Source organism: Malaclemys terrapin, chromosome 1, assembly GCF_027887155.1.
Source record: "Malaclemys terrapin pileata isolate rMalTer1 chromosome 1, rMalTer1.hap1, whole genome shotgun sequence".
NCBI classification, from domain to species: Eukaryota; Metazoa; Chordata; order Testudines; family Emydidae; genus Malaclemys; species Malaclemys terrapin.
The window spans coordinates 41,594,680-41,666,768 of NC_071505.1; the positions used below are offsets into that span (position 1 = coordinate 41,594,680).

Sequence of the window (72,089 nt, forward strand, 5' to 3'; positions counted from 1 at the left end):
AAATAGGACTCTCTTACATGTGACACACTAACTCCTACTTGTACTTTACCAACTTCTTTCCTATCCTCTCTACTGGGATAAAGAATCCCTACTTTAATAAGTTCATCCTGAAGGGATGTTTCCACCTGAACAGTGTGTTCCTCTGTACCTGTTAGCTTTTTCCCAGCCCTTAACTTAAAAAATCCTCTACAAACTTTTTTATTTTACGTGCTAGCAGTCTGGTTCTGTTTTGGTGTAGGTGGAACTCATCCTTCCTGTATAGCCTCCTCCTTTCCCAAAAGGTTTCCTAGTTCCTAAAAACCCAAAACCCTTCATCCTACACCATTGTCTCATCCATGCTTTGAGACCCTGCAGTTCTGCCTGTCTTTCTGGCCTTGAGCGTGGAACTGGAAGCATTTCAGAGAATGCTACTATGGAGGTCTTGGACTTTAATCTCATATCTAGCAGCCTAAATTTGGCCTGCAGGACATCTCTCCTACCTTTTCCTATGTCACTGGTACCTACCTGTACCATGGCCACCAGCGCCTCCCCAGCACTGCACATAAGTCTGTCCAGATATCTCATGAGATCTGCAACCTTCACACCCAGCAGGCAATTTACCATGTGATTCTCAGGTCATCACAAACCCAACTATCTATATTTCTAATAATCGAATCCCCCATTACTATTACCTGGTTCTTACTAGTAACTTCCCAGGAGGTATATCCTCAGTGCGAGAGGATACCATGACATCATCTTGAAGGAGGGTCCCAACTATGGAATTGTTTCCCTCTCCTCCATCTTGATGTTCTCCTTCTCTAAGACTTTCATCCTCTTCAACAGCAGAGAGCCTATCAGACTGGGACTGCACTATTGTGTTCCTGAAAGTCTCATGTATATACCTCTCTGCATCTCTTAGCTCCTCCAGTTCAGCCATTCTGGCCTCAACAGTCCATACTGAGTCTCTGAGGGCTATTAGCTGCTTTCAGTATAAGAACACATATGCCACCTGCCTAAAAAGCAGGTCATCGTACATTCTGCATTCAGTGAAATAAATCCCCCTATGACAGAATACACCCCTGTGTTCACACCCTATACACTATTGTAATAATATTTGTACAAGATATGCCTGTTAAGATATGATATGAAAACTCATGATTTGCTGGTCAGTATTGTCCTGATAAAACACATGTGGGAACACTGTATGTGAAGTTATGAGAGTCCCCTGTACGATGTTAAGAGTGCACATTCAAACCTCACATAGCACCAAACTGGTCAAACAGGCCTGTGTTGAATAAAGGAGTGTATGTGTGATGTTGCACTCTATGTGATTTTATGAAAATATACTAATAAGTGTGAATATAATGTAACTGGAATATGCTTCATGCCAAAGGTCTCTTGTAAAGTATCATTACAAAGCTTATAATCTACTGAGTGTGGTCCTCCTATTTGTATAAATGTATCACTCTTGTATCTGAAACTAGAAATATGAAATATAACTCTGAGGTCCTATTGTAATTATGCAAAGTGTGGGCCATTAATGGTGGTTTGGAATCTTGATGGCTCCCATCAACTAGGACAATTGACTTTAGATGGCTCTGTTTACTTGTAAGTCTTCCTGTATATGTGTGTGCTGGCAAGTGGGTAATGAAGTCTTACAGTGACATGTGATCATGTCACCTGAACTGGAATCCATCTTTAACCTTGTGCTTTTTCATTTAGAAGGAGGAGTGGGAACCCAGAAAGGGACAAAGGATTCCCACCTTGTGCAAAAGATATATAAGGGGGTGGAACAGAACAAAGGTGGCTGCAGTCATGAGAAATCCCCTAGCTACCACCTGAGCTGGAACAAGAGCTGTACCAAGGGAAAGGATTGTGCCCAGACTAGGAAGGCATCCAGTCTGTGAAAGAAACTTATTGAAACATCTCTGAGGGTGAGATTTTATCTGTATTTAGTTTTCTAACTGTATTAGGCTTAGATTTGCGTATTTTATTTTATTTTGCTTGGTAATTCACTTTGTTCTGTCTGTTATTACTTGGAACCACTTAAAGCCTACTTTTTGTATTTAATAAAATCACTCTTTACTTATTAATTAACCCAGAGTATGCATTAATACCTGGGAGGGGGAGGCAAACAGCTGTGCACATCTGTCTATCAATGTTATAGAGAGGGAACAATTTATGAGTTTACCCTGTATAAGCTTTATACAGGGTAAAACAGATTTATTTGGGATTTGGACCTTATTGGGAGTTGGGTATCTGAGTACTGGAGACAAGAGCACTTCTTAAGCTGTTTTCAGGTAAGCCTGCAGCTTTTGGGGGACATGGTTCAGACCTGGGTCTGTGTTTGTAGCAGGCTAGTGTGTCTGGTTCAACTCAGGCAAGGTTCTGAAGTCCCAAGCTGGCAGGGAAAACAGGCTCAGAGGTAGTCTATCAGGTGGCAGTCCCAAGGGGGTTTCTGTGATCGAACCCGTCAGAGTATGTTTGCCTTAATTTGCATATAAGCAGTAAACAGTCATCAAGCAGGGAGGAAAAACAAAAAGGAAGCTCAAACAGGTGAGAAAAAACAGCAGGAAACATCCTTACATATGGACTCAGTCTCCTAATTCCTAGCTGGAAATGGTTTTCAAGGGGGGGGACTGAAACTATAAAAAGAAGGGGCAAGATACCCTCCTCTCTCTCCCTGCCCAGTACATTCTTTGCATCTGATAAGACAAAAGGAAACAGCTGTTGGATTTGGATGGGGCGGGGAAGAGGAGGACCTGACCTGAAGAGTTTGGTCACCTTGCTGGAAGCATGTAGTAAGAAATTTTGCTTGGATCTAATATAGTTTAAGTTAGGCACCACTAAGTATTTTATTTGTAACCATTTCTGGTTTTTTGTGCCTCATTATTTGTACTCCCTTAAAAACTTTTTGTAGTTAATAAACTTTTTTTACTGTATTATCTAATCCAGGGTGTTTAAATTGAAGTGTCTGGGTAACTATTTACGATAATAAGATGGCACATTATTCCCTTAAAGGAATAATGGACTTAAAATATTTGTACAACCAGGAGAGGATTGGGCAATATGTTTCTGGGGTGGGGGAATCTGGGATTGGGGGGTGTTGGATTCACCCTGCAGTATAACCAAAGCTGGTGAAAGACAGGATGTAGCTCGCAAGCTGCAGTTACCCACAGACACTCAGGGTGTGACTTGCATGCTGGAAGGCTGTTTGTGAGCAGCCCAGGTGGAGCTGCTTCAGCAAGACATTGTAAGGCACACAAGGTTGCAGTACATGGGTGAAAAGGCCCGCCACTGGTCTGAATTGTACCCTAATATGTCACACCCCCACTCTGCTGCTAGACTTCTGCATGCATTATTTTTACTCTTGCTGGGGGGGGGAGGTGTTTGTTATTGGCCTAAGTTCAGAGTATGTTTGTTGGGTGTAACTGCCTCTAATGTATCCTATGTAAACTCCCTTGCAAAACTCCTATTTGCTACTCCTGTTCACTAGCTTTTGTTTGTCAGTTTGTGGTTGTATGCTTGCGTATCCCTTCTGCCAAGTGAAGCCAGCAGCAACAAGGGTTGGGTTCTGTATCTAGGGGTTCCTTTTCATCAATACAACACAAAACTGGATCGAGCCCCCACCCAGTGACCTGGGACAATTACACACCACCCCCCGGGCACCGCTAAGAGGCAATACTTCCCCTCTCACAAGCGCAGAGTCTGGGTGTGGCAAAAAAAATAAATAAAAGGGGGAAATTAACTCAGCATTAATTTGGGAAAACTCCGCAACTAGGGTTCAGAAACACAAACCATGAGCAAAAGATCCACCCCAAGTAAGTTGGGCAGTGCCCTTTTCTCCTCAGGGTCTTAAGTCCAGCAAGTCAAAAGTCCCTTTAATGTGCCTGTCCCTTCTCTGTACCCCACCCACAGTTGATGTCCTTCGCCAGTGCAGTCCCAGAGTTCAGAGGTTCATTTGCAGAGTTTACCTCCTACCCTGGGCTGAAGGCAGGGTGTGGGGGTAAGGAGGCACCTTACACGCTGCACTGCTCGGGCACTCACTTGTCGCCCCAATGGCCAATTGCCACACTTCTGCAGGGCTCTGCTCTGACCCTCTCCACCAGCTTCTCTGCCAACTGTCCTGCTGGCCGCTTCTCTCTGCCAGCCACCCTGCTGGCACTACCTTCGTGATTTCAGCTGTTAGTGGGAGAGCTGCACTGCTGGTACACACTGTCCCATAGAAGGTCTAATACTTAGACCTAGATATCAGTGATTTCAGCTCTGCAGCATATAACAAGACTCTCAATTGAGTCTAAATTAGCTTTTAGAAAGGAAGGGTCTAATCATGTCTGGCACCCTTAAACAGAGCCCAAACCACCCAGGTACGTGTTCTCACCCTCTCTCAACTCACTGGGCTTTGGAACCCATGTCCCCTGCCTAGTGAGTGCTATTCATTTGAGGGTATGCCATTGGGTATGCCAGGTACAGTTCTGTGGCCCTCAGTTCACACAACAAGGATAACAACCCTTTATTACTCCTGCCCCAATAACAAGGAGACTGGGGATCCAACACCAGCCACAAGTGATCATTTAGACAAGCAATCCCATCATGCTGAGCTCCTAGGCAGGGTGGGTGTGTCCATGCAAACGAGATCAGCTTCTGAAGTCTTTTTCCACAGCTCACCACTAGATGTCAGGGGAGAGCTCATTCAGACTCTGCTTACGCTTGCTTGAAGATTATAGCATGGTCTGTTCTGGGGTCCAGGGTGCTAGGCTAGGCTGAGAGCTGACCTGAGAGCTGAGGTGAGGCTCTTCATGGGAAAGGAAAGATTATGTCAATATAGATCAACAACAAAAGATTTGGCACATATGGTGTTGGACTAGTTGATTTTTAATATCCAGTGCAGATAATATGGTACTTTCAAATAACAAACAGGAGAAAATGGGGATGGGGTGTCATAATAAAAAAAAATTGTGTGTTAATTGCTATGTGTTAACTTTTAGGTGTCTACCCATGCAGTGGAATCCACAAACCCTGAGTTAGGTGCCCAAGCTCCCTATATAATGGGAAGAATGCCTGCAACTGTGTGATGCTTCCTGGGAGTACCCAGAATTGGGATGCACCTCGCTACCATCTGCCCGTTGAGTGAGGAAGCCGTGTCTGTGCCTGCCATGGGTCAGCTCCTGACACCACCAGCCACAGGCAGCACAAGCACTTCCCTCTCAACCTAGGTAGGCTTCACTATCCCTCTGCAGATTAGGGATAGGCACACTCCAACCTCCGAGCATCCACCTGCAGTGCCCAACCCCATAGCCCTAACTCTGACTTGTGCTTCAACAAACAGTTAAGCTGAGGCTCAAGAAGAAGAGGAACATAATAGTTATGCAGAATATTGCCTGATCATCCCCTCCTTTCCCTTCATTACACAAATAAAATCAATGAGACTACACGCATGCATAAAATTAGGCACATGCTTAAGTCTTTGCAACATCAGAGTCTGCAACTGTCTGGATGTCCGTGGCAGGGCAGCAGCGGGAGAGTGCTTGGAAATCCCTAGCAGTTGAGGAGATAGTCCAGCCCTGCTCTGCCTACAGCTTGCTGCTCTTACCCCTCTACCCCTCCCTGATCTCTGGGGGCTCCCTGCATGCTCTCCCCACTGCTGCCCAAAGCCAGGCACCTGGTCAGCCACAGCCTCACTTATTTTGAACCCTCCCAAGCCTGCAGGAGTGAAAGTCTCTGAGCAGGGGAAGGGGGGCAGAAGCTTTGGTTCACTCCATGTCATGTTACCATGCCATGTGTTCTTCCAGGGATGGAGCCAGTCAGTCCTGCCACTGTCCCTCAGTGAGTCACTTTCTACTGCAATAGGTGGGACCTGAGGATAGGGTACAAAGACTGTTATGTGACTTCATGGAGAAGGGAATGCAGCAACACAAGTTTGGGAACCTCTGTTCTAGAATATCACTTCTGCTCTGGAGTTATTTACTTGAACAAATGGGCACGTCTGAGACTTACCTGCCTTCCACTGCCTTCAATCTACTGTAGCTTTTTGTTTTCTACACACTGCCTCAGAGTAGTGAGGAACCCATCCCTTTTAGTGTGAGGATGGTGGTTTCTTGTGGTGATGGTTTTTGTTTGTCATAGTTGCTATTATTTTCCACTCATGCACCATGCTCTAGAAGCAGAACTCCAGAGTTAGTGGAGATGCAGTCTGCATGACCTGGAGCTTTGAGAGCTTCCCTAATGAAAAGGGAATCGCTTGACTTGGCTTTTAGGAGTTCTGCTGCTCAGGAAATTCAGAGAATCCTCACTGGTACAGCAGTCACTTCCTGATGATCACTGTGATTAGGAAGAGAAAACCAGCTGGGGCTAACTGATAGGTGCACAGGTGGATAATTAGCTGAAGTCACTCTAAAATTGCCTGTATAAGTCCGGAACAACAGCTAAAAATTGGTTTTGCTGCATTCCCCAGCAAACTGGCCAGGTACTGGCCCTCCGCTTAAGGAACATAGTAAAGTGTTCTCAGGCTTTAGGGGACTGCAAAAGCTTACTTGAGAGCCTGTCAAGTTCTTTGCCTTTTATTGGTTAATAAAAGACCTGTCTGTGTGCGTCTTACTGCCAGCTTGCCCAAGTCAGCAACCTTCGTAATATTCCTGTGGAAGTAAGAGGCTGCCCCACTGCTGGCTAGCAGCCAGAAGGCTTAGAGCCATCAGTGATGGACTGGGCAACCTCTATAGCCACCCAGGAGCCTGGTCCACTTCAAAACCTGGAGAGCTGTGGCTAATGGGATTTAAAGGGCAGGTGTGGGAGAAGGTCAGAATGAATGTGAATATCACGTACAGCTGGTGCAAAGTCCAATCCCTCCCCTTCACACATGCACATTTTTAAAAGATTGAAAAACGCACAGGAAAGATTGGCTACATTTTAACAATATTCCACCACCCTCTTCTCCATCCAGCTCCTCATCTCCAGTTTTTTTTAATTACCTATAGAGCTCATGGACATGTTTTGACTTTTGAAACTTTGTATTATTTTTAAGGGGGAAAACATCAATTGCTCTGCTTGCAGAAATGGCCTCACTTTTCGACTTGCTGTATTATCGTGGGGACCTCAGGAAACACCAGCCTGACAGACTTTCAATAGTTGGGGCCAATCTATATTTTCAAAGCTAGCGTTGCAAACAAACAACTAAAACTTGATTTTAAATAAAAGCTTAGATTGACTTGGATGTCTGTAAAGTCCCCAAATGAGAAGGGTGAGAGGCTGCAAACATGGGCTTCATAGACCCCAAATGCTATCTGAATGGATGGTTACTGCCTTTGGTCACAATTGGCTTGGGAGAGATTGGAACTGGTTACTTAGAAATGGAAGGCTGTTTTGTTACCAGTCACTTGACTCAGGATGTTATTTCACGCTTTAATATTTTTGGGAGAACAATTTCACCCTTTTCATATTTTGGAGTTGGAAAAGAGTTGGTTAACTTTTTATTTTTGCCTGACTCTTCTCTTCCTGATTTCTGCTGCAGCAGACAATTGAAGAAACAGAAATTTCACAATAACAATACTAATATGTAGAGCATGTTTGCTGGACTGGAGGTCAAGTCATGACAGAGCTGATAGAATCCAGTCCTATCCATTACCCTCACTGCCTTCAGCTTGTAAGATTTCCTGCCATTTTACTAAACCAAAGAGGTCTGAATGAATTCAGAAGCAATGAAACTTGTTCTGCTTAGTTGAACCTCCAAACCTTTTCAGATGCCCCCTTCACTACTAAAGACAGCTTTACACACCCAGATAACATCACCATATTTTGAAAAATAAAAATAAATCAAAATGTGAGAAGTAGTTATGGCACTAAAAGACTAACCTGCCATTGGTCATATTCTGCTCTCTGGATCCAGACATTAGGAGAATTTTCTCCTTGTTAATTAGTTGGAGAAAACAGAAAACATATTCTTTTATTCCCCAGATGGAATCTCTCCAGTTCTGTAATATGCCTCAATTATTGGCAGTCTATCTATTTTCCATTTCAGAACAATCTCATATCTGCCCACTAACAGCTAAGAACTGATCATACTTTGGCACAAATTATCAAAGACATAGTTGGTGAAATGTAACCGATTTGAAGTCATTGGGAATTTTGCCATTCATATCAGTGGAGCCAGGATTTCACCCTGTCTATCTAGAATTTCATTAGTAATTAAAGAGAGTCATTTCTCTCAGTAAAAGGAAATCTGTTACCTCATTTGGAAAATTAAATGTCTGGACAAGGCAGTAACATTTGAGGCAAAGTTCCCAATAATGGGTATAGAGGTTTTTTAGAGATGTACAGGACTTTTGGGGAATCACACAATGTTTGTGGAACTCATTGCCACAAGACTTCATTGTGTCCAAGAGCTTAGCAGGATTAAAAGAAGGGCTGGACATTTATATGGATAACATGATTAAAAAGAGAAAGCATTTTGGAAGGTTATAAACCTTCAGGGGTCAGAGCATAAACCCATCTCTAACTAATAGTGATTAAAAAGGAACTGTCCTTGGGTAGGCTATCCCATAATGGCCTATTGCTGGTTTTCATTGCACCTTCCTCTAAAATCAGTGTTTCTCAACTGGTGGGTCATGACCCCTGGGGGACTCATGAAGGGCAATCAGAGGGATCACAAGACATTGAAAAATTGATTACAATCTGAAGCAAACAAAATCTCCCTACCCCACACGCCACCCTAGTTTGAGAACCACTGCATTACTTTACATTTATCCACATTAAATTTCATTTGCCATTTTGTTGCCCAATCACTTAGTTTTGGGAGATCTTTTTGAAGTTCGTCACAGTCTGCTTTGGTCTTAACTATCTTGAGCAGTTTAGTATCGTCTGCAAACTTTGCCACCTCACTATTTGCCACCTCTCCAGATCATTTATAAATAAGTTGAATAGGATTGGTCTGAGGACTGACCCTGGGGGAACACCACTAGTTACCCCTCTCCATTCTGAGAATTTACCATTAATTCCTACCCTTTGTTCCCTGTCTTTTAACCAGTTCTCAGTCCATGAAAGGATCTTCCCTCTTATCCCATGAAAACTTAATTTACGTAAGAGCCTTTGGTGAGGGACCTTGTCAAAGGGTTTTTGGAAAACTAAGTACACTATGTCCATTGGATCCTCCTTGCCCACAGGTTTGTTGACCCCTTCAAAGAACTCTAATAGATTAGTAAGACACGATTTCCCTTTACAGAAACCATGTTGACTTTTGCCCAACAATTTATGTTCTTCTATGTGTCTGACAATTTTATTCTTTACTATTGTTTCAACTAATTTGCCTGGTACTGACGTTAGACTTACTGGTCTGTAATTGCCAGGATCACCTCTAAAAGTCCCAGTGACTTGTTACCAGGGCCGGCTCCAGACACCAGCGTAGCAAGCAGGTGCTTGGAGCGGCCAACGGAAAGGGGCGGCACGTACAGCTCTTTGGTGGCAATTCGGCGGCGGGTTCCTCAGTCCCTCTCGGAGGGAAGGACCTGCCACCAAATTGCTGCCAAAGAAGCGGCGGCGGTAGAGCTGCCACCGAAGTGCCGCCGATCGTGATTTGTTTGTTTTTTCCCACCACTTGGGGCAGCAAAAATGCTGGAGCCAGCCCTGCTTGTTACTGTTAAATTTATCAATTAATTCCAAAACCTCCTCTAACGACACTTCAATCTGTTCTAACATTGCTCTAACACATCTGGTACTGGTCATTGTGAATTGCAAACAACAGGATAAGCTGGGTCATGGTTCTGATCCAGTATGGCAATTCCTATGTATCTGAGATAACACTTTGTCTCTCTTTCAGAATAACTACACTTAACATGGGAGGAGGGGAAGGTGTGGAATAGAGGTCACTAGCATAGCTCCCTGTCCTCTGTTTCTCTAATAAAAGGGCCTCTCCTCAGGAGAGGAATTTTAAAGGGAGAGACAAGGGTAAGGCTCCTGTGACTGGATGACTTTCAAATAGCTGGTTGAGTAGAAATTATCTGTATTATTTTTATTTGTTATTTGTATTACAGTAGCATCTATGTATTCCAGCCAGGGTCTGACCTCACTGTGCCAGGTCCTGGACAGCCAAATAACAAAGACAGTCTCTGCCCTAGTGGGCTTACAGTCTTAGTGCCAGACAGAACACTACAGGTGGTCAAAACAGACAAATGGTGAGGTGAGTGGGAGTCTGAGATGAGAAAATTAACAGTTTAGCAGAAAAATGAAGCCTTTTCTCAGTTCTTGCCTAACCAACATCAGACAAACGCTTGTTAATTGTAGTGGTTTTTTAGCTGGGCATAATTGTCACTAGTATCTGGTGAGAGGGAAGATACCCAGAACCCTTTATTTGTGTTTAGCTGAAATGTGCTATAGACTTCTTTAATAAAAGACCATTCCAGACAGGGATTTCTTCTGGTCTGAACCTCTGTGATGTATTGATCCTCTGGCCTCTTGCATTCTCTTATGGCTGAAGCATCTGCATCATCTGTCTGATATCCATTCTGTGAAGTCTACCTGGGCACTGATAAAAACCTAAACCAAATGTTAGTGCATCACCATCACACTACAAACAAAGTCAATTGTTCTTAGAGCAACTGAATCTCTCTCTCCAAACTACAGCACTATCGCCTCCCACTGTTCGAGAAAAGGCTGTTACTTTACAGACAGCACTCAAAAGATTTCCACTAAGATTTGTTAAATTCAATGACGGAGAAATAATCCTTTCAATTTTATTTGGGAGCTGAATGATGTGATGTTAAATGTGCCTACTAAGGATAAAGAATTTGCAAGGAATTCAGTTAAAGTTACATTTAATTTCAATAGGAGTTAGAAGCCTAAATGCCTTTGAGGATCTGGGCCTAAATTCTAACTTTAGTTATGGAAACTAATCTACAGCCCCCAAAAGAATTGTGAGTAGATAATAAGGCCTTTTACCTTCATTATATTGATCACATCATTATTAAGTGGGGAACAGGACAACCACTAGCTGAACACAGGGAATTCACCTGGTCCTTAGTGTCTCTCAAATTATAATCACAGAAGAACTTAAGGGGTGGTGGTTTCTGACACTTACATCTGAGTGGGAGCATTCTGAGGAAGTTTAATGGCAGAAGCTGGTCTGTGCTATATCTATCAAATGACAATGGACTAAGTTTAACCTCCAATAAATTACCAAACAGCGTAATATAAAGTTCAGCAAGTCCTACAAATGTAAGGAACCCCAGTGCTTATCTAAGATGTATGTTGTTTTAAATAGATTTATCTTGTTGCAATATCTTAAATTTGACTCAGGGTCTTTCATAAACACAAAGGCAATGGCAAATCCCACTATTAATCACAAGGAGGAGAAAGATGAAGGTAAATCAGTTGGTGGCACATAGAACAAGTGAATGATGCTGGCCAACCAGTTCATCTCTATTGCACTCAGTCTTTCTATCCTGGAAATATATAGATATAGCATCTGTCCTCAGCTCTGATTTTGCAATCAAGAGCAGGCTGAAGTTTGTTTTACATAACTACTAAATTTTGGCAGCAAAGTATAATCTAAATATCTTAGTTTATCTTTCTCCCTCTAAGGATTATAAGGCACATACCACATCACTCACCAGAACTGTTACAGTATGTTTAACAGGAGGACCATTGATTTCCTCACAATAAATCATTTCTTTAAAAAAATCCAATTTCTGCTACAAATTAGAAATAAAAATAACAGAGAGGCAAGAAAACTAGCAGCCTATTTGCTTACAAAACAAAATTTCATTTAATTAGAGCAAGAGAATTTCCTTTGATGCTCTTTGGCTGGCTGTAAATGAGCTGAAAGCTACAGCAAATGAGGACACCTTCCCCTTTGTACCCCAAAGCTATTTAGAAGGTTCTGACTCAGCAATCACCAGTTTAATAAACATTGCAGGGTCCAAACCTCTCCAATTGCCAGCAAAACCCAGTGTATGCAATTGAGCCAAGCAGAGCTCTCTTGTCTATCAGTTGCAATGTTTACATACATCAAAAGGAGCATTGTTTGTTGACAAGTGGATAATATCAAGTATATGAAATTGCTTGATGGGAACCAAACATTTATAAAAATGGTTTGATATTGGTTGATGAAACCTAAATAAAAATCCTTTCAATAACAGAGAACATGGTTACACTACATGGCAAAAAAGGCACGTGCAATACAGACTCATGTTTTGGTTTTCTATTTTAGAGCTATATCTTGGAAACCTTAATGGGACTACTTACAAGTAAGATCTACAGAATCAAGCTCTTTTAAAAAAATCATGTCCCCATGCAAATAGATCTGTAGATCTCAAAGCACTTTACAAAGGAGGTCAATATCATATACCCCTATTTTACAGATGGAGAAACTGAGGCACAGAGAAGTGCAGTGATGTTCCCCAGGTCTTTCAGCAGCAGCGAATTGAACCCAGGTATCCTGAGTCCCACTCTAATGCCCTACCCATTAGGCATTAGTGCTTCCCTAATGGATATTATTTCCATTCTTAGGGAAATCATACAGCAGGCTTGGATAGTCAGATGCTTAAGGCCTCTTGGCTGTGGATCACTAGGCATTTTCAGGCCTGCTCAGCTTTTATCAAAGCAATGTGTGTACTGGGCTGTGGAATGGCTTGTAGGTTCTTATCCTAGACTGGACAAAACATTCATATTGAACCTACTCAAACTGAACTTCAATACCCACTTGAGCAGTGGGATGAAAGTTTGCACAGTGGAGGATTTCACAAACCCTGTTGAACATTCTTCCTTCATCTGATTGGATAGCCTCTTGTATTTTCCTCAGTTAGGGTCCCTCTTTCCCCCCCACCATCATGCTTTGTGCACAAACAAACCTTGGAGCCCCTACTTACTATTGCTTTCTTCAGAGATGCCTGGTTTCCCCCTCTCACTTCCCTATGGGTCTTTGGAAGGGGGTGCCAGTTGCTGATGGCCCATTATGCTCAGGAAGCACCAGATACTGTTCAATTGTTGCCAAATCTTGTAGTATTATTTCAAGTCTTGTGATATTGGTGGGGTTTTTTTTTTAAGCCTCAGCTTCCACAGTCAAAGGATTGTGTGATAATCTCAGTTTTCTTTCTTTTCTTTTTTAATGTAAGCTTCTAGCTCTCTTGGTTGAAGAGAGAGCCTTAAAAATGTGGCTCCCAATGGCTCAAATGAAAAGAACCCCAAAGGTACTACTTTTAAAGTTCCCCTGATTTTTAAGCCAGTCTCCAGATCTTTGGTGGTAGTGGGAGATGACTCATGATGTTTGAATGCTTGGGTTGGCAATACTATGATTCCCTCAATACCAATGGTCTTGGGGCGAACTGGCGAGAAGGAAGTGACCTGATCCCAGCCCTCTCAGGGCAGCAGGACAGAGAAGCACTGCACTGCGCTGCACTGTATGTTGCTTCTGGTCCCTGACTGGATGACTCTAAAAGCCACATAGTTTTCAGAAATAAGTATGTGTGACATGTCCTGTAGGAGTATAGGCCCACATTAGACCTGGGTGAACTATAGTTTTAAATTGAGTTTGGATCTTAGCATGAGTGATAGGCCCAAAGCATTTGATGAAAAAGAATGAACTCACGAGAAAGAAGGATTGTTTGTACTAAAACTTGTAGTGAGCCTGGAAACACCAGTGTTATCTTATTTAAGGTTTGGACTGAGCAATAGAAATAAAGAAAACATGGCTAACTGGGCAGCAGGTGCAGTAAATAATTTGGTTAGAAATGCTTAGTCCAGTAGTGAGGCAAAAATATGGCAAAGTGAGATAAGGAGAAAAAACCTGAAGAGAGCAGAGTGCAGCCCTAAACTTCTTCAGCTGACTTTAGCTAAGGTCCAATAACCAGCAATGTCATTGTTTGTATGTTATTGTGTATAAAAAACAAAAGGCTTTCTAGGGATTCTTTGTCAGAGCTTTTCCTTGCCCCTCTAGACTCATGCCATGATGGGAAGGTATCTCCAAGGCCTGAGCCAGCTGTGAGTATTTGGCCAATGCTTCTAGCCATAGTGTTGCTAGGATATAGAATATTGGGGTGTATATGCGTATGTTGATATTTTGGATGTAATCAATACCAAGTGGCCTTTGAACTAATAAAGGAATGCTTGTTTGGAAACTAAGTTATAGTAAACCTTAATAAACTCATTAAGAAAATTGTTTCCAATATGTCCTCTTTCCTTAGTTATACTTTTGTACTTGCTGTCACAAATGTTAGTAAAAGCCAATAAAAGGGTCACAAAAACCTGCTGAAACAAAGTCTCAGCATCTGTTTCAATAACATTTTGCAAATCCTTTCCCAGTATTTCCCCAAGTTAGGAATAGTTTAGTTCCCGCATAGTTTTCTGTAGGATGCATACTCATGCCATAAAGCCTTCCGTGAATATGTCGATGGAGGCAAAAATTTTTTATCAGGAATAATTCTTCTAAAATTAAAAGCAGAAGCCCATATTTGCTGGATGCTATTTATTACTTCTCGGCATCCAAACAAATGCTAAAGCTTTATGCAACAAATAAGAAGCCAGGGGCCCTTGTTCCAAAGAACTTACAATCTTATTTCAGACATGCTAGAATGAAGAAAGTATCAAGATAGCAGGGAGGGATTGTGGGAGGATGGACAGAAGATATTGCAAAGAGATCACATGGTTACTCAACAAAGCTTGGAGCGTAATATGGTAGAACAGAAATTTTTGTTTTTCTTTGCTTTTGTTTAAATAAATGTCTTTACTGAGTTATTTCTTAAAGCATCGATGTAGAAGTGGGTCGTTAAAGAGGGTTTAAAGGCCTGCTCCAATTTTCATTACAGTTAATGTGAATCTTGCCACTGACTTCAATGGGGCTTTGGATCAAGCCCTAACTGAGAGATGAGGACCACTGTGGACTAGCCCATGGGTAGTGAACGACATGTCAGGAAATGCAGACAGCTGCAGGAGAAGCAGACAAATGTGGCATTGAGGCTGGCATCATTGGTAGAACAGCTAATGTGGAGGTCAGGTAGGAAAGCAGCAGTCACCTAAATCTTCATTTAACTCGTTTCTATTTTTTTGTTGTTGTTTTTTTTTTAATTTGCATAGTTATTTTTACACGAAGACTTTCCAAGGAGTGTTCAGTCACTCTTCATTTGCCATTTGAGTGGTAAATCTGAGCCATCATAGTTGACCTTTAACTCACCTCCCTCCAAGACGGCCATTCAGATGTTTTAGGATTTGTGTAGTACTGTATACTCCTATTTTTACATTATCAAAAAGATAATACTGGACACTCTTGATACAAAACATGGGGCCTGATCTAGCCCCAAATCTTTTTTGCATTATGTATGGCAATTCTTTAAATCACCTCAAGAAAAGTCTTCCGCTGTAATACTCTAAGTACAACTCCTAAATATAATTAAAACGAAGCAAAATAAATATCAATACACTGCTTTGTGCAGTGAGAAAATTACTCCTGCTGAGCACTAATCTTTAATCCATTGTATAAAGAAATTGATTTGTTAATTTACAGTTTCAGTGAAACTGATATTCCAGGAAAAGCCCTATGCTCAGTCTTTCAATAGATCTGGTTTCTGACTCTTTGTTTCTTAACAAAATGTACTTTGAGTCTTTCTTTTACAGTAGCATTAATTGGAAATCCTTTTCTAAAAGTTCCAGTATTATTTTATTAGTGCTGCCCTCTTTTATATTAAATTTAAGATGAAGTGAACTGCAGCTTTTAAACTTTATTTTTGATCCAGTTAGGCCAGTGTAACAATTCCAGATTTGGCCATCTATGAAAACCTAATAATATCTATCAGTAAGAAAAGCCTTAGGCAAACACAGCTCTTTTGAATTATAATTCCCCAGGAAGAAAGGACTCCTAATTCTCAGAATTCTTCATCTTTTCCCTGAATTTTCAGAGATGTGTGACCGTACTTGGCATACATTTTCTGATGATTTTTTATACACACACACACACACACACACACACACACACACACACACACACACACACACACACACAGAGGTGTTATGATCCTTCTGCATTTTTTACTGGAAAAAGTTATTACAAGGAGCAGTGTAACAGCAAATAAAGGGTAAATGGGGGTTAAATTAACTCTTGGATTTCTTTAGAGATGTCTAGATAGTGCAGTAAAAGGCACAAGCATGTTGCAATTTATTTTGCCATTAGTGTGCCAACAGGTCCTCAAAAGAATGGATTTGGTTCCAGTACCGATACTCTGCTATCTACTGTTGGTTTAGCGCTGCTTTCTTGCAACATTAAGAATACTATTCTGCCTGCATTTATGAGCCACTCATCTCTCATTTTTGCATAATTGATACAAATGAGGCATGCAATGTGGCTTTATCAAGTGTGTGAAAAATGGCTGTATATTACATGTGACTTGGAGACCTTTCCAATTACATGGGAAAGGGGAGCAGGAGGGACAGAGCACATCATGGAAAGTTTGAGGAACTGGTTAAAAGAATTGGAACAGGTCACATAGTTTCACTCTTCCATAATGTGAACACACTGAAGATGAGCATATTAACTTTCATCTATTTGATCATAGGGTCATTTTATAAACAGTAGATAGACTTCAACTACTAGCAACTGCACAGGTGTTATAGAAGGTGACATTTATACACTGGTATTTGCTTGTAGGAAACACAATGAAGACTCCCGAATTGTAGCTTAAAAATTCCACCTTCTCCATATTAACTGAAAAGTATCATTCCATGCCCAAATTTGGATGTTTGCATAAACGGAGGCTCCATTTATTCTTTCCTGCATTCAGAGTACACCCAGAACTAAACCCCACAGCCCAAACTCGTGATTTCTGAGCTTCAGAAACCCAAATGCTCTGGGCCATAAACACTAAGGAAGCCTTGGCATACAGGGAAAATCAATTGTTTTCTTATTATTTGTATTCTCATAGAACCCTGTATATGGGCAAGGACCCCATTGAGCTAGACACTATACAAACACAGAATAAAAAGACACTACCTGCCCCCAAACAGCTTACAAGCTACCACAGATGGATACATAAAGATAGAAGAGTACAAAGAAACAATGAGATAATACTGGTCAGCCTGATAAGCTGTGGTTTTAGCATACATTGTCAAGTGTGCTAACATTGTCTAGCCACTGTCGAGTTTTCTGTAGGTATCACAGCAAAGGAAAATTTTAAGGATGGATTTGAAGTAGGATACTGAGTTAGTTTTGCATGTGTTTACAGGGAGCTTTTCCCCAAGTGTGAGGGGCGGCATGTGAGAAAGCTTGAAAATTTAACAAGAGGACAGTGGCGGCTGACATCCTGGGAAGATCAGATCGGCGGCATGGCTGCGGGAGGTCCGCCGGTCCCGCCCCTTCGGCGTACCCGCCACCGAATTGCCACCGAAGCCACGGGACCGGCGGACCTCCCGCAGGCATGCCGCCGAAGGCAGCCTGACTGCCGCCCTCACAGCGACCGGCATGCCATCCCACACGGCTTGCCGCCCCAGGCACGCACTTGGTGTACTGGTGCCGCCCCTACTTGGTTGTAATAGCTTTTTGTATGGCACAGCCTAGGAAACACCTCACAGCTGAAGAGCAGGTGTAGGCTATTCCTCTCTTTTGCCTGACATACTGCTGGATCTGAGATCATGTAAAGAACACCAGCATGGTATCGTCTGAATGCTCCTTGGCTTTGGAACTCATTCCCATCTATGAGGTGGCAGAGTCTGGATTTGTTAGCCTTCCTCACATGCTGCATGCCACCACCTTTGTTCACAGGCATTTGGGAGGGGACAGAGGAGTGGTTTTTGTGGTGGCATTTGAAGGTTAAAAAAGAGGGATTTGTGCTGAGATGGAGTACGGTGAAGGCAATAAAATGTCAATAGTGTAGGGGCAATTTAGTTGATCTGACTATTGGATTTTGTGGCCTTGTGCATACTATGGTAAATGCACCCAGAGAATTTGGATGTGCTTATTTTCATGGATTGATATTTATTTAAAAATAAATACTTGTAGTAGCAAATAGTTTATGTAGCATTGTAAATCTACATTAATTTTTACAGAGAAGATATGCTGGGTTCTTCTGCACATGGGACCGTATTTCCAAAAAGGTAGCCTCTGGCCTACACTTAAATAGCTTAAATAGGTTTTTAATGCCCATCCTATTAAAATAGCTAGTCAAGTGCCCAACTATCTATTCACATTTGTTATTACCGATTTGTACCCTCAGTCACAGTAACCGCACATGCAATTAAGGGTGCACTTTTGTATGTGGATCCAAGCCTCTAACTCTGGCCCATAGTATTGAAAATAAATGTAAAGGATAAATTATCAAAACCCTGCTTGCTTGTCCCAGATGGATGGAATTGCACACTATGCTAGCTGAACATTAATCTGTATCTGTTTATTCGTGACCTTAAGAACAAATTAACAAACTCGTCTCTCATATCTTATTCATGCTAAGAGGTGTTTAGTTTATCAGTTTGTTCTTAAGAGTTAAGTCTTAGTGTAACCCACACACCACCTGGGTGTGGTGTTCTGTCCCATCTAGTGGCACCAAGACCACTAAAAGAGATTAATGAATCTGCTACAGCCTTAGCTAAAGGCTGTGTGGTGTTTAGCTCATGCAGTAGAGGCTTATGCACTACGCTTCAAAGATTCCAGATTTGATCCCACCTGCTGATGACCAGAGTCTGTCGTGTTACAAGTATCATTAATCTCTCTCTAAGTGGTCTTAGTGTCACTAGATGGGATAGAGCACCACACCCAAGAGGTGTGTGGGTTACATTAGTATTGCAAGCCAATACGTTAACAGGTATACATTTGACATATACCCATTCACTTCCTTAGTCGCTCCATGACTGAGGAGGCAATTGAGCATCAAAGGGGCAAATTACTTCCCTTTTATCTTTCCACAAAGAAGACCTCCATACACCAAAGAAGAATTCCATCATAATACAGCACCATCTCCCCCAATTTCTGTGTGTCCAGGGTCCACGTGGGGTAGGGAGTGGAAGGAGAGTAGGTGCATCGAGGGGATGTATGTCACTCCCCATCCAAGTCTAACCCTAGAGATGTTACAGGGAATGAAAGAACAGGCCCAGAGGGCAGCTGCTGCTGCTGTCAGAATGAGTCCCTTTTAGAATGACTCCACTGAGTGGCACTATCAGGAAGCTAAGGGAGGAGGAAAGGCAGGGGGCAGAGGAACAGGACCTGCATCCCTGGTCCTACTTCCTTGGGATTGGCACTAGCCCTTTTTCCAGAGGGGGACAAACCTCTCCTCTCAACTGTACAAGGAGGAAGATGCTCAATTAGGGATTGAGGCTCCCGCCTTTTAACATGGGAGGGAGCGACCTGACCCAATGGATGGAATATCGTTTGTGCTTGGACTACCGTGCATAGCCAGTCCCTTGGCCCAACACAGCTCTGATATGCAGTCAGCACAAATCCAGTGATGTGCTGCCAATATTGGCAAAAGGAGGTTCCCACAATTCCCGTCCTTTAACCAATGACTGAACCCTGCATACCAGAATTGCATATGTCTGCACATAGAATGGATGAGGAAATGATGAAGTTTATTAACATGTTTTCCACTTAAACAAAAACACTCTCCACTTCATCTGCATGTAACAATAACCAAGGAGTGAGACAGAACGGCTTGGCCAACACACTTATAAATGCACTTCACTGTAAATGTTTATATTATGCTCCTGAAAAGTATACTGAGTGTATTGCTAGCATCGCATAGTGCTCACTGTTTACAACTGAAAGGGAAATGAGTTATGTTCTTCTGGGGCCATATTTGGAAGTTACTAACATTTGCTGCAATATGGTCCATTCCAGTGGACAACAAAAGTGTTCCAAATGTGTTTGTACGAGCCCCAGGGATCAACTCTCTCTGCTAGGGCTGATTAAGCAGTATTGAGAGAAACGGTGAACTCCCATCAGAGACAGGGAAATCACTTCACTCTCGTCAGTTCACTGGACTCTCACCAGCTCACTCCAGCACATCATGGCAAAAGCCTCATTTGGAACATGGAATCATCTAGAGCAGAAGTTCTCAAACTGTGGTCTGAGAGCCTCTGGTGTCCACAGAAATATGGCTGGTCACACAGACTTGGCTCTCTTTCTCATTACTGCATTCATGCACCTCATCAATGCATTTCTCATTGCATTAAAAGACATACCTGTATGCTGAAAACTCTCCTAATAATACGGTACAATATAAGAAATTGCTGTAATTATCACAGGCATGCTATGTGATTGCAAAGGAGAGAAGAGGTGAAAAAGTTTGAAAACCTATGAACCAGGGGAACAGCATTTCCACATTGCAGCTAAAATAAGCCTTATTTGCTGCTGTTTATTGGATAGCTGCCCCCTGGCATCACTGGAAAGACTTATTCCTTATTATATTGTTTTGGGAGTTAGTTAATTTATTTGGCCACTTACACATGAACCCAGTACTTGTCCTACAGACTTGCTGTGAAGACCACTAGGACACACTGTACTAGAGTATACAACAAAGCTATTCAGTTTACTATTCTGCCTAGGTGACTGAAGTACCAGCATTTTACAAAATGACTAGTTCAGAAACAAATTATTTGTGAGTCACTGCTCTCTGCTGCAATTGTTCAGGGTTTTTTTGTGTGCCTGGTAACTTGACTTTCCTTTGATTTCCCCCTCCCTCCCCATGCCATTTAACTACAATTTTATATTCTAAAGTTTACAGAGTTGTTTTATACAATATATACAAACAATATGGAAAAGAAATATAGAGGATACTTTTCAATAAGCAAAAACTAGGTACTAAATGAAAAACAGATGTTGACAACTAGCAGCTCTGCTTGGGCCCCAGTTCTCACTCACTCTGTTTTAAAACTTGGGGCAGAGATGGAGGTGGGGCAAATGTGCCTAAGTCATTTTTGTGTGCCCTGCATGCTGGACTGTTCAGGGCCCTGCCCAGCCCCTGGTATAAGTTAGAGCAGCTCAGAAGTTACTCTAAGTCAGTAAGCTTCTCATTGTGAGTCTCTTGTGAGCTCAAGGAAGCAGTGAGTAGCCATAGAGCTCTGCATTGCAGGCTGTCCCTGAAATACACTAATATGGCTCTCACACTAGGGGCTGGGGCTGCAGGTTTGTATAGCACTAACACAAGCTTGGTTCTAGTTGGGGTGGTCCTCTGCACAGAGGGTACTCTCAGGAAACTGTTTGAAACCCCTTTTAAGTCTTTTATTCTGCACATGTATGTCTTATTGTCTAGTCTCTGTGATCCTATGTTTGTGTATAGCCTCAGAAACAGGATGATGCCAATCACAGTCAGATGTGCTCTATCTCCCTAGCCCTGCTATTGTGTGACAACAAAAGCCCATCTACAGTTAAAGGTAACTTTTCAAAGTGGGCTTAAGAAAAATGGACAGGATATTTTGAATGAGGACAGCAAGGCCAGTGTCTGCACTGTGCTGGCTGGGGCTCAGAAACTGGTTCACACAGTAGGGGGGAAGGGAAGGAATTCAGTATATGCTGTATAATGAGACATTCTTAATAATCAAATCCCTCATTCACACCGCTTGCTCTCTGGGATTCATTCAGTTGGCTCCAAACACGAGCCTGTTCCCTCTAAAGGGCCTTGACTCCAGCTTGTGAAGGGGGATGTGTGCTCCACATAATAAGCATGCTACTTAGTTTCTCTGAGTAAAGAAACGAGAACCAACCACAAGTAGGGGGAAGGTGGAAAGTAAGTGCTGCCTCTCCTTACCCCTGTTACCTAAATTGGGCTGCAGCTGCTGCTGCCATCAGGTGTCAAGAAATCAAGGAATCCAGTGGGGCAACCACACCCAAGCCTCCTGCAGTGAAGTGGTTGAAATGTCCCAAAGCTATGAGTGGAACAGCAGGGATTGATAGACACCCCTGGAACTCCCCATGCAGAAGCAGTAGCACAGTGCGTTCTCAGGGAGCTATCCCCTAGTGACAAGCAGCATAGTCCTGGTAGTGATGGAGACCTCTGGCGTGGATGCGGCTTGCTTTGTGGTATGTACAACCTGGCTCTGGGATGCACTGAGGTTCTGCCTTCAGGGCTGGCAGCAGCCCCACCCCTTAAAAAGACAAAAACTGAGCATGGCTGGTAATCACTGTTCAAGATTTATTAATTTGGCCATTAGTGCTCGTTTTCAAAATACCACAGGCAATTAGACTACTAGACTATGGTTACTTGTTCAAGTTTGGAATCAAGGTTGTTTATAAGAAAACAAAAATACCCCAGACCAAGACACTTGCATTTATTTTTTTGTTTTTCCTATTCAAAGTTGTAAGGTGGCCACATTATTTTTAACTGCTAGATAAAATGGTTTCCAGGCTGTGACTTTGCATGCAAATACCAGCATGCTGCAAACATTTACAAACAAGCTATATGCCCCTGAAAATAGGAGGTTTGACAGAAGTGCCAATCTTGATTGCAGTGGCACTGGTATGACACTAAAATAAGATTCCATCAGCTTTGTTTACCATGGCACTGGGAGTGACTCACTAAAGCTACATCCAAAAAGCATCTTCAAACTGAAGCTGCATTAAAATTATTACCATTTGTATTGTTTATACATATAATGTTTAAGTAGTGCTTAAACATATAACAACTTTATGTTGACTGCTGTTGCCATCTGTCCACATGCCATCTTTAGACCAATAAACCCAATAGCTTTTCTCCTTGCTGCACCTGCAAACATCTAAAGGAAAGATTTAGCCCTTGGTCAGCTTTCTTGGTTACCTCTGAAGGTCTACTCACTATTTACGCCTTAAAGTTCCATTAATAGAATCATACTGATGTGTGTATATAGGGAACAGGTTCCATAAGAATGCATTTCAGGGCAGGGGGATGTCACTAATGTATGGGATTGAAGAATAATAAGGAACATACAGTAATATAAAAAGAATTAACTGCTTCTTTACCCTGTTGGCAATGGAGCAAATCCTAATTCCAGGTCAGAGCACAAGTAACGAGGCTATGTGCTGGGGAGTTCTGCAGGGGCCAGGGAGGGAAAGAATATTCCACTTTTAGGCCACACAGCAGCACTGGAACCACTTGGAGTGCTACTTCAACCTCAGGAAGGAAATGGCCAATAGATCCCAGGGTGTTGAGGGTAGAATGGCTAGTCAATCTGTGCAGTCAGATTCATGCGCTCTAGCCTACTCCTCTACATGCGGGTGCTGAGGGGCAGCTGTTGTAGGGATTTAATACATCTACCTCCCTGCATGAAGCCCTGGCATTCTGTTCCACCCATGAGATGGGACGACATCACTTTCACTGCAGTCACACTCTCAATGTCTGCTACTAGGGTGTGGAGTGGGATTTGCCACAACGTGGAGAAAGTGATTTTTTTTTTTTTTTTAATAAAAAGACAAATGAATATGAGTCATTTATACTTGTGATGAGACTATGGTACCAGATTATAAATGTTCAAATTCTTAAACCACTCTTTCCCACATCTGGCCATTTAAACAACATTTTGACTGATGCATTCTTTTTTTTAACAAAAAAGAAAGATCTGAATATTCAAGAATAAGTAACTCAGTGTTGGCAATTGAAAATAAAAATTAATAGCAACATAACCATAAATACTGTGCGCATATGATTATACATCATCACTGCAATACGCCTTACAATAAGAGACACCAGGTTCTATTGTGCAGTTTATTCAGCTTCATATTTAAAAAAATTACTAAACAGTTGACAATTCACATGCATAAACTCAAAACATTCCAGCTCAGAAAAAGTATTGATTTTTTTCAGTTTTATATTAAGGTTTTTAGGACAGACAGACAGACATTCTGGATGTATGTATGTTTGTTTTCTAAAGGCCATAATTGACTGAAATTTTCCATTTGTTAACAAATCTAGTGAAAGTGAGTCCTGGTAGTATTTAGTTTCATTTCTTATCTTTTCAGTAGTGTATATCAGATGAGGGCCAGTGTGATTTGGAAGGAAAAGTTATCTTCCGCAAAAGTTTTCTTCAACAATGCCTTGATTTGGAGTGCTGAATAAGCCACTGTAATGTTATGTCTGCAAGGATAGATAAAAAACAAATAATCTATGAAGGGACATGAGAATGCTAGCGGGTCGTTACAATAAAAAAACAGAAGCCTCACATTTGACTTTATATCCATTTCAAAAGTGGCAGGAGTGGGGAGAGAAGAAAATTGCTGCAGTCTGCCTCAATTTGAGAAGAGATGTGCATGGCTGATTTCACTGTCATGCCCTCATTGTCATCAAGCCTTTGGGGTATGTTTCAAGGCCAAGACTTTCACAGGTAGCTTACACTCTTGGTCACTTTACAGATGACCCAACCCCAGCTGTGATATGCTCAAGATGGGAGTTCCCACAGTTTCCCCTACTTGTTTATCAGGCTCCAGGGATGGGTGGAGGAAGGAGAGGGAGTACTGGGTTAGTGCATGGTAATGATTTCTATTGCTCTGCCGAGGACAAGGGATTACTTCTTGCCCTGCTCTTCTCCAGCTTTGTATAGGATAGAAAAGTCAAGCAGATCGATCCTTAGCTGATGTAAATCGATATAATTCCATTGGAGTCAATGGGGCCCCACTGATTTACACCAGCTGAGGATCTGGCACTATTTTGCTAAAGGATGGAAAAACATCCAATATTTAAATAACTAATCTAGAGAAGTAGTCTGGGAAATAGTGAACTACTTAGGGCTTAGTTGGGATGTATTTGAATTCAAGGACATTCTAGTACAGAGAACTTAAAGCTTAAAAGTCTGCAACAGCCCCAAGGGTAACATATACTTGACAGCTGCCTACAAGACCAGTAACCATCAGAAGTTTATTAGATTAGATAACATACGGGTATCTTTCTATCTCGGAAATAACATTCTGAAAGTATTACAAGTTGTATAATATATTTAGTTTATGTTTAAAATGCATCTTAAAGAGTTCAGTTAAACTAATTTAATGATTTTCTGCAGAATTAAATGTCTTTCTAACTGACTAGTCTATTTGCTTCCTAAAATTTCCAGACTGTTTTGAAGGGTTGCTTTAATAGCAAGCTTGGGTCAAAATGTCTCCAACTATAAAGGTAAACAGATTTACAAAGCTGCCTAAGGGAGTTGGATGCTCACTCCCCATTAAAATCTCAATCATAATGTATGTAGTGTACAGAAAGCATTGTCAAAATAACATGCTTACCTATGTTATCCTTTTCTTTACAGGAAATAGAATAGCAGCAGATTTCTCGGTCTTGAATAGCTGAAAGGTTTCTATAGAAAGTAAATTCCATTAAGTAGTTTTATTACTTCACAAAAACAGACCCAAGCATTTTCCACACAATCCACTAAATTACATGTTTGTAAATTTGTATTCAAAGGGCCAAACTCTAACCTCTGACATGCAACTTTAAAACTCCACTATTGCTTACAACAAATGCATTTTTTTAAAGTGTTAAATGTTTTAAGGGCTTCAAGTCCTTTCTGATTAAGCCAGGTTTAATCAAGAAAGATAGAAAAGAGTAGGCATCCATATGTCTGAGACAATATTGCTTAGTAGTAACTAGGAAACAGTGCCTTGTCTTAAAAGCTTAACTTTCACCCTTTTGTATCAGAAACCAAAGATTTTACAAGTTTACTACATTTTGTATGTAGTATCGAGAGAAGCTTAACAATAATCTTTGGGAGGTTCACACCATCATACAAAGTTTATTAGGTTAAGAACTAAGGCAGGGATCCGCAACCTTTGGCATGCGGCACGCCAGGCCAGGCTGGTTTGTTTACCTGCCACATCCGCAGGTTTGGCCGATCGCGGCTCCCACCGGCCTCGGTTCGCCGTTCCTGGCCAATTGGGGCAGTGGAAAGCGGCGGCCAGTGGGATCCGCGATCGGCCGAACCTGCAGACGTGGCAGGTAAACAAACCGGCCCGGCCCGCCAGGGTGCTTACCCTGGTGGGCCGCGTGCCAAAGGTTGCCGATCCCTGAACTAAGGTATCTAAGATTCCTGTATAAATGTGGATGCTGCCTGGGGTGGGAAAAAAAATCTGTATTTTAAATAATATTTTTAGTCTCTTTTAGGCACTTATATGGCCCCCACTATTTAGTGTCTGAGTGTCTCACAGTCTATAATATATTTATCCTCACCACATCCCTGTGCGGTGAGGATCTGCCATTATCCCCATTTTACAGATCTGGAACTAAGGCATAGAGAGGTTAAGTGACTTGCCCAAGTTCACACAGGAAGTCTTTGATAGAGCAGTGAATTGAATTCTGGGCTCCCGAGTCCCATCTTAGTGCCCTAACCACTGGACCATCCTTCCTCTCTGAATTCTTTTTCAAAAGGATTGCATCCCACAAATAAAAAAATGTAGTTTGATTCATAGCAACTTATTTAAGCAAAATTACTGCTGTATTGGCAGGGCCCTACCAAATTCAGGGTCCATTTTGGTAAATTTCACAGTCATTGGATTTTAAAATTTGTCAGTTTCACAGTTTCAGATGTTTACATCTGAAATTTCATAGTGTTGTAACCATGGGGATCCTGACCCAAAAGGGGCTTGCAGGATTGCCACCCTCACTTCTCTGCTGCCAGTTGGGCTCAGAAGGTAGGTTTCCGGAGGTGGGTCTGATCTCCCCCATGTTGCTGGGAGCGTCCCAGTCAGGGGCTCCTAGCTGCTAGTCCTGGTGGGGCTGGGCTCTCGGGGGGAGATCAGACCCACCTTGCTGTGGAGTTTGCTGCAGCAGGGGGAGGTACCCAGAGATGGGTCTGATCTCCCCCCGGAAGTGGCCCCTGCAGGGGAAAAAGGAAGTCCTGTCCCTCCCCAGCCCCGTCGGGACTAGCAGCTGGAGCCTGGTGCATGCAATGTGCCCCTCCCCCTCCCCCCTCCTTCCAATAGCTAGATTTCACTGGGGAGATCTGATTTCATGGTCCGTGACACATTTTTCATAGCCATGAATTTGTTTAGATCCCAATGTATTGGACTTCTTTGTATAAAAGTAGATTTCCCTTACCCACTGTATTAATTTAAGCAAGTTTCAATAATCAAAATCTTTGTGCTTTGGTTGCATGCCAAAAATACTGAGTTGCTTAAATTTACAGACAATAGTTTCAAATGAATGAGAGTCAAGCATAAAACTGCCATTACAATGCACCCTGGATAGCGTAAGAAAGAACATTACTCTTTACATTAGTTGATCTTCAGTGATGAGAAAAAAAGATATCTGAAACAACTTTATACAACTGAAACTATCAGAAGGAAAGATTCAATATTGGTTTCCTCAGTCATCAACCATTGCTATTTTAGATGCCAGTGCAGCTAAAAGTGGAACATCTGAAAATGTAAAATAGAATCTGTAACTGCTGGTCACTGCAGCACACTTCCAATGATTTTGCCTTTACACACCAGCTTTTCAGAATGCCACAACTATTTAGATAGGCCAGCTACTTACAATTTCTCAATTAGCTGTTTTTCATCCAGTGCACCAGGAAGGTCTCTTTTATTTCCAAGGACTAACACCTGTGAAATAATTCACATTCAAATTCATGTAAATAATTTCATGTAAAATTTGTTTTATTTTATTTACTATTTACTATCACAATTTCATTCCATTAGCTTTAACACCTAAATATTTAAGACACGATGAGCTACATTCTCAAAAGTGACTAGTGATTTTTGGGTGCCAGACTGGAACACACCTTAAAAGGGCCTGATTTTCACAAAGGATTGAGCACTCACATGCTGAAAATTACATCCTTTTAAGGTGCTTCAAGTTAGGCACACAAAAAGCAGCCAGTGCCACATTTCGCCCCCCTTCCCCCCCCTCCCAATATCCCTTCCATGCAGAAGCAATCATAGGAGTCTCCATTTAGAACTAGGTATGAGAAGTAAGAAAAAAAAATAGATGCTTGTGCTCATAGAACTACATAAAGAATACAAAGTGCACCATGTATAACTTAACTCTCGATAAACATCCTGTATATTTTGTGGAAGACAAAATAAGAGACCGAGGGGTTTTAAAATCATGGTCATATTACTGTTTTAATGTATGTCACAACTGCAAGTAAAAGTCCAGATTAAAATTAAACAACACATTAAAATTCATTCATTGTCATCTTTGGGTTAATAACACTATCTTACTAATATGCCAAGGAATAACTACAGTAAATAAAGAATAATTCAATACTAGTTACTTACAACAAACTAATAAGTAAAACCAACATACTACTGCAACCTGAAAATTTGGGTGTACCCACAGACTGTGATATAACAGCACACAAAAGGAAAAGAACTTCATTATGCATGGCTAAAAATCTCAGATCCATTTCAACCTCCTCATGCTCAGGAAGGAAGGGGCAACAGTATGGGGAAATCTGATGAAAAACTGAAATAGGCGTTCCGTACTTTCTTGTCCCTGTCCTTATAAATCTGTAGTTCTTTTTTGTCCCTGTCCTTATAAGGCTGCAGTTCTACTTTCTCTTCCCCATTTGACTGGTCCAATAATATGCAGTGAGGTTACAGAGGGGGTCTAAAATCTTTCTGCTACAATAGTGGGTGGGATCAGAAATTCTGCCTGAATTCATTCTACAAATCTCAGTTTACTGCAATGATTTGGATGTTGGTCACCGGTCTACTCCTCCTCACCCAGCTCTCTTTTAGCTAGCATTTTCCTAGGTCAATGACTGGACAGAACTGAAAGTAGCTGCCCACAGAAAATATGCAGGGGTCAAGCAAAAGCCCTAAATTCCTAATACTCTTTGTCCTGGGTCAGAGAACAATCTATTTTCCTTCCCAAAACAGCATCTCTGTGGATGGGCCCCATGTCCTCTTTTGCTGATATCTGTATCCAGGCAGAAAAATGATAGAAGGCTGAGGATAACCTATTCTAAAATTGCAAATTATCTTTAACAAAACATTCAGTTCCACCTCCTCAATTACTTAATGGTGCTTCAAGCTCACATTATTTTTTGCCAAAAGTCAAGATCCTGCTTGAGGAGAGAATAATTTTTGCATTCATTTTTACTTTGCAGCCAAGGTCTTCCTTAACCTGTAGAAGCAGAGGACTATTTCATGCTTGAGTTCTGCTAACCAACCTCTACAAAGACAAGTCTCAGCAATCTTAAGATATTGCTACTAATACCTCTGGGTCACCAGTTCAAATCTGGCCCATACTGGTACTGACTGAAAACTATTACCAACTGATAATGCCCTATGTGCAATTAATTTGATAGGCTCAATCCACCTCCAAATTTTTATTGACCTTTACACTGGAAGATGTACAAACACACTGTAGCAGCGATACCATGTGATAATAACCAGAGTTCTGTGAAAAACTGTCACAAATTCTCACAAAAACAAAACTGGGTGAGAACTGGATTTTATGTTTTGTGGGAAATTCTGTGATTTTGAATTTTTTTCCATTCAGAAAAGGAATAAAGCCAAAACATTTAGAAATGTATTGGAAAACAAAATTCTCAAAAAAAATAGTTCAGGTCAATCAAAGCATTTCATTCAGATTTTGACCTTTTAAAAAAAATTAATATAAAAAAACTATTTTGTTTCAAAAAGTAATTTTGAAACAAAAAATCAAAATAGTTCATTCTGAAAATGTTAAAACACTACATTTCAACATTATTGAAAAGCTTCATTTCTGTTTTTTCTAAACAAAATTCTATTGAAATGGATGTGTTTTATGCAATGTTTCAATTTTTACAAAAATGGCATTTTTCATCAAAAAACACTTCTATGAAAAAATGTCCAACCAGTTCTAGTGTTGTGTAGCCAACCGGCATCACATTTGGGCTGGGATTTTCAAAGGCTTCAGAGAATGGGAGTTCAATGGGAGTTGGGTGCCCTTAGTTTTCTTTGAAAATAGCAGCCTAAGGCTATACAGTCTAAATTCACATGTGAACAATTAAGTAAGTAAATAAATCCATTTATTCATGTCTGAATATCAGTGACACCATAGCAGAACAATTACATAAATACAAAACCTCAAAAACACTTACTGGAATTCCATGCAACTGTGGCTTGTCTATTAAGCTGTGTAGTTCATTTTTCGAAGCTTCTACTTTTTCTAAATCTGCTGCATCCACCATGTAACTAAAATGGGGAAATTGTCACTTGTACTTTTATCCAATACACATAGAAAACATCATTAAAAATATCTGAAATGTGTCAAATGTACCCACTCCTCCCCCACTGAGCAGATGATTTTAAAAATATAAATTTTTCCTATTTCATTGGGAATAAAGAAAAAAAGAAGAATTAAATACAGGCTGTGGGAAGATAGAAATTTCTGGAAAAATGTAATTGATTGCATACAAAGGATGCTGGATGTGCAAAATATACCATATACATGTGCCAGGTCTTTTTACTGAATGAGTTGTCAGATCCAAATATAGTTTAAAAAAAAGATTTTTTGGAGTAACCTTCTCAGTTGGCAGGAGATGGGCAGTATTACACTCCAAGCATAAGGAAACACCACCTATTAAACAATATTGGGCAAACGGGCGTGAAGCATGTGTACCAGGCAAATACATATGTGAGAGTCAAAATCTCCAAGAATAATCTTGCACAAGCTAGGGGACTGACTGGATAATTTAATAGATCTTCTTCATCTAGGGCCTGATTTTTGGGCCTGACCTTTTCACTAACATCAGTGTGATTTGGATCAGGCTCTTAAATTCTACACATGTATTTCCTTCCAATGCTCCAATGTTATTTCCAATAGACCCTTTGAGAGAAATTTCCTCCCAACCTCCAAAATCTGGCCATCAGTTTAACTTCCTGCATATGACCAAGAATAACTGGGTTAAGAAAATGATCCCACTTTTACACAAAAGATACGGTTAGTGACCAAGTAATTTTTTCTTGTTGAATTTTAGTATGATTATGGATACGATTATGTCACAGTAAAATTAGGCAAAATTCACAGAGCTGTTATGGTAAAAATGTATAAAATCAGGGTATGGTCACGGCAACAAAAATTGCGTAACAATTTAACAAAGTATTTACACAAAACAAACAAGGTTAATGCAATAGTTTTCATTTCCTTGTCAAAGTAAACTATTTTGAAATTATATATGCATATTGTGCAATCATTTTTCAAACAAAAATAATGAAAAAGCTATATAACAAAAATAACATTCTTTTTAGTAAAGTCCCTTGTACAAACTGTTGCAATTTTGGTATAAGAAGTTATTTTTTATGTGGTCTCTATTGACGCCAAGCACATTTTTAATAAGATAGGGAGCATTTGGCATCAACATTGTTGACTGGTACAGCTAAGTATCACAGGGCAACTACTGACAGAGCTGGGAATCTGGCCATCATGCTTCTTTAGAACTGGAAAACATCCTCTTTCCTCAATTCTTGAACTGCTCCACAGTAAGCCCAGTACTCTAAGTGCTGCAATTTTGTCTTCAAACAATGGTATATTTTCAAATACTGTGCTTTCACAAATATCAAGGTGTTTTGCTTGATTTGGCTCAAATACACGGCATGCACAAAGAAAGTGGCAGCAGACTGGCGAAAGTGGGAGGCTGAGTCAGTGTCCATGGATGACCATTTTTTTTTGAGCTTTCCTGTTTTTGCTGTTGGGTGTTGGCAAGATTCAGAGCAGCTCTCTGCCCACAATGCAGGGTCACACAATTTTTGACTTCATGAGCATGAACTGTGAGCTCTTCATAAGCTGTAAGTATGTTCATGATTTGGGGGTGTAAACTCTTTTAGAGCCTGGAGTTCTTCAATAAATGCTGTGGATTGGCAAAGAATCTCTTGAAAACTTGAACTACTGCTACAACCATTCTCTTCTGTAAAAAAAATATGAAACATAATTCTCAGTGTGCTCAATGTGATAAAGAGATGCATTGAACCGGCTGTTCCATGTGGTTATTATGGGGATTGGTAAGATGGAAGGCCTTTTAGCTATTTCCATTAGAAACATGTTGAACCAGGTTTTTTTGGGCAGGGCAGGCAGTGAAAGCATGTTTCAAAGCCACAACTACACTGTAATTCATTTACTTGCAACAATATCTTCCTTCTCAGATTGCCCACAAGGTTAAACAAATGTGCCATGCATGTAAGATATACAGCATTTAAAAACATAGGTTTCAAATCTCAATCCCAAGCTTTCCCCATGTAGGTGGCATTATCAGTCACAAACTCAGTGATGGAATCAAACGGTATTGTAGATTTTTCAACAATTTCCTGTATTGCTTTGCTGACTGTTTTTAAATCAACTGCTTCCAAAACTTCACACTGTAACAAAAAAACATCCAGCTTGTGTTCACCTGCTTGTGAAGTGCCTGCATTATCACTTCTTGTGTGAATGGGATGGCAAGAATGTTAAGCACATACCTGTCTTCAGCATTGGTAGTTTCATCTGCCACAATGCTAATTCCTTCACAGTACTGCAACTTTTCCTTTAAATTCTTCAATATGTCAGTCAAACATTTTGGGGAAGTAAAACTTTTTAAGTTGATCTGCACTTGGTATAACACCTACCTTGCTCTCTAAAAACCTCACAGTTTTGGATTGTCGAGGGTATTCAGGGGTATATTTGCTGCAGAGAAGGCTTCTGTTAATTTGAATACTACATTTCTCCTGTAAAGCTGCTCTTCCGTCTTGGTATTAAACAGCTGTCTTCTTTTTTAAAAATTCTATCTTCATCCATTTTTAATGCCTCTCATTTGCACGTATGAGTTGCACTTCCAATATACTTATCACAACCAGCCTTTCTCGTAAAATCAACAGATACATTGCATGACGTACAAAGCAACTTTCCTCCACTTTCATGGAATGTTTTAGAGTACTGCTCTGGTTGCTGCTTAGAGCTTAATTTTGCTACTTTGCTAATTGTTTTGTTTGCTGTTGTTCTCCTAGTCTAATTTCAAATTAATCGCTGTAACTCCTCCTTTTACAAGATGCATGACTCTTACTTGTGAAATTCAATGAAGTCCACATGATGTTACATTCTTAGTTACTGTTGCTGGAAGACTGCACTCACCACCGCTCACTTTGTTTACAGTCAAACAAATGTTGGTGAGTTTATTGTTTCTTTTTTTTTTTTTTTTTACATATACTTCTAGTTCTTACAAATAAACAAATTAAAAAAACGGTTTTACAGGGATGGAATGGTGCATTTTAAGGCATTCTCACGACGTCAAACTGAAACAAATGGCAAAATTCACGGATTCTATTCATTGTAACATAATCGTATCCACAAGTATGGTTAATTCTTCTATTTTTGGGGCCAGAGACTAAATGCTGAAACAAGCTACTCCATGTTTTAAAGCTTTTTTTGTTTTAAGGTTTAAAGCACTGTCTACCAAGTTAAATTAAACATATAACCATGATGGAAAGCAGGCAGTCGCACAGAAGAGGTAAATGATTGAGAAATATCTGTAGGTGGAGGGGACTGAAAGTGGAAGTTGACAATATTACAAAAGATATTTAAATCATTGATTTGTAAAGAGATACATGAAGAAGCTTACACAACTGCATTGACTCCTCTGCAATAGCGCTCCCACATGCTTCGAAACCTTGGCTGTCCCCCAATGTCCCATACCTGGAGGGAAAAAAAGGCTTCCTATGTTATTCTGAATATACCGTTAGTATGAACAGAGATTTAGAAATTAAAACATAAGTCTTAAATTAAATTGTAATGCCTATAAAGATGAAGTCATTCAATCCCATTAACAATGTTAAGTTATGTGTGGGGGTAAGGAGACCAGAAGAAAGAATGCATTAGTCATTAGATATGAAGGACAGACAGTAAAAAGTTGGGGGGAAGAGAATGAGTGAGTGTAATGATGGACTAATCTGGCTAACTCTTATCTCAATAGCTTTCACATTTGATCATTGAAGATGCTTTTAAAGATATGAGATCAAGATAATCAGAACAAGAAAGAAAACAGTAGTCAATTGCAAAGTTGGAGAACCACTCAGTGATGAGACATGACTAATTAGTTCACCACATGAAAAGATGAAATATAGATACATTCTACTTAAAGAATTTTCAACCTATTAAACAATCACTCAGGCCCCATCCTGCAAACACTTATGCACATGCTTAACCGTAAGAATGTGAGTAGCCCCACTGACTTCAATGGAAGCAGAGGCTACTGGAGTTCTTTGAGATGTTCTTTCAGATGGTGTCACCTCTTCCTCAACTGTCAGTACTTGCTCCTCAAAGGAGTACCCTTGAGGAGGGGAGAATAGGGCATGGTCTTGGACAATGGCTGTCCCTCCTGATGGATCCTCTTGCATGTGTGTGCCCTGTAGTACTGATCTCCAAACAAGGCAAGGATTCCAAAAGGCCCACTGAGGTGAGGCAAAGGCAAAAGGTGGAGGAACATAAGGGTGTTCCTGCCAAGGATGTTGTAGAGTGATTCGTTGACTAGTTTCTGGGAGCTCTTCTTCAAGATACATCTCAGGTGAGGGGGTCTCAATGAGAATCTAGTGGTACTTCTGAGTCCAAAGAAGTAACCTTCTCTGTTTCTAGTTGTGGGAGGGAGGCCAATCGTGTTGGTACCAGCACACATGCTGGCATCAGAACGTGCAACAGCACCAGCAGAAGATTCCTTTTGGTATCTGTCAGGAGAGGGGAGTCAGAGGTCTATAGCTGTGGAGAAAAGACCTATTACAGGTCTGCTAAAGTTTGAAACCTGGGGTTTGGGGCACATGCTGTTTAAAAAAAAAGGAAGAGAAGGCCTCAGACAAAGGGAGAGAGGTTGAGGGTGGGGCAGATAAGACGTGTGTGTGGGGGAGAACGTCCTGACTGCAGGAAGAAATAAGGGGGAGCGGGCAAAATGCACACCGGGTGTCATGGGGAAATAAAATAAACACAATAAGAAATAATGAATAAAAGATAAAGCAGATTAGCTAACTTGAAAGGCTAACTAATGGACACCACAGAGATCCAGCTCAGGCCACGGGCGGCTGAGAAGGAACTGGAGTGGCGGTGGGTCTGCTCTCCCCTATATGCCCTCAGATAAGGGCACGTGGATATGCAAGGTGCAGGTGTGGACCATGTGGACACTGCTACAAAAGAAATGTCTGATCAGACACACAGGCATGCACCTGAAGTGCAGAACCCACAGGGACAACTACTCAAAAAACAATTATTCATGCATTTGTAGAACTGAGATTTTAATTTCCTGCCTAAAACCCATTTATTCTGGTTTTGTTTATATAGTGGTGAATTTCACCCATGAGAATAGACCCAAACGTTCATAATCATTAGCTAAAATTGCATCTAAGATAAAGTATCACTGTAAGGATTTAAAATGTATGGTTACATATAGGGAAGTTGTAGCTACGTTGAAGTAGATGTTATGTTACATGGCAGTAGATGTTATGTTACAAGTCACCCAACTATTAAAATAGTGATGACTTCTGAAAAATAAAACCAAGAGAATGTATTTGTTTTCAAGCCAGGCACAGAGAGAGGTGATTATTTCTTAAACCTATTTAGTTACCAAAATGATAAGATCTGAACCAGAACTAGGAGGAATATGTATTACGACTCAGTTTGGATTTATAAAGAACATATAGAGCAGAAAAGGTTTACACCTTTTACATTTTCTCAATAATTTTTTTCAAGTTTATTCTCTTTCCCAAATCCACCTATGTTGGAGGCTGCTAAGGACTGCAGACTCACATGGAAGAGTTAGACTTAAATAGATCCCTGGAACTAAGTCTTTTCCAACTGGCATGAACCTTACTTTTTATTCCATAGTCCATAAATCATATTCATGTATTGATCTCTGTATCATTTCCAACACTTTAGGCTCATATTTTGGATAAAAATACTTCCCAATTCACAATTAAATAATTCCTGGATTGATATCTTACTCCCTCTGGCAACACATTAATATATCACATGAAGTAGACTGCTTTTGATCCCCAACTAAGAATGTACACTTTAAGGACAGCAAAATGACCATTTGTATGCCACCTGCGTATCAATTATGACTCTCCCTGACCTTTTTGGGGATGTTTCAGAAAGACTTAATAAAAATCAACCATTTATTTATAAAGCATAAAAAGGGATGACTACATAGTGCAATATTGCAAACCTCACACCAATGCCAATATCACACTAGGTGATGAGGACCTTGAAAAACCAGTTACCATATGGTGCACATCCGTTTGAGTGGGGAGAAAAAACAAGTTATTTTCCTGATGGATCAGAAGAAAAAGGAGGAAGGGGGAGACAGAGTGTTAAGAAAAGACTTCAGAAAACTACGATTCATTACTCTTGGAAACAGAAAGGTCTACAGGATGGTGTAGCTTGGAGTAAAAATGAGAATCTGAGATACAAAGATATCAGTTCCACCCTGTCCAGTGATATAGTATACCTAATCTAGGCGATATTTCTTCAGCTATATGAGCATTAGTCTAATCAGCAGAATCATCCTGAAACACTGGAAAGACAAGTTATCTCCAACTGATTATGAATCAGTTCTCTCAATAAACCTGTTGGCAATCCATTAGAGAATGGCATACAGGATGCAAAATGGTATGAATGTATTTGATAGGATTTGGAAACCATTTACTCTATAACTGGAGACACTGAAATTATCTCTAATAGGGAAAGAAAACAGACAAAACTGATTAACTAGAAAAATGTGTAGTGTATGAACTGCCATCTGTACCTCTTTACCTTTATTTATCCAAATAAAAATGATTAGGTAACTACTGTTCATACTAGTACCATCCTTCTTATGCTTATTTGTTGTTTTACAGAGCCCACAACTGTGGTAGGTACTCCGTAGAAAACACAGTCCTCTGCCGCAAACAGTTCACAATCCAAATGACAGAAGTGACAGACAAATGAGGATATAACATACACCAGGAAGAGGAAAGACATGGGTTAAAGATACATGCTTAGATGGTGACTCATTTAAGACATGCATTCGACTTGGTCATAGAAATGTATTCTTGTGCATGCCCTTTATGCTGAGTACATAACTCATTTTTGCATCACAGTATTTCGTGTATAGGGCAGTGGTCCCTAATATTTTTCTGTCATGCCTCCCCTTACCTATAATGGAATCTGTCCGCGTCTCTCTCCCTCTGCACCACCATAGCTGCAGTTGGGAGTGGGGCTGGAGTTGTGGTCAGGAGCTGGGGCCATGGTTGGGAGCGGGGCCGCGGTTGGAGGCTAGGGCCCAGGAGCCAAGGCTGGGGCCGGGGCCTGAGCTGCAGCTAGAGCAGATCTGGTGACAATGTGGGGCTGGGTGGCGCTCCTGCAAGGCCTCCTCCCCGAACATTCCTCCGTGCCCCCCTAGGAGGATGTACCCCACAGTTCGGGGACCACTGATATAGGGAAAAACATGTATATTGGGTATATACTGGTAAAGGAGGGAAGCTATGACTGAATAGCACAAGATACAACTCGCTATAAAAAAATCAAGATTTAGATCAGGGGTTCTCAAACTTTTTTTTTTTCTGCGCCCCTCCCACCCCATGCCATAAAAACTCCCTGGCCCACCTATGCCACAATAACTGGTTTTCTGCATATAAAAGCCAGGGCCGGTGTTAGGGGGTAGCAAGCAGGGAAATTGCCTAGGGCCCATGCCACAGGGGCTCCCGCGAAGCTACGTTGCTCAGGTTTCAGCCCCAGGTGGTGGGGCTTCAGCTTTCTGCCCTGGGCCCCAGTGAGTCTAATGCTGGTCCTGCTCGGATGCCCCCCTGAAACCTGCTTGAGGCCCCTTAGGGGGCCCCAGACCCCTGGTTGAGAACCACTGGTCTAGGTGGTATTAAATGTAGATTAGACTTTAAATTGTTACTGCAGTCTTCTTTGGTCCCTCGTGATTAGAATGGCCACATTTTATAGGCAATTTTATCCCAAGTTGACCAGCACATCTGAAGAACTGGAAAATGCCCTGCATATGCCCAAAATGAATAATACTCCTGGGGGAATTCTGCACCAAAAAATTAAAAAGTCTGGGCACAATATTTTCAAATTCTGCATATTTTATTTGTCAAAATAACACAATATAATCGCACCAATTTCAATGATTTTTGGTCATTTATTTCAAAATACCTGTCAGCAAGTATGTCTGTAACAATGCAGATATCAAAAAAGATTCAGAAAATGATTTTTGAAAAATAGATTCCTTACTAGGCATATTAATACAGAACTCTGAGTAATGATTCATTTAAACTACAATAGAGAACCATATTTCCCACATCCCCCAGAAGCAGTGCAATGGCTGGGGAGAGTCGGGGCAACAGAAGCGCTAAGGAAGAGGGAAATAATTGCTGGGAAGGAGCCTAGGTGTGAACTTGGGAGGGTTGTTGAGTATGGATGGGAAAAGTATAGAACAGGTTTTTTGGGGGGCTGGAGAGGGATTGTTAGGGAGCTTTCCCCATGCAGACCCTGACTGACCCCTAGTCTCTCCCATTCAGTCAAGCACATGCATCTCTTCACCCCCATTCAGACACCCACTCCACCCACTCCCCATGTGGCCCTTCAGCTCCTGCCCCAGTCTGTCCTCCCCCACTAGCCCTTATGAGCCCATCTGACCTCCCAGCAGCCCAACACGGCCTACAGGCGCTGTGAAGAAGGTTCTGCAGGCTCTCTCTTCCCTAGCTGGCTGGGAACAGCTGTTGTGTTCTATTGCCACTGTGCCCTCTGGTGGGCAAAATGTGGAACTGCAGCAACTTTTCAGCAGAAGCTTTTTTCTGCGCAAAAATTAAAAATATGCATGGCTCATTAATTATGCACAGGTGCAGTGGTGCAGAATCCCCCCAGGAGTAGAATAAGGAAGAAGATTCTTTGCTAGGTGGATGCATTGCTAAAGAGGCTATTTAAATCATATTAAGCAGATGGTGTTCAGACTAAATCTCAGATCATATTCCCATAGAATTTTATAAATAAAATGTTTTATTCATTCCTGTCAGTTTCTGTGGAGTAATAATTCTTAGCATATACGAAGTGTTTCATATTCTCAGCGGGCTGTCCAGTACAAACACTAGTTAATGTTTTAATTAGCAAGTTAGGGTAATTAGTATGCTTTAGATTCACCATTCCTTTTAGTGTCCTTACACTGATTGGTTAAATCAAATTCTTCAAAAACAGGAATCCCTCTTGTCCAATTTCCATACTTTATCTGGGCATAAAACTCTCTCTTAAAATTGCAGCTATCAGACTGCGTAACAGGTTTAAGGGGCAAATCTTTCCCTTTTGTGCACAGGAAAGTTTTAGCAAGGGAGCAGGGATGCAGTTGGAGGCATGCTTAAGAGTTTGGAAAGCTGTAGGTGGATTAGGGACTCAATGCACTGGTTGGTTTTCGATAAGTGTTTATTGTGGAAAGATTTGACAGGTAATGGAAAGTTGCAGGAGGAGAAAGGATAGTTTTGTCTTATGCTGTTCTTTCAATGTCTGCCTCCATGCAATCACCACATTTATTTCTACTCAGAAGGTTATCTTTGCAACCAGACAAGATTTTTTTTTAAACTGTTTTCAGAAGAAAAAACTTTAAATCTTGTAGAAATAGAGATGGGAACCAAACTCACAGGGAGAGACTAAATCCTTGGACAATGCAGAGATTAAACAGATTTCTAGGGTGCTGCTCACAGGGCAACATACACCAGCAATTTCTGACAACATTATACTGTACACTGACAAGTAGGGAGGAATAAGGCGCTTCTACAGAGGTCCTAGGCACACCTATAATATTTAATGCCAATTCCCAAAGTCACAATATAGAGGCAGTAATTATCAGTAACTGTTCATCTAGCACAGTGAGGAAATAGCACATCAGGAAATACTCAATTTCACTGACAAGGAAATGGGAAAACACACTTCAATTAAAGTAGCAAAGTAGGGTATCTAACAAAAGATGCCTTCTTTTAGTACTAGCCAAATTAGCTGCTGTGGAAGATACACTCCCTTGCTCAATGCAAATGATGGGCTAGATGTACTTCTTAATGGTCTATCATCTCACCTTTTGCAGTGTAGATTCTTTTTATGACTAGCTCTGTATACACTGAAAAAAAAAATTCACATGACTACATTTCCACCAGGCAATACATCAGAGAACACTACGTTCTTTGAAATAATTCCTGGCCCTTTGAAGAACCCTGCTGTCAGTTTCTGTAGGTGGATGAAGCCCTACTTGTATGACATTTTTCCAGTTAGGTAACAAGATAAGCAATATTGTGTTACCTCTGAGAGAAACAAGAGTAATTTTCCCAGACACACACTTTATGCAGTATATTTTTAAATTTAATCACGATACTCTTCTCTAATGATCAAATGGAAACATATTTAGGGCCTGAGCCTCAAAACTGCTAAGCATACAAAGCTCCTGAAAGAAAGACCAGGAGTACAATAACAGAAAGGGGTATTACTCAGTGGCAGTGCAGATCTAAGTGCATTATCTTTGACATGTATGGTAGCCAGAAAAAGGGCATGATGCCAGAATTTTCAAAAACTGGACTTCTCAGAAGGGACAAAAGGAAACTCTATTCCCATTGAACAAAATTGACATTAATGGTGCCTCAACCCACACTGATTTTGGGGGACAACACATATCCACTTTTGCCATGGCTCATGAAACTGCTCCTAGATTATACAAACCCAGTGAGAGGCTGATTCAGTTAATAAAATAAAAATGTCAGAAGTGCCAAAAGTTTGTTTTAAAAAAAAAAAAAAAATCTGAAGAACCATCTCAAAATGTAATTTTGAATTAACATTTTATTTAGAAGTGTTGATTTGGACATTTAAAACATTTAATTTTAACTCGAACAAAAATCTGCTGCATTTTCATTTAAAAAAAAATGTTCAGTTTAAAAGGAATCTATCCATCCTCCCCCCTTCTCCTGCCCCCTCTTCCACCCCCCCACCCCCGCAAGTTTGGCCACCAAACCAAAAAATCTGTTATTCGCTCAGCTTTATTTGGGAGACTGAAAGCAGGAAAGAAAGGGCTGTTGGCTTAGAGAAATGGGTCAGTAATTAATGTATGATTATTAAGTTGTCTGATGATCTTTGAATAACGTCTATTAAAGCAAAGATGAGGTTTTTATTATTAAACAACAGTGCAATGGCACCAGGACTCACAGCACTCTATACTCCATGGGAACAAGAAATGTTGCAGCAGTAGTTAAGAGTCAGAGAAGGCGGGCTGGCAATGGCAGCTTGAGCTCTCCTGGGCAGTTCACACCTAGAGCCCTGCACAGATACAAATGTATATCCGTGGATGTGGATATAAATTGGTATCCACGGAGCTGCGGGGCTCTCCCAGGAACCGCAGCGGCGAAAGGAGCAGAACATGGGGCTGCTGCTCCCAGGAGCCAACGCCCCATGCCAGCAGCTCCTCTGGCACAGCTGTACTGCCTCTAGCCCCATCCCTGCCCCTTCCATGCAGCTGTCTGCATCTCCCATCTGAGGGCACGGACTCCGCTTGAACACAAGAACATGACCAGGGACAGCTGCCAGTGAGTCTGGTGCCCGCCCCAGTGGGCAGTGCTGGAGGCGGTTCAGCTGCACTGGAGGAGCTGCCAACACAGGTTGCTGGCTCCGGGGAGCAGCAGCCCCACATTCGGTTCCTTTCACTGCTGCAGTTCCCAGAGAAGCCTGGCGGTTCCGTGGATACCGATTTATATCCGAGGATATCCGCATCCACGGGTATAAATTTCTATCCACGCAGGGCTTTCTTCACAACTTTTTCAACATGTCCATAGTTGCTTCCCCCATTCAGGTCTGGGATCTACAGAGTAGTTCTCCTGCTCCTGCTCTGGGGTTGAAGCCAGGATTCACTTACTCTCTGTCACCCCCATCCATACCCTAGTTCAGCAGGGCAAAGAGGCTTGAGACAGTTGAAACTGAACCTCCACCCAATTCATCTCTGAAATCCATCCCCTCCAATAGTTCTATTCTCAGTCTTTAGTCCAGTGGTTCTCAACCAGGTGTACATGTACCTCTGGGGGTACACAGAGGTCTTTCAGGGGGTACATCAACTCATCTAGATATTTGCCTAGTTTTGCAACAAGCTATATAAAAAGCACTAGCAAGGTCAGTACAAACTAAAATTTCATGCAATGACTTGTTTATACGGCTCTATATACTATACACTCAAATGTAAATACATAATTATATAGTAAAACTCAGAAAGTAAGCAATTTTTCAGTAATAGTGTGCTGTGGCACTTTGTATTTTTATGTCTGATTTTGTAAGCAAGTAGTTTTTAAGTGAGGTGATACTTGGGGGTACACAAGACAAATCAAACTCCTGAAAGGGGTACAGTAGTCTCAAAAGGTTGAGAGCCACTGCTTTAGTCTATTCTGTGCCCCCAGCTTCATCAATTACATTCTCTCCCTGAATCCCATATTTCTCTGTCCCATCCCCCCCAAGACCAAACACTACATTCTGATGGCCCAAGTCCTAGCTGTTCATCCACAAAATTCCTCATTACCTAGGATAGGAATCAGGAAGGGGGGGGGGGGGGGGGGGCTTCTGGTCACCCTGTCTCTCCTTCTCAAATTCCTCCTTTTCTTTGTCTCACTCTATTCCATCCACACACTTCTATCTAGTCCAGTACTGACTACCCCAAGCTGAAAAATCATGAGATTACAAAACAAATAATTTTTGAGCTACACTCCCATTGCCTTTTGGTCGGTTTTCTGAACTCTTGGAGGAAGGGGGGGGGGGGGGGAGAGATATGTGCGCACATTTCACATTTGGGAGGACCTACTCACTTTTACTCCTAATTGATAGGTGGGACACTTCAACACCTTTCCCTGATTCCCCCACCATGCACTGTTCTGTGGGTTCTTCATCCATGCCCTGCTCCCTATAGGCCCCTCCATCCAGTGGGCATTATTCAGTCTCATGCTCTCCACTTCTGCTGGACACAGCCCCAGCCTTGCGCCTCCCCCATCACCAGATGTTGGCCTTGTCCCAGCACCTTCTCTCCCCTCAATCCCTGGCACACACTGCTCAGTTCCTCCTCCCAAAACACTGTCCCTGCCCAGCTCCCTCTCCACTCTCAATTGCTGCCGCTGCCCGGCCCATTCCACGCTGAAGCTCCGTTGCATCAAAGGAACTGGCTCCCCACAGGATGTAAAGGTGGGAAGCACACATACCTAGGATCACTTCCTTCTCCCACCCCTCTGTTCCAGTCAGGGCTGGATTATGACATGCTGAGGCCCTAAACTATGTCAAGTGTAAGAGGCCCCACACCATAAAAAAAAATGGAATTTATTATTTTCACAGAAAGGACATTAAATAGATAAACATGAAAACTTTATATTTGCATATATACAAAGGCTAAGTTGTAAAAATAGAATAATAATCTTCATTTTCAGCAGCCCTCTGTAACATCATGACAGAAATAAATTTTAGACAAATTCTTTGAACTAATTGCATATGTAAGTAAAGTTAGAAGTAAATAATACAATATACAAAAATACAAAATAAAATAATACAATTTACTAGATGAGTTCTCAGGAAATTTTTCTTCTCCGTTGGGGCATTTAAATTGTGGAATTCCTTGTCTGAATACTCAATTAGACTCAGAGGATATAAGATGGCAAAATTAATCAAACATTTTTTCATTTATTCATATGAAAAGAAGGATAACCCACTAGCTTAAAGCTCAACTATTAGTTATACTGATATGAATTACACCCAGGTAATAAGCAAACCATCAGAAAATTGCATGTGGGTTGTATTTTTTCCAATACATTGATTTGTTTTATTTTTATAGAAGGTTATGCTGAATTACCTAAGATTGGTACTACAATTAGTAGTAGAAAGTTTTTATTGAAACAAGTAACAACTTTAATTTTATATTATAAATATTGAGATTTATATATCTATCTCAACAACAAGTAATATTTTTATTAATATATATTATATATGCCAAAAACCTGTGTTATTTTATCAGGATATTTCTGTGAAAATTAGTGCTATTTTGTCTATGTTCTCACAGGAAAACAAGAGAGGATTTTTTTTTTTTTTTTTTTTTTTTTTTTAACACCATGAATAAGGAAAATCATCCTTCTTTTCATATGAATAAATGAAAAAATGTTTGATTAATTTTGTTAGGGAAATACAAAGTTTATCCAGACTATATATAAAAGTTACAAATGTTTATTCCGATTTAATTTTCGCTACGAAACAATGAATTGTTGGGATTTTTCTTTTGCCATACTATAAAAATACAATTAATTATGCATATGATATGTGATCTGTAGACTCATAGGACTGGAAGGGACCTTGAGAGGTCATCTAGTCCAGTCCCCTGCCTCATGGCAGGACTAAGTAAAAATCTCCAATGAGGGAGATTCCACAACTTCCCTAGGCTATTTATTCCACTGCTTAACCATCCTAAAAGTTAGGAAGTTTTTCCTAACGTCCAACCTGAACTAAGGATAGGACAAGAAGCAGTGGGCTTAAATTGCAGAAAGGGAGGTTAAGAAAAACAATTCTTCTCCCTCCTCCTTGTAACAACCTTTTACATAATTGAAAACTGTTATGTCCCCCTTCGGTCTTCTCTTTTACAGACTAAACAAACCCAATGTTTTCAATCTTCCCTCATAGGTCATGTTTTCTAGACCTTTAATCATTTTTGTTGCTCTTCTCTGGACTTTCTCCAATTTGTCCACATCCTTCCGCAAATGTGGCCCCCAGAACTGGACACAGTACTCCAGTCTATGTAAGTATCTTATATAAGTCTATATAAGAATTTTTTAGATCGCATACTACCTATAATAAAATATTATCTTGTGCCCTCCAGACCCAGCGAGCGGAAAATCCCAGTCTTTTTTTGAGGCAGACATCTCTTTTCGCGTTCGCTTCTCTATCCTCTGTCTCCCCAGGACCACTAATTAATCTCGAGTAAACACCTCGGAGACACAGAGTGACAACAAGCTATACGTGTGAAAGAGAAAGAATTTACCAGAAAAATGACTGGTAATCTCTAGACAGGCATTGAGAAAATGAGGAAAAACTAGCCTATATTCAAGCAAATATAATGACTATTATGGGCTTTAATAGCCTATAAATTATATGTGCACATAGTTTGAAATAACTTGCTCACCAAGTACTCAGAATATTTTGATATATATGTACATCTTCCTTCACTTCTCTCAAAACCCTCTATTTATCCTTTCGTCAGCACTCTCCGATATTTACTGTGAAGTTCCTGAAACTGACGGAGGGAAGCCAACACAAATTTATCCTCCTCAAGATCCACTTGACCCAAGTCCACAAGACAATCATCTGCAAACTCAATCATGTGAAGCACAGATAGCGCATGAAGCAGAAAGTGGCGTGTGCACTAAATACACAATTGTACGTATGTACAGATCAAAAGAAGAAAGAATAGGCTAACATACGAGCATGAGTTCGGCAGGATTGCTTCACGACACTGCCATCTCTGACCTCACATTTTTCCCGATTTTATCAGCAGTGAGATCTATTTATTTAAATAAGTTATGAAGGCACGGTCAGAATTTTACCAGTAGCAGCTGGCCAACAAAACACTGCCTTAGGAGATCGATAGCAGACTTACTCATAGAAACTCTAATTTTACAAGTGCAATTATCGTTTTTTCCTCAGCCCCGGCCTCCCGCCTGTCAGTAATGAACAATTAGGGAAGGAAGGATAGGGTAAGGGTATTTGTGTAGCCAGATGTGTATATTTGTCATTTGAATGAAAATGTCTATATTTAGAGAGAATCTTCTTTTTCCCAAATCGCCTTTATTTATCAACCGATTTTGATAAAATTTGAAATTGAGTCATTTTTTCTTTTTTAGAGGCCCCTCATATTGCGAGGCCCTAAACTGTAGCTTAATTAGCTTATACCTTAATCCGGCCCTGGTTCCAGCACAGCACTAAATGGGAGTGAGAAGGGCTGCTATCCCTGAGTTGCCTTCCCATGGGCTTCCACGCCCTGCATAGGCAGCAGTTCAACTGAAGGAGCAGATTCCACAGCAAGTGGAGGGGCGGCCTCTGCTGGCAACAGCTAGAACTGCAGCTCAACCTGCCAGTGCCTGCCTCTGGTGGTTCCAGCCAGAACTGCAGCATCAAATATAGCTCAGGCAAAAATGTTGAGTTGCCAGGATCTTCCCATGAGATTGAAATAGACCAGTATTCATGCTGCAAAGTTGCTGGACTCACCAAAATACCAAAAGAGCTGGCAACACAGCTGCCACCCCACCAACCTAGCTACACATCTCCTCTCCAATTCTCTCTAATCCACTTCTGTGGGTCTCCCTCAATTTCCCACTACCCCGCCCCCAACAAACATCGCCCCACTCTGGGCCCCCTCACCCCAATACCTCTGCCTGCCACCCCCAGGCTCCTCTATTCCTCCACATCTTTGCATGTTCCCACCAACCTGGGGGTTCACTCACTTGCTACAGTACCCTTCCCTGTGACTACTTTCCACTTAAGCACTCAAGTTTTCTTGAATAACTCAACAGAATCAATTTCCCTCTCAGTCCTCAACAGTCCTGCATCAATTCCCTGTCCCCTTGCCTAAATCTGCCCTATCTTTCCAGAGTCGTCATCTTTTTGAGTTCCTTGAACCAGTACATTCAGAGTCCCAGTACATGTCACTGGGAGCGTCCAGAAGTAGGTCTTCCCTACTTGATTTGCTCCCTGGCCCTTTGTTTCATAAGGGTTTCATCACTGGGACTCATCTGCCTTTCCACCACTGTTCAGAGAAGTCCATAGCACTGACATGGCGATTACAGTGAAAAAGATGAAATTACCACAATTAACCACAGAAATACTGTAAGATAATAATTTCAGTTCACTTTTCAATTCCAATGCTCTCTCTCCATGGCCTAGAACTTTTAAGGACCTCTAATCAAAATTCACACATAATTATAGGGGTAATTGGGAGTGCTAGATTGTTATTAGAAAGTGATCCTTGAAGGTGGGAAAAAACAAAGGGGACAGTTGGTGGTGAGTGTAACAGGACTAAAAGATTAATGCAAGCCTCAGGAAAAAAAAACCCTAGCCAGTTTGCAGAACATACCTGCAAGGGAGAGAGGGGGAAAAGATTGATAAATTCGTACTAGAGAACCCATTGTACTAGGTGCTGTACAAACACAGAGCTTGTCTACATGGGAAAGTTTTGACAGTTATACTGATACAGCTATACCAGTATAGCCCACTCATGTGGATACTCCTATTCCAGTAGAAGAGTGGCTTTTTTGGTTTAGATTAAACCCACCAAGAGACAGAAACTAAACCAAAAAAAAGTACTCATACCAAAATAAGAGTGTCCAGAAAGCTTTGGGTAGGTTAACAACAGTTTAAATTAATATCTTAGACTATAAAAAACAAACAAAAAACCCCCTCAAACTTTCCTGAGTAGGCAAGGCCTTCAACCAGGTGCAGGAAGCCCACAAATCCAGAGGGAAGAGAGACAATTGCCAAGAAATGGAGGAGAAAGAAGCGACGAGAACAGAAAAGACAGATCCAGGAAAAAAGGAGAAGTAGCGGATAACTGTTTATATATGAGATAGCACAGTAATTTGAATATATGCAATATTGCTCTAATTTAGATCAGTTGGAGCCAAAAGAAATTCTCTCAGCCCATCCTATAATTTTTGAACTTCTTCCATTTGAAGAAGTGTGGAGGGAAGGCTTTGGCCTGGCAGGGACTTTCCAGTGACAAATTAAATGAAAGCAATAATACAAATAAAATAAGAATGTATTTAATGGAAAGAAGATGACATGTTTTGACCAGAAACATCTAAAAAATAACATTGTCAGCTTAGACGCTTGTCTGCTTTTCCCCTATACTGATGTTTTAACTGTAAGATTATTATATTTGAAAAAGATTAGAGGGAAAAAAATCATTGTCAGTTTAATTTGTGCATTGGACAGCACATCGTATAGTCAGATTCACTACTTCCTGGCATTGTTAAGTAAATTTTTCCTGTTTTTCACACAGCAGTAGAGCACAGAGAAGAGGATTAGTTCAAACATACAAGAGTTATTGAAAAGTCACAAGAATTGGCAAAGAGATACATTGGCAGGTGTAGAAAATAGTTTTAACTTTCTTTTTTAAATAGACTAAGTTTCACATTTGCTGGATTACTTTAATAATGTGTTCTTCACTATGTAGGTCTGTTTTCATAAAAGTGAACATACTTCTGTTGGTTTCTTGAAATAACTGACCACAGTGCATATTCAAAAGAAGTCTCAATAAAGTTTATTAAAAAGAATAGTCCATCCTATTATTTTACATGACAAAAATGACAGCTGTCATCAATTATGCTAAGTGCAGCCATTTTCACCACGCTCACATTCCATGCTAAAAAATTTGGTTTTAATAGTTATTTCCTCTCTTGTATAATTCAGATAAGAACACTTACCTTTATGGTAACATTTCCTTTTGTTATTTTTCTCATATTGAAGCCTACTGTAGGAATCATATCTTCTGTGAACTGCCCTGACTTTAAAAAAAAAAAGTTATAATTAATGTAACTAATTAAGAACTAATACATTCAGCATTTGTAGTCTAAATAATCTTTCATTTTCACAACATAAATTGAGAATTATGTAAATTATTTAAAATAACATGAACCAATGCTTTGATTAACACACTGTCCTGCCATTGGGAGAAAACTGACTCATGTCTGGCCTCTTGTTCCTAGACTGATTATCCTGAGTAGTCAAAGAAACTCTCAATACGCTTCATCTGGTTCCTTTAGCTAATCTGAGGGCAGCATTGTTGGATTACTATGAGGCCTTGACAACACTAGGATGTTTCTCCTAAAGTTCCTCACCATTGCTACCATGGGTTCAGCTCCACCAAAGGTAACAATGGTGAAAATGGGTGGTGCTGCAGGGAATAACTGGTATTTTGAGTAGCTTGATGTTGGAAGCACCATCTACCCTCAAGTTCTTACTATTACTGCAATAAATGGAGCTGAATGAGTGATAATTTGGGAAATTTTAGGAAAATACTCTTTCATACAAAAGGTTAAGGCAGGGGTTCTCAAACTGCGGGTCAGGACCCCTCAGGGGGTCACGAGGTTATTACATGGGGGGTCACAAGCTGTTAGCCTCAACTCCAAACCCTGCTTTGCCTCCAGCATTTATAATGGTGTTAAATATATAAAAAAGTATTTTTAATTTATATGGGGGGGGGGTCGCACTCAGAGGCTTGCTATGTGAAAAGGGTCACCAGTACAAAAGTTTGAGAACCACTGGGTTAAGGGGAGTCCTGTCCAGTGCCTTTCAATTGAAATGAACATTGCTATAATAAAGGAACTTAGTTTTTGATAAAGTGCGCTTTACCATAATACCATGAGAGAGGAGGAGGTGAAAAATGAGAATCTAAGTAGAGGACTCTCTATGCCCTCGCCATCCATCACCTCCAAAAATGTAACTTTAATAAATATAGGAGGCATTTTGTCCCACGAACAACATTACATTGGAGCTATTTTCTATGCTACTTGACAACTGACTGATTCTTAATGTTATCACTGGTCACACCAGATGTGCTGCATCTTTCCCCTTCATTAACTGGGGTTAAGAGGATAAGATTCCATCACTCTATCCTTTATCTACCAACTATGGTAAACCACTTTTAGTCTAGGGCTTAAAAAGTTACATAACTTTCAATAAAGATCTGTTGCTCTCACTTGATTTTTTTTTTTTTTAATGCTCTCTATCTTTCAGATTAAAACAACTTCTATTAGTTAGTTCCTTGGTTTGTTCAGGGTATATTGTTCCCAGGATCCCAAACTTCTCTATAGGCAGTCTTATAGATATATTTTCTCCCATGCTTTGCCCCCATCCTTTGTTTCTGTGTCTCTCTCCCTCGTTCTTTGTTTCAGTCACTGTCATAAACATACAGCTAAGGGTAGCATTTAATTCCTTTTTTACCTGTAAAGGGTTAAGAAGCTCAGATAACCTGGGTGGCACCTGACCAAAAGGACCAATAAGGGGGAGAAGACGCTTTCAAATCTGTGGGGGAAGGTTTTTTTGTCTGTCTCTCCCAGAGTCAACAAGGAAACAGGGCAGGGAAAATACATCTCCCTAAGCCATATTTGAACTAAGCATCTAGTCTTGCAAAAATAGTAAGTAATAGCAAAGAAATGCATTAGATTACCTTTTGTTTTAGCTTGTGAATTTTCCCTGTGCTAAGAGGGAGGTTTATCCCTGTTTTTGTAACTTTAAAGTTTTGCCTAGAGGGGAAATCCTCTGTGTTTTTGAGTCTTCTGTTATTCTGTAAAGTACTTACCATCCTGATTTTACAGGGGTGATTCTTTTACCCTTTTTTTTTTTTTTAATTAAAACTCTTCTTTTAAGAACCCGATTGATTTTTCATTGTTTGTTTCAATTAGGTTTGTGTTCACCTGTACCAATTGGTGAGGATATTATTCTCAAGCCTTCCCCAGGAAATGGGGGGGGAAGGGTTTGGGGTAATAGGACTCCAAGTGGTCCTTTCCCTGATTCTTTGTCTAAATCACTTGGTGGTGGCAGCATACTGTTCAAGGCAAGGTGGAATTTGTGCCTTGGGAAAGTTTTTAACCTAAGCTGGTAAAAATAAGCTTAGGGGGTCTTTCATGCGGGTCCCCACATCTGTACCCCAGAGTTCAGAGTGGGGAAGGAACCCTTGACAGTCACTTTCTATAAATGCCTTCACGTGCAAAAATCATCACTAAACACAATTGGACCTGTGCTCCTATATAAAACCACATGCCTAGCAGCAACAGAAGCAGAAATTTGGAATTGAATAAAATCAGACAAAGCCTAGTTAGTTTCAATCTTCTGGTAAAGACATTGGTCTAATTTGTTCAATATTTTATGCTGAATATTTATTTTATGCTGAACTGACTTTCAAAGGGAGAAACCAGAAGAAATGTGATTATTCTTTAAATACTGAATCTTGGGGGGGGGGGAGGGGGGGAAGAGGAGGGAATTAGATAGTTACACCAGGAATCCATTAAAAGTCATGATTTTGGTAAATCCTAAGAAAGTAAATCTTCCATTTTTATTAGTAAAGTATACATCAGACATGTTAAATAGGAAGACATATGTAATAAAATAAAAGGCATAACTGCCCTGGTATTGGAGATACAATGTATATATTGGGGTCCTCAAACAATTAACGTCTCCTGTTTAGATATTTGGTCTTATCTTTCTGAGATGTTTCTATTATGGTAGAAAGTAAATAGTTACAAGCTAGACAACATTATTTTTATAGTTCTTTTCTCCATATACAATGTTGGACTTACTAGCTGAAAGACAAGGAGGGGGGGGGGGGGCAGGGAGAGAGATTACTAATCATTGCCCAATTAACATATAGTTTCTTATCAAGGGGAATCTGTTGTGATAAGATTATTTGGTTCAAGCACTATAAGGAGCCTTGAAGTGAAAAGAATAACTCCAATAAAACAGGACTTTATTTCCTGGGAAGGTCCCACAAGATACATATCTTGTTTTTGCAATATTTAGGGGTGTGCAGTCAGACATCCTTATTCTATCATATTTCAATAAAACAAACGACAATCTAAAGAAAACAATAGATTTGATGCTTGAGGGGTTTGAAATGAATTTTTCATAGCTTCCAAAGCCAGAAGTGACCATTGTAATCATCTAGTCTGAGTGCCTGTGTTACACATGCTTACAAATATGGATTTATAAATGCTTTGGGATACTGAATTAAATGCCTCCAAATACTGAGTTACCATAACTATATGGACTATTTTCATTAGCAGTCACTCTTACCATTAACAATGGCTCAGATTCTGCTCTGTTATACAGGCTAAAATTCAAAATAACTCCTTTACAGACAATAGAATTTGTCTGGATTTACACTGGTAGAACAGGGCAAAATCTTGCCCAAGCTCTTCAGGGCAGGGACAGTCTCACAATGTGTTTGTACATGGCTTAAAACAGTGGAACCCTGACAAGGATCTCTGAAGCTACTGCAATACAAACGACATCCTACCACTGTGTTTTATGGTACACCACAGTCCCTTGTCATGATGGTTTCTCTTTTCCCATTCAACCTTTCCCTCTTCCCCCCACACACTTCCAATCCCCTCCCCTCAGGTCTATTGTAGTCAAAAATAATCCACTGTGAACCACTTATTCTGGACTGTTTACTTCAGAATTGGTTCCCAACCAACCCTTCTCTATCATGACACCTTATCTCCAACCTGAAGGACACAATACATGTGCTTTTCCATAGCTGCAATCTGTGCCCTTCCCCAAATCAGAAACCATGGTCAAAAGTGATTCATTTCATAGCATTCTTCTTAGACTGCATCTGTGCTGGCAGAAATTAGACATGTAATTTTTCACTAGTGCATCTCCACTGATTATAGCAATGACAAACTGTAGTGTGCACAGTGCAGATTTTTTTTTGTACCGCCATATTGTCTAGCCCATTCTGAGTAGAATTACATGACATGACAACAAGAAGTTGAGAGTCCTGTCCAACATTGCTACCACTGATTGAGTTGTGATGTGGTGACTTATAGCCACAAAGTTTGCTAATGTAAATGCAACCCAAAACCAAAAGGTGTTATTTCTTAGTTACTTTTTCTCCTCTAACCTACAGCAGAAGGTTGAGAGTTTGTGCCAGCCCCAGTATACCTGCAGAGAGCACCATAAACACACTGCTAGTGGGAAGCCAACTCCTTGCAATGTAAATCATTAAGCACTAACACCCGCACATCTTATTACACTGGTGCTGTCGTCTTATTGTAAGACTATTTCTATTTTTGCAATGGTTGCAAGTGGCAAGATGATTTATTGTTTGCCAAGCAAGAACTCCCAAGAGCAGAGCAAGCCCTTGTGAGCTGAATGCTCCTCGGCTGGAGACTAGATTAACAGCAACACTGCTGAGGCCCATATCATCAGATCACCCGCATGCCAGATATGTCAGCAAACTGCCTTTTACAATCTGAACTGCAGACATCCTTTTCCATTTGCTGATTGATGGTCTTCCTCACAACATACCCTCCCAGTGGCCCCGCTGCTAGCCTCATTCTCCAATACCTGCACGCTTCTCTTCTTTTTCCCTTCTATCTTGCTTCCTTCCTCTTCTGATCTCACTCCCCACCCCCTCGCCGCCATTTCCCTTCATCGCACCTTGGTCCCCATATTATAAAGTAAAACAAATGTGGGACTAAAGTTGTGTGCTTACCACTACCCCAATCACTTGCTTATATGTTGTATCCCTTCCTCCCATGCTTCCTGTTTTTTGTCTTCTGAAACTGCCATCTTTTCAGGGTAGGGACTGACTCTTCAAGTGTCTATATGGGTGATACCGCAACATAAGTTAGTAGTAACTGTCAAGGCTGATTTCCCACTCTGGCACTTTGAGTGCAGAAGGTGGGGACCCACAAGGATTCTAAAAATTAATACTGGCCACGCCAGGCTGGTATTAAACTCCCAAGATTACAGCTTTTCTTTGACCTTGAATGGATAGATGCTGCCACCACCCAGGTGCAGAACCCCTTTGAGAGCCCAGGAAGGCACACTTGGGAATTCTTTCCTGTGGGGGTACTCTCAAGCCCTTTCACTCCCCCTCCGGGGAAGAGCTGAGAAAAAAAACAAAGGAAATCAGCTGTTGCCAACAGCTAATTAAACAACATTTGCACAAACCTCTTAGGACACAAAAAAGCCAATCCCGTTCTTAAAAAAAGGTAAATTTTATTAAAAACAAAAAGAAAGAAAATACATCGGGAAACTCAGGATATTGCTAGATTAAAAAGAGCAAATATAATAATTAAGCATCAAGAATGGTTTTCTTGAGGTCCAGCTTAAAGGTTACAAGCAAAACAAAAGCTTTTGGGGGTTAGCACAGAGGAGTTCACGAGCCAATAAGAAATAAAAGAAATAATCCTAATCACATTTTCCTACACATTCCCTGATTTACTTACATATCTGGGGTTCAAATAAGTAGTTCTAGGTATGATCTGATGATTTTCCATACCAGTCTTAAAGCTTCTTATAGCATTGCTGCTATGTGTCTCCTCTCTCCGGAGAACAACGGATAGACCGACCAAGGGAAAGTTTTTTCCCCCAATTTTAAAAAGTTCTAGCCCTCCCATTGGCTCTTTTGATCAGGTGCCCACTCACTTCCCTTTACCTATGCATGCAGTCAGACTTTTTAACCCTTTACAGATAAAGCAAGTGGAGAAGAGCTACCAAGAGAGATTCTATGCTAACTGGCTGGCTGGGTGTCCAGAAAAGAGAACTACCCCCCTCTAATTTATCACAGTAACAATGACAGACTAAATGGAGACAATGGAATGCATTGGGAAGCCCAAAGGAAAGATAAACTTTGAGTAACAATAGATAAACAGATAGATAAGATAACTTAGCTGATCAGTACATACTGACAAGTAGGGCTGGTCGAAAGTTTTCTGACAGAACAATTTTCCATCAGAAAACACTGATTTGATGGAATCAAAATGTTCCATGGGAATGTGTCTATTCCATTGAAACTTTCGGAAGAAATCAGGCAGAATGGCAGACCAGCTGGTCAGTTCCTAAGTTCCCTCAAAGCTGTGCAGCAGCCTATTAAGCACCGTGCAGGCACTCAGGGCTGCCGGCCCCAACCCAGCCCAATCCCAGCCCTGCCGCGGCCTGGGGGAGAGGTGCCCCTCCCCTAGCCCCAGCCTGGACCTACCACGGCCAGGGAAGAGGTGCCTATCCTGCAGCCCCAGTCCAAGTGCTGCTGCAGGGAGAGAGAACTGGGGGAAATCCTCTCTCCCCGCTGTAGCCCCGAGGCAGCCTGCACCCCAAACTCCTCATTCCTGGCCCCGCCCCAGAGCTCACACCCCCAGCTGGAGTCCTCACCCCCCACACCTCAGCCCTGAGCCCCCTACAACACACCGAACCCTTGGCCCCATCCCCGCCATATGAATTTTGTTATGTGCACCAATATGGAGGTGATGTGTCACACATTGCCTTTGTATTGGTGCACATAACAAAATTTATTCCGCACACGTGTGGGGCAAATTAGAGGGAACACTGGTCAGCTCCTCAGATCGCTACCTGCTGGCCAGCTTGCCTATTATCTAGCTGCTTGGCTGCCATGACATCATAGTAAAAATCTTTCAACCTTTATATTACATTACATAAGTCTTGTTGATTATAATGTTATAAAGTCAAAACTAAATGTTTCGACCTTATCAAACCAAAATGTTTTGACACAAAATAAAATGTCATTTGGATTCTTCCAAAATGAATTTACAGAATTTTGCTCCAATGGACATTTTGAAAAATTACTGTTACATTCCTATTCTAACTAAATTTTGGAATTTCCTACAGAAAAGGTATTCTATGTTCCAAACAGCTCTAATATTCAGTCTGCATCTTTTTGGTATCAGGGAAGCAAATCTTTTGGAGGGACTTGGATGTGAGGAGTGGTGGTTTGACAAACTGATATGGAGTGGGCATTCTAAGCATAGGGACAGAATGGAAAGGGGTATGTAAATGGAAATGGGAGGAGGAGATGAACAAGACATTGAGGCCACCATCATGTGAGGAGGACACAATCCTACAGTAGATCAGACACATAAGCTGATGTAAACCTATTGAAAGTAAGGTGAAAAAAATTTAAAACTTGATGTGATGGATGAGTGGGAGTCACTGAAGAGATTCAGTGAAGGTGGTGATAAAGTCTCAGTGACAGACTAGAACATGATTTTATCAGGTGCATTTTAGCTAGATAGAAGGTGTTGATGTGAGGATTTATATAAACAAAACACTATTTTATTGTAGAAAGAGTGACTGTATAATGTACAAATATCCTTTGCCTGGGGGATTCGCAGTGAGATGGATGAACCTGATAATCAAAAAGCTATTTTCTCATCTCTAACTTACTTTAAACTCACATCTGTTGTTGGAGTGATATTAAAGCAGTTGCGAAATGGTCACTGTCCCAGGGTTCTTCCCATCCCCCACTCCTACAGAGATCTTATGACAGGATGAGGACTTCACCACAGGCAATAAACCTCTCTTGTGAGGGGATGGGGAGGTGAGCAGGAGGGAAGAGAGGTGCCAGGCATTCAGCTACAAGGTACTAGAAATCCTAACAAAGTTTCTAGCAACCATCTGCTTCCCAGCCTCAAATACAAATCATGTTCCCCCCATGTACTACTACAAGGGTTCTCAATCTTTTTCTTTCTGGGGCCCCCTCCCCCAACATGCCATAAAAACTCCATGGCCCAGCTATGCCACAACTGTTTTCCTGCATATAAATGCCAGGGCCTGCAGTAGGGGGCAGCAGGGAGAACAATTGCCTTAGGCCCCCCCACTACAGGGGGAACCGCAAATCTAAGTTGCTCAGACTTCAGCTTCAGCCTGGGGTAGCGGGACTCGGGGCCCCAGAGCTGCAATCCCATGTGGCAAGTCTTCAGTTTTCTGTCCTGGGCCTTAGTGAGTCTAATGCCAGCCATGCTTGGCAGACCACCTGAAACCTGCTTGCAGACCCCCGGGCGCCCCAGACTCTGAACCGCTGTATTACTACACATCGCCCCAAGGGCTCACTCCCAGGAGGGAAACCAACCACAGACAAGGTTCATCCAGCAGGCAGGGCTGGGGGCCTGCTGCATCCAAACCCAGGGACAGACCACCTCCATTTCCCCAAAAGAGAGACAGTCCCAGACACGGCCCTCTCGCAGCAGAGAGGGTCCCCCTTCCCCTTAAAAGAGACACACACACCCCTACGCCAGTGTCAGGGTCCCAGACACAGCCCCCCCCCGCCCCACACACACTGCCCCCCACCCATCCAGACACAGAGCTCCCCCGCCTGCCCGAGAGACACCCTCCGATCTCATTAAAGGCACAGCCCCAACAAGAAAGAGCCCCCCGCCTCATTAGAGACAGCTCCCGCCCGCCCCAGAGACAGAGCCCCCCGCCTCATTAGAGACACAGCCTCCTCCCCCCGCACCAGGGGGGCCAGGGCCATGGCCCCCTTCTCCCGGGGACCGACAACCACGCCGCGGGGAGGCCGTGGCCGAGCGCCGTACCGCCAGCACGGTGAGCAGGGTGGTCTTGCCCGAGTACTGCAGCCCCACCAGGGTGAGCTCCATCTCCTCCTTCCAGAACAGCGAGCGCAGCCACTCCAGCAGCCGGGCCACCAGCGTCAGCATCCCGGCCAGCGCCCCCGACCCGCCTCCCAGCTCTGGCGGCACCGCGGGCTCAGCGGCGCTCAGGCGGCCGGCGCGGGGCAGCGGCTCCGGGTCTCGGCGGCGGTGGCGGCTGCGCTGGGGACAGCACCAGGGTCGGAGCAGCTGAGCGAGGAGACACACGTGATCCCAGCCACCGCCCTTCTCCCAAGGCTGCCGCTGGCTGAGTCGCCGCAGACTGGGAGGGGCTCGGGACGGAGCGGCACGTGGGCTGCGGGAAAGGGGGGACGAGCCTGGGGGTGATAGGCTGGGCCCCGGCGGGGGTGTCACTGAGGGGCGGGGAGTCACGTGGTGATGACAAACGGCCCCGCGGGGGTGTCAGTGGGGTCACGTGAGAGGCGGGGGATCACATGAGGGCTGGCAGGGTGGGTCCTAGGGGGAGGAGGGTCATTGAGCGGTGGGGATTACGTGAGGGGTCATAGGGTGGATGTCACTGAGGGGCTGGGTGGAGGGGGTCACATGAGGGGTGATAGGCTGGGTCCCTTCAAGGTAGGGTTGCCAAGTTTGGTTTGATGTATTCCTGGAGGTTTCGTCACATGACATAATCATTAATTTTTAATTTCTGGAGACTCCAGGACAGCCCTGAAGGGTTGGTAATCCTACTTCAGGGGGTTTATTACTGAAGGGTGGGAGGGTCACATAAGGAGCAAAAGAGTGGATCCTTATAGGGGGGGCCCTGAGTGATAGGGATCACAGCAGAGCCTGAGGGGTGGGGGAATCATGAGGGTTGACAAGGTGGGTCTTCATGGAGGGTTACTGAGGGGCAAGGCACTGGCCCTGTATAGGGTGTTGTGCAGGGGAAGCAAAGCTTAGTGCTTAGCTTGTGGCACTAGCCTGGTTCTTGGGAGAATCAAGGTTCAGGTCCCCATTCTGCCATTGATTTCCTGTGTGACTTTAGGCAAGTCACTTAGCCCCTCTGTGCCTCAGTTTCCCATCTGTACAATGAGGATTGCAGACCTGCCCTGCCTCACAAAATAGTGGGTGAATCAATACATTAACACTGTAAAGCACTCAGATATTACAATTATAGGGGCAAGAGAAGTACCTAAGATTCATAGATTCTAGGACTGGAAAGGACCTCGAGAGGTCATCGAGTCCAGTCCCCTGCCCACATGGCAGGACCAAATACTGTCTAGACCATCCCTGATAGACATTTATCTAACCTACTTTTAAATATCTCCAGAGATGGAGATTCCACAACCTCCCTAGGCAATTTATTCCAGTGTTTAACCACCCTGACAGTTAGGAACTTTTCCCTAATGTTCAACCTAGACCTCCCTTGCTGCAGTTTAAACCCGTTGCTTCTTGTTCTATCATTAGAGGCTAAGGTGAACAAGTTTTCTCCCTCCTCCTTATGACACCCTTTTAAATACCTGAAAACTGCTATCATGTCCCCCCTCAGTCTTCTCTTTTCCAAACTAAACAAACCCAATTCTTTCAGCCTTCCTTCATAGGTCATGTTCTCAAGACCTTTAATCATTCTTGTTGCTCTTCTCTGGACCCTTTCCAGTTTCTCCACATCTTTTTGGAAATGCAGTGCCCAGAACTGGACACAATACTCCAGCTGAGGCCTAACCAGAGCAGAGTAGAGCGGAAGAATGACTTAGAATCATAGAATCATAGAATATCAGGGTTGGAAGGGACCTCAAGAGGTCATCTAGTCCAACCCCCTGCTCAAAGCAGGACCAATTCCCAAATAAATCATCCCAGCCAGGGCTTTGTCAAGCCGGACCTTAAAAACCTCCAAGGAAGGAGACTCCACCACCTCCCTAGGTAACGCATTCCAGTGTTTCACCACCCTCCTAGTGAAATAGTGTTTCCTAATATCCAACCTGGACCTCCCCCACTGCAACTTGAGACCATTGCTCCTTGTTCTGTCATCTGCCACCACTGAGAACAGCCGAGCTCCATCCTCTTTGGAACCCCCCCTTCCGGTAGTTGAAGGCTGCTATCAAATCCCCCCTCATTCTTCTCTTCTGGAGACTAAACAATCCCAGTTCCCTCAGCCTCTCCTCATAAGTCATGTGCTCCAGACCCCTAATCATTTTTGTTGCCCTCCGCTGGACTCTTTCCAATTTTTCCACATCCTTCTGGTAGTGTGGGGCCCAAAACTGGACACAGTATTCCAGATGAGGCCTCACCAATGTCGAATAAAGGGGAACGATCACGTTCCTCGATCTGCTGGCAATGCCCCTACTTATACAGCCCAAAATGCCGTTAGCCTTCTTGGCCAGGGGCAGCAACACGCCACGCTTCCATCCCTGCCCGCCCGAGGGCCAAGGGCAGGGACATGCCGCACTCAGTCAGCCACAGGGCCCACGTACCTGTTGAGCCGCGTCTCCAGGTGGCTGCTGAGGTATTCGGCCGGCGTGACCATGTGCTCGAACACGGTGAAGCTGGGGATGTGGTTGACGCTCAGGGAGAGCTCGCTCAGCATCTGGTGCAGCTTGTCCATGCTGGGGGCAGAGACGCCAGCATGGTCACCGGTCGCCGCAAATGGCTCTGGGTCCTGGGCCCCTCCCCCACACCTGGCAGCCCAACACACACTAGCTCCCAGACCCCAAATGCAGTGAGATCATTCAAATGAATGGGAAAGTGGGCAGCCCGGATACCTGGGTTCACCCCACCTCTTCTCCAAGGGGCGATGGGCAGCCCGGATGCCTGGGTTCACCACCCCCTCTGCTCTGAGGGGCAACGGGCAGCCCGGATGCCTGGGTTCACCCCACCTCCATTCCAAGGGGCGACGGGCAGCCCGGATGCCTAGGTTCACCCCACCTCCATTCCAAGGGGCGACGGGCAGCCCGGATGCCTGGGTTCACCCCACTTCCACTCCAAGGGGCGACGGGCAGCCCGGATCCCTGGGTTCACCCCACCTCCGCTCCAAGGGGCGATGGACCGCCCGGATGCCTGGGTTCACCCCACCTCCATTCCAAGGGGCGACGGGCAGCCCGGATGCCTGGGTTCACCCCACCTCCATTCCAAGGGGCGACGGGCAGCCCGGATGCCTGGGTTCACCCCACCTCCACTCCAAGGGGTGATGGGCAGCCCAGTCGCCTGGGTTCACCGCCACCTCCGCTCTGAGGGGCGATGGGCAGCCCAGATGCCTGGGTTCACTCCACTTCTGCTCCAAGGAGCGACAGGCAGCCCAGATGCCTGGGTTCACTCCACTTCTGCTCCAAGGGGCGACAGGCAGCCCAGATGCCTGGGTTCACTCCACTTCTGCTCCAAGGGGCGACAGGCAGACCAGATGCCTGGGTTCACTCCACTTCTGCTCCAAGGGGCGACAGGCAGCCCAGATGCCTGGGTTCACCGCCACCTCCGTTCCAAGGGGCAATGGGCAGTCCAATGAACCAAGTGTATCTTGGGCAGCGGGCAGGCTGGGAGTGCTTATGAAGGGCCAGGTACCAGTATTGCTTCCTGGATCTGAGCCATCAGCCCTTCTGGGGACCCAGAAACTGTCCCCCCACTGCCCCGGTAACTCCAGCCATCTGAGGCATAGGGGGAGGAGTCCTCTGAATGGGGAGAACCCCCCCCCCCGCCCCCAGGGATGGCAGAGCAACTCTAATGCCCCTTGGGAGCTCCCCGTGCTGTGGGCTTACTTGGTCACCACGATCCGGTCCTTCCTCTGGCTCTCGGCCCCCGGCTTGTCCCGCTCCGGCTCCCCCTTCTTGGGGGGCTGCTTCTGGGCCTTCTTGTTCCGGGCCTTGCTGATGGTGGAGGCGCAATGTTTGGGCAGCAGCTGCTCACTGAGTTTCTCGTGTCTTGCTCACAACACACCTGTTAATACATCCCAGAATCATGTTTGCAACAGCATCACACTGTTGACTCATATTTAGCTTGTGGTCCACTATAACCCCTAGATCCATTTCTGCCGTATTCCTTCCTAGACAGTCTCTTCCCATTCTGTATGTGTGAAACTGATTTTTTCTTCCTAAGTGGAGCACTTTGCATTTGTCTTTGTTAAACTTCATCCTGTTTAACTCAGACCATTTCTCCAATTTGTCCAGATCATTTTGAATTATGACCCTGTCCTCCAAAGCAGTTGCAATCCCTCCCAGTTTGGTATCATCCGCAAACTTAATAAGCATACTTTCTATGCCAATATCTAAGTTGTTGATGAAGATATTGACAGAGCCGGTCCCAAAACAGACTCCTGCGGTACCCCACTCGTTATGCCTTTCCAGCAGGATTGGGAACCATTAATAACAACTCTCTGAGTACGGTTATCCAGCCAGTTATGCACCCACCTTATAGTAGCCCCACCAGATAGACAAGGCTGGTGCAGTGCGGGAAAGGGAGATGTGATGTGACAGGTGATGGCCTGGGGTCCATGCAGGGGGCATCATCTTTAGGTGTTGGGGTCAGTTTACAGTTTGAAAAACCTCACCCCTCTGTCGGTAATGCCAGCCTCCATGCACCCTTCATCCACATCTCCTATAGCCAGCAGAATGCCTTTTCCCATACTACCCTTTATCTAGAGAACAGTTGTTCAATTCTGGTCACTAGGCCCTAACCTTTCATTCAAATTCTTTGTTGAGACTCATGTTTTCATGATACCCATTTGAAATGACATGCTAACCTGTGGTTAACCAGATGTTAATGCCTATAGAGTGGATTTTCACTATCACAAGGAACTTCCTTTTGTTTGCAACTGATAAGGAAGCACACTAATACCATGTTAATTTGACTCATAATATTGCACAAAACCTTATATTTCCCCTATATATACACACAAGACATATCACACACTGAATCTGAGTGCATATGTCAACCTGAAATTATTTGTTAACATCGCTGAAGTTATAATTAAAGTTCTGCATTATACAGAGGGAGATTACTGGGTTGTGTGTCATTTCCTCGCTTGTTAGAAGCAGAAGAAAATTCCTTTTGACAATGCATCTGTCGTTGACAGTAGAAACATTGTGTGGCATTATGATATGGTTGAAATGTCCCATAATTTGGAATTTCCTTGCTTTCTAGGGTTTGGGGACATGTCACACAGTCTTAATTATGTTTATTACCATAATGCATAGGGGACGACAATAAAAAAACAAGGTGGACAGTGCCTGGCACAATGGGAAACAGAATAGTAGACCGTCTTTACCCTGCAGAGCTCAATATCTAAATAGACAAAATAGGGAAAGAGGATATAGCATGCAAGCAGAGAGAACAGCATAATGGCTTGCAAATGTCATGTTTTAGTTGTTCCATGAGTTTTCTTTAAAAAAATAATGTTAAAGATGGAATTTAGTTGGGGGGTAACTAAATGGAAAGAGGACATTGAAGGGAGGTGGATAAGGGTATGAAGGGCAAGTATGATGTGAAGCTGTGGTGAAGAGATGGAGAGCAGTGGCACAAGGCAGGGGGAAGGAAACAAACAGCCAGTCACATATGGCAGAAAATGCCCTGTCAAAATTGGATAAAAACTCTGATGGGATCAGTTTCAAATGATTGCTGCTAATCCCTTTTCAACAATTTTTTTTTTAAATGGAATTTCTATTTATGAAATGTAATTGCCTCACCAAGATGTGCCCATGGTCAAATTGACCATCTGTGTGATCTGTGACACAGTTCCTCCTCTATCTTGGTGGGTCCTGTGCTTATTGGCAGATTTTCTTGCCTCAGAGATTCATCCTGTGGGTTGGGGAACTGCCCAGAGACCTTCCCCTCTGGAAGAACCCACAGTCCAGGTCAATTGGGAGGAACCCAGGCCTGCCCTCTACTCCGGGTTCCAGCCCAGGGCCCTGTGGACTGCAGCTGTCTATAGTGCCTCCTATAACAGCTGCATGACAGCTACAACTCCCTAGGCTACTTCCCCATGGTCTCCTCCAAACACCTTCCTTATTCTCACCACAGGATCTTCCTCCTGGTGTCTAATAACACTTGTGCTCCTCAGTCCACCAGCAGCACTCACTCTCAGTTCCTTGCACCTCTTACTCCTAGCTCCTCACACTCCCACCAAAAACTGAAGTGAGCTCCTTTTAAAACCCAGGTGCCCTGATTAGCCTGCCTTAATTGATTCTAGCAGCTTCTTCTTAATTGGCTCCAGGTGTCCTAATTAGCCTGCCTGCCTTAACTGGTTCTAGCAGGTTCCTGATTACTCTAGTACAGCCCCTGCTCTGGTCACTCAGGGAACAGAAAACTACTCATCCAGTGGCCAGTATATTTGTTCTCTACCAGACTCCTGTACCCCACTGGTCTGGGTCTGTCACAGATCTTATTGCTGAATCTCTGACCCCCACCACCTCCCTACTCATTGAGACTATCACCCATCATGTCGTGTCTACATTTACATTGTACACCCCCAGGGGCGGCGACCTTTGTAGTATAAATCACCTAGCAGGCTTTACATACTGCAACAATAATAAATACTACCACTACTACATCTTTTTCTTTTCATAGCAGAGACAGGTAATATGAAATACCACCAATCCAGTTTACAGGAATGGTTTGTGTGGAATGCAGAGGTTATGATTCAGGGATATATAACCTGCAAAGTGCAGTGGTTTCAGTTTGCAGGTGGGCTCATTTGAAAAACTACCATTTTTGTTCAAAGAGGTCATATAAAATTCTACAGGCTACTTTCATCAGATCCCACTGAGGAATACACTAAGAAACTGCACCATCAACTCAGGACACTCCCTACACTAACACAGGAACAAATCAACATACCCTTAGAGCCCCGACCGGGGTTATTCTATCTACTACCCAAGATCCACAAACCTGGAAATCCTGGATGCCACATCATCTCAGGCATTGGCACTCTCACTGAAGGACTGTCTGGATATGTGGTCTCCCTACTCAGACCCTACGCCACCAGCACTCCCAGCTATCTCCGTGACACCACTGATTTCCTGAGAAAACTACAATGCATTGGTGACCTCCCAGAAAACATCATCCTAGCCACCATGGATGTAGAGTTTCAGAGTAATTAATTAATTGGCCTCTCAGAGTTGGTAAGACAACTCCCACCTGTTTATGCTGTCTGTATGTGTGTATATATATCTCCTCATTATATGTTCCATTCTATATGCATCCGAAGAAGTGGGCTGTAGTCCACGAAAGCTTATGCTCTAATAAATTTGTTAGTCTCTAAGGTGCCACAAGTACTCCTGTTCTTCTTTTCATGGATGTAGAGGCTCTCTACACAAACATCCCACACACAGATGGAATACAAACTGTCAGGAACAGTATCCCTGATGATGACACAGCACAACTTGTTGCTCAGCTCTGTGACTTTATCCTCACACACAATTATTTCAAATTTGGTGACAATATATACCTCCAGACCAGTGGCACCACCATGGGCAGCCGCATGGCCCCACAATATGCCAACATTTTTATGGCTGACTTGGAACAACGTTTCCTCAGCTCTCGTCCACTCACGCCCCTTCTCTACCTACACTACATTGATGACATCTTCATCCTCTGGACCCATGGGAAGGAGACCCTGGAAGAATTCCACCATGATTTTAACAGCTTCCACCCCACCATCAACCTCAGCCTGGACCAATCTACACGGGAGGTCCACTTCCTAGACACCACAGTACAAATAAGCGATGGCCACGTTAACACCACCCTATACGGAAAATCCACCGACCGCTATGCCTACCTTCATGCCTCCAGCTTCCACCCCAGACACACCACACGATCCATCGTCTACAGCCAAGCACTGAGGTACAACCACATCTGCTCCAACCTCTCAGACAGAGATCAACACCTACAAGATCTTCACCAAGCATTCTCAAAACTACAATACCCACACAAGGAAATAAAGAAACAAATCAACAGAGCCAGACATGTACCCAGAAGCCTCCTGCTACAAGACAGGCCCAAAAAAGAAACCAACAGAACTCCACTGGCCATCACCTACAGTCCTCAGCTTAAACCTCTCCAACGCATCATCAGTGATCTACAACCTATCCTGGACAATGATCCCTCACTTTCACAGACCTTGGGAGGCAGGCCAGTCCTCGCCCACAGACAACCCGCCAACCTTAAGCATATTCTCACCAGCAACCACGCACTGCACCATAACAACTCTAACTCAGAAACCAACCCATGCAACAAACCTCGATGCCAACTCTGCCCACATATCTACACCAGCAACACCATCACAGGACCTAACCAGATCAGCTACAACATCACCAGCTCATTCACCTGCATGTCCACCAATGTTATATATGCCATCATGTACCAGCAATGCCCCTCTGCTATGTACGTTGGCCAGATTGGACAGTCACTACGCAAGAGGATAAATGGACACAAGTCAGATATCAGGAATGGCAATATACAAAAACCTGTAGGAGAACACTTCAACCTCCCTGGCTACACAATAGCAGATGTAAAGGTAGCCATCTTACAGCAAAAAAACTTCAGGACCAGACTCCAAAGAGAAACTGCTGAGCTCCAGTTCATTTGCAAATTTGACACCATCAGATCAGGATTAAACAAAGACTCTGAATGGCTATCCAACTACAGAAGCAGTTTCTCCTCCCTTGGTGTTCTGCTATTATGCTAGCAGAGCACCTCACCCTCCCTGATTGAACTAACCTCGTTATCTCCATACTGATTTATACCTGCCTCTGGAAATTTCCATTACTTGCGACTGATGGAGTGGGCATTCACCCACGAAAGCTTATGCTCCCAATACTTCTGTTAGTCTTAAAGGTGCCACAGGACCCTCTGTTGCTTTTTACAGATTCAGACTAACAGGGCTACCCCTCTGATACTTGATATAAAATGAAGCTGTTTGAATTCACATCAAGTAGGAAAGTGTTGTGAAAAAATTCTGTTTGTGCAAGGCTTTTTAAATACTTAGGTGACTAAGCCCTGGTCTATACTGGGATGGGGACCGATCTAAGTTACGCAACTTCAGCTATGTGAGTAATGATGTACTTAGATCAACTTACCACGGTGAGTTGACTGCTGCTGCTCCCCCGTTGACTCTGCTTGTGCCTCTCGTGGCGCTGGAGTACAGGAGTTGATGGGAGAGGGCTAGACTAGATGTGATAAATCGATCTCTGCTGGATCGATCGCTGCCCACCAATCCGGCGGGTATCATAGAATCATAGACTATCAGGGTTGGAAGGGACCTCAGGAGGTCATCTAGTCCAACCCCCTCCTCAAAGCAGGACCAATCCGCAGATAGATTTTTGCCCCAAATCCCTAAATGGCCCCCTCAAGGATTCAACTCACAACCCTGGGTTTAGCAGGCCAATGCTCAAACCACTGAGCTATCCTTCCCCCCGTGTAGTGTAGCCATATCCTGAGATACTATGGTGATGGGGGCTTAAAACAATTTGAAGAGATACACAGATACAGTATACCTTAGCAATGTATACTGGAGGGACTATGTTTCTGTCATACAAATAATAAATATTAACAATGGAATATCAGACTTCCAGAAAGTGGCTGAAGTATGTATGTCTTTTGTTATGGAGCCCAAGGGGATCATAGTGTAATGTGTGACTAATGAAAACTTTTCTTATGAAAAGCCCGTGCATGATTTGTCCACTTTCTTAAGTTTGTTATAAAGTCCTAATTTTGAGACAACCTTTCTTGCTATAAAATTCTTTAGCTTTTAGTTTGCAGGCAGTCTAACAAAGTATTGCATGTAATACTGGGAGAATATACCTCTTTATAGCTGCAGCTCAGAAGAACATTGTTCTTGTGGTTTGAGGTACTGGACTGGAAATCAGAAGATCTGCATTTAGTATCTGGTGTGACTTTGGGAAGGTCAATCTCTCTGCGACTTAGTTGCCTATCAGTAAAAGTATACTTCCTTTCTCCTACCCTTTGCCTGTCTTGTCTATTTAGATTGTAAGCTGTCCTGGGCTGGGATTTATGTGTCTGTACAGGACAGCTGGGTCCTCTAAGCACTCTTAGGATTTAGCTGGTTTATTATTTTTATTATGCTCTGTTGTAATAATTGGCCCTACAAATTTAACCGAATTGTGAGTTCAGCTGTTAAGATCATGCTTGGTAAACAAGAAGAGTATGGAACCAGAGATCAGTGAACCAAAATTGGTGTGTTGGAAACCAGACCTAATTGGTGGACAAGATAATGAGAGAACAGACTAGTCTATCCATCATTGCACTTTTGGGGTCCTCAAAAAGAGATTTGGGGAAGTGGGGAAGCTGGCTATTGTGATGCCAACTGCATGATGAGAGAAGGGGAAGGAGCGGCTGCCACCTTCACCATCTTCTGGGACCTAGGGCCTTCTTTATCCTAATGCTAATAGATGACCGGGCTAGAGAAAGAGGGATCCAGACACCACCAGCTCTGGCTAAATCCAAAACACCACCTACACTTCATCTCCTTTCCCATCATGTGTTCTTTCCTTCCCCACCTTTATTTCTTTTCTTTCCTACCTGTCTCCTTTTTCCATCTGTTTAGTAAGTCTGGTTTAGCCAGGCAAAACTGCATATTTTGCAACACTACTGTGAGCCTATGACCAGAAAGAGGAAGCTAAAAGCAGTGCCCAAGCAGTCCAATCCTCATGTCAAGTTTGCCAGGTTTCAGAGTGGCTGATAAGACTATGGGCTTGTCTTCACTACTGGGGAGATCAATGCTGCTGTAATCGATGCCGCGAGTGTCGATTTAGTGGGTCTAGTGAAGACCCACTAAATTGATGAAAGAGTCCTCTCTAGTCGACTGCGGTACTCCAGCTCCACAAGAAGAGTAAGGCAAGTTGACCGGAGAGTGTCTCCCATCGACACAGCGCAGTGAAGACACTAGGGTAAGTCGACCTAAGCTATGTCAACTCCAGCTATGTTATTCATCTAGCTGGAGTAGTGTATGTCTACACTACAAAGTTAAGTCGATCATAGGTGTGCGCACAGGGTGTGCCAGGTGTGCCGTATGTGCCTAGGCACACCCTAATGCAGGGGTGAGCAAATGGCTCCACTCTCTCGGTGCGGCAAGCCACCGACCCCTCCCCTGCCTTCCTGGGCCAGCCCCTCCTGCCACCCCCCACCCCCCCGCGGATCTCCCTCCCCTGCCTGCCACACACACACCCCCGCGGGTCTCCTCCTCTCCCCGGAGCATCCCTGCCTGAAAGAAAGCAGCACGGGCCTCTCCCGTGCCTGCTTGTGCTGCTGCTGTAGCACATTCCTGCACAACTGCTATCTGCTGCCCCAGGGTCCTAGTGGCCCCCGACCAAAATGGCAGGGCAGGCTGCCCTTACCCTGCCCTTCCACCCTAGCCCTGAGTCTCTCCAACACCTGAAACCCCTCAGCCCCAGCCCTCATCCCCCTGCACCTTCATCCTCTGCCCCAGCCCTGAGCCCCCTTCTGCATTGTGAACCCCTCAGCCCCAGCCCTCATCCCCCCACACCTAATCCTCTGCCCCAGCCCTGAGCCCCCCCTGCATCATGAACCCCTCATCCTCAGCCCCACAGCCCTCACCCCTGCACCCCCTCCTATCCCCAAACTCCCTCCCAGAGCCTGCACCCCTCACCGCCTCCTGCACACCCACCCCCTGTCCCAGCCCAGAGCCTGAACCCAGCACCCAAAATCCATCCCAGAGCCTTAGGCAGGTAGGGGGCGGGGTTGGGGGGGCGGGTTCTGGGCACCACCAAAATTTCTACAAACCTACCACCCATGCGTGGGGCAGCGTGTCTGGCTCTGCACGGAGCAAAACATGCTGCTAGGAGCCTCATGGTAAGGTGTCTGGGGTCGGGGGGTTGGATAAGGGGTGGGGGCAGTCAGGGGACAGGGAGCAGGGTGGGTTGGATAGGGGAGTGGGATCCTGGGGAGGTGGTTAGGGTTGGGGGGTCTCTGGAGGGGGCAGTCAGGGAGCAAGGGGGGTTGGATGGGGCATGGGAGTCCTGGGGTCTGTCAGGGGCGGGGGATGGATAGGGGTCAGGGAGCAAGGAGGGTCCCGGGGGTCCAGTTAGGGTGGGGGGGTCTCTGGAGGGGGTGGTCAGGGGACAAGGAGCTGGGGGGGTTGGGTGAGTCGGAAGTTTGGGGGGGCTGTCAGGAGGCAGGAATGTGGAGAGGGGTTGGGGCAGGCAGGGAGCAGGGGGGTTGTATGGGTCAGGAGTTCTGGGGGTCCTGTCAGGGGGCAGGGAGCAGTTGGATAGGTGTGGGAGTCCCAGGGGCCTGTCTGGGGCGGGGCTGTGGATAAGGGTTGGGGCAGTCAGGGGACAGGTAGGGGGTAGGATCCTAGGGGGGCAGTCAGGGGACAAGGAGCAGGGAGGCTTAGATAGGGGGTGGGGTCCTGGGGAGCAGTTAGGGGCAGGGGTCCCAGGAGGTGGTAGTCAGGGGACAAGGAGCAAGGGGGTTTGGGGGTTCTGAGGGGGGCAGTCAGGGGGCAGGAAGTAGGAGGGTTTGGATGGGGGCAGGGTGGGGGCCGGGCTAGGGCAGGGCAGGGGCGGGGCTCCCTGGGTGCACACCCTAATGAAATGGGCTGCGCACGCCTATGAAGTCGATTTTATGTATGTCAACATTGAACCTCTGATTTAAGCAAGTCGATCTTGCGTGTCTCCACTATGCTTATTGTGTCGGCAGAATGCATCCTCACTAGCAGGGCTTGTGTCGATGCACAGAGTACTGCATTGTGGGTAGCTATCCCATACTGCTTGTAGCCAAGTGGAATTTTGGGTTGGGCTTGCAATGTCTCAAGGGACCAAAACATTTTGCGTGGGTGGTTATGGGAACATGGCGTTAGCCTCCCATGATGCACTTACCTCCCTCCCTCCATGAAATGAACGGCAAAGAAACCAAGCCTTTTTCGCACCTTTTTTCCTAAGCCTGGGTTACCCAAACAGATGCCATAGCATGGCAAGCATGGACCCCACTCAGCTGTACACTGTTGTTGTGTGCATTATAAACACCTCACACCTTATCCTGTAGTATTTACTCAGACAAAGGAGGAGCCGCCATGCGGAACAATGTGATGCCACACAAACAGCCCTGCTGGAAGCCATGGACCGGAGCAATTTGCAGATGCTGGCGACAGACGTGTATCACCTTGACATGGTGGAGAGCTGCTTCTGGGCCTGGGAAACAAGCAGTGACTGGTGGGACCACATAGTTATGTAGCTATGGGATGATGAGCAGTGGCTGCAGAACTTTTGAATGCATAAGACCACTTTCATGGAACTGTGTGAGGAGCTTTCCCCAGTCCTGAAGTGCAGCAATAGTAAAATGAGAGCTGCTCTGACAGTTGAGAAGTGAGTGGCGATAGCTCTGTGGAAGCTTGCAATGCCAGATTGCTACTGATCAGTGGGGAATCTATTCAGAGTGGGTAAATTTACCAGGAGATCTGTTGTGATCCAAGTTGCCAGAGCAATCAATAGACTTATGCTAAGAAGAGTATTGACTTTGGGGAACATGCAGGACATAGTGGATGTTTTTGCTGCAATGGGGTTCCCTAACTGCGGTGGGGCTATAGACGGATATCTTGGCACCAGATCACCTTGCCAAAGATTACGTAAACTGAAAGGGGTACTTCTCAATCATGTTGCAAGTGCTGGTGAATCACAGGGACCATTTCATGGACATCAACGTGGTATGGTCAGGAAAGGTGCATGACACGTGCATCTTTAGGAACTCCAGTCTGTTCAGAAAGCTGCAAGTAGGTACTTTCTTTCCAGACTGCAAAAAAACCATTGGTGATGTTGAAATGCCAATCATGATCCTGGGAGACCCAGCCTATACCTTGCTCCCATGACTCATGAAGCCGTACACAGGCAACCTGGACACCAGTAAGGAGCGGTTCAAACATAGACTGAGCAAGTACAGAATGGTGGTGGAACATGCCTATGGATATTTAAAAGGGCGCTGGCGTTATTTGCTTACTAGGTTTGACCTCAGTGAATGCAATATCCCTATTGTTGTTGCTACCTAATATCTGTGTGCTCCATAATATCTGTGAAACAAAGGGAGAAAAGTTTCCTTCAGGGTTGGGGGTTGAGGCAGACCTCCTGGCAGCCAATTTTCAGCAGCCAGCCACCAGAGCAATCAGAAGAGCACATTGAGGGGCTTTGTGTCTCTGTAAGGCTTCGAAAACTAGTTTCAGCAATGACCCACAGTAATGTTACACTTATGTGTGTTGATCAGACTTTAAAAACAACAGTTCTAACTCATTTCAACTAACTTCCTCTCTCTCGTCACCCCCCTTAAAAAGGGACAGCTATTACCATAGATAATATGATTTAAGAGACAGTCAGATGTGGCGAAGGGGGACCTTCCTTTTAAAAACTCTCTACAGCTAAAGGAGAAAAGAACAAGTGATGTTAAAATGAAAGCCTTACTTAATACCTTACATTTCAAATGCTTTTTGTTCTTTTTTGTATCTTTAATAAAGAGTTAAAGAGATGTTTAATGGTGTGCTTGCCATGGTACTAAGCAGGCTGAGGTCTCTGTACACCAAACCCCAAACCTTGTTTAAAACCATTTAATGTTGGACAGTTTCAGGGTCATGTTAACACCTTTAACTCTTTGGGCCCTTTATGCCATCTATAAAAATACAACATGCCGTTCCAGAGACATAGTTGGAAATTGAAAAGTGTTTAAGAGGATGTATGTGTACCCTTTGAATAACATAATTTTTGAACAATAATGATGATGACATAAAATGTATATGTGGTAAGTAAGGTTGGACCTGCACCAAAACCCCATATCCAAGCATTCCTAAACTTCAAGGATGGCAGGGAGTTCAGAATCCCCATTTTTATAACATCCTCACTTCGGGGGATGGGAGGTTGTAATCTAAATCCAAATTTTGTGGCTCAGGCTCATTTCTAGTGATAGCTGTAGAGCTGAATAAAAATAAACCTGCAACTTAATGAAATCTTTCGGGAGGCCAACGTGAACAGAAATGATTTATCTGGATCGTGTGTATGGGTGTATATTGTGTTTTAAAGTTTATTCTGACATAGTAATACCACATGTTTGGGGCGGGGAGGGGAAAATCTGCAATGTAAGCCACATACTTATCTATTAATGAGATAATGCACTAGCATGTGACTAGTTGCCACTTCTCTTTTTTACAGCAGGGTCAAGTATTTGCTTATGCTAAAGG

The 72,089-nt window shown here is 43.1% G+C and overlaps 1 protein-coding gene across 2 annotated transcripts; it reads right to left on the reverse strand.

Annotated features, from left to right (window-relative positions):
- Positions 1 to 22,182: 22,182 nt before the first annotated feature.
- LOC128834325 (ADP-ribosylation factor-like protein 8B) lies at positions 22,183 to 57,266 on the reverse strand. Of its 2 annotated transcripts, XM_054022940.1 has the most exons (7): positions 56,900 to 57,254; positions 48,269 to 48,349; positions 33,412 to 33,485; positions 29,923 to 30,016; positions 27,366 to 27,433; positions 25,121 to 25,191; positions 22,183 to 23,981 (listed from the first exon to the last, which is right to left on the reverse strand). In XM_054022940.1, the coding sequence occupies exons 1-7, from the start codon at positions 57,020 to 57,022 to the stop codon at positions 23,932 to 23,934; spliced, it is 561 nt and encodes a 186-aa protein (XP_053878915.1). In that variant the 5' UTR covers positions 57,023 to 57,254; the 3' UTR covers positions 22,183 to 23,931. The 2 variants fall into 2 exon arrangements, with proteins under 2 accessions (XP_053878915.1, XP_053878925.1); XM_054022950.1 differs by lacking the exon at positions 25,121 to 25,191 and having other exon boundaries at positions 56,900 to 57,266.
- Between the last annotated feature and the right edge of the window lie 14,823 nt (positions 57,267 to 72,089).

Coding starts and splice junctions, on each gene's coding strand:
- LOC128834325 (XM_054022940.1), bottom strand. CDS start 57,022: ATGCTGACGCTGGTGGCCCGGCTGCTGGAGTGGCTGCGCTCGCTGTTC. Junction 48,350..56,899: donor CCCTGCTCACCGTGCTGGCG/GTACGGCGCTCG, acceptor TTTTTTTTAAAG/TCAGGGCAGTTCACAGAAGA. Junction 33,486..48,268: donor AAGGAAATGTTACCATAAAG/GTAAGTGTTCTT, acceptor TTTTCCCTCCAG/GTATGGGACATTGGGGGACA.